At 32.7% G+C, this 69,067-nt stretch overlaps 10 protein-coding genes and 1 non-coding gene across 14 annotated transcripts; 7 read left to right on the top strand and 4 right to left on the bottom strand.

The window, feature by feature from the left end:
* Positions 1-8,463: 8,463 nt before the first annotated feature.
* On the top strand, positions 8,464-17,257 carry LOC126660416 (delta-1-pyrroline-5-carboxylate synthase-like). Its single transcript, XM_050353909.2, has 20 exons — positions 8,464-8,754; positions 9,033-9,104; positions 9,207-9,310; positions 9,438-9,540; positions 9,660-9,821; positions 10,394-10,671; positions 11,178-11,328; positions 11,494-11,658; positions 11,814-11,891; positions 12,100-12,189; positions 12,980-13,066; positions 13,159-13,245; positions 13,351-13,447; positions 13,546-13,649; positions 13,782-13,857; positions 14,240-14,390; positions 14,503-14,571; positions 14,963-15,029; positions 15,114-15,184; positions 16,836-17,257. The coding sequence occupies exons 1-20, from the start codon at positions 8,692-8,694 to the stop codon at positions 16,954-16,956; spliced, it is 2,196 nt and encodes a 731-aa protein (XP_050209866.1). The 5' UTR covers positions 8,464-8,691; the 3' UTR covers positions 16,957-17,257.
* Positions 17,258-18,355: 1,098 nt separating this feature from the next.
* LOC126659485 (uncharacterized protein At2g39795, mitochondrial-like) lies at positions 18,356-21,372 on the bottom strand. Its single transcript, XM_050352772.2, has 3 exons — positions 21,008-21,372; positions 18,752-19,095; positions 18,356-18,668 (listed from the first exon to the last, which is right to left on the bottom strand). Exons 1-3 carry the CDS (start codon positions 21,272-21,274, stop codon positions 18,509-18,511), a joined length of 771 nt encoding a protein of 256 aa, XP_050208729.1. The 5' UTR covers positions 21,275-21,372; the 3' UTR covers positions 18,356-18,508.
* A 1,103-nt stretch (positions 21,373-22,475) lies between these two features.
* On the top strand, positions 22,476-24,341 carry LOC126659518 (uncharacterized). Of its 2 annotated transcripts, none has more exons than XM_050352809.2 (6): positions 22,476-22,600; positions 23,181-23,223; positions 23,389-23,407; positions 23,517-23,600; positions 23,735-23,839; positions 23,925-24,341. In XM_050352809.2, the coding sequence occupies exons 2-6, from the start codon at positions 23,219-23,221 to the stop codon at positions 24,039-24,041; spliced, it is 330 nt and encodes a 109-aa protein (XP_050208766.1). In that variant the 5' UTR covers positions 22,476-22,600; positions 23,181-23,218; the 3' UTR covers positions 24,042-24,341. The 2 variants fall into 2 exon arrangements, with proteins under 2 accessions (XP_050208766.1, XP_050208767.1); XM_050352810.2 differs by having other exon boundaries at positions 22,478-22,600; positions 23,520-23,600.
* On the top strand, positions 22,743-22,820 carry LOC126662377 (small nucleolar RNA Z159/U59). Its single transcript, XR_007635754.1, has one exon. It is a non-coding gene; the product is annotated as a small nucleolar RNA Z159/U59 (small nucleolar RNA).
* Positions 24,342-25,166: 825 nt separating the features above from the next.
* LOC126659660 (CASP-like protein 5B2) lies at positions 25,167-29,000 on the top strand. Its single transcript, XM_050352974.2, has 3 exons — positions 25,167-25,648; positions 27,149-27,281; positions 28,682-29,000. Exons 1-3 carry the CDS (start codon positions 25,518-25,520, stop codon positions 28,880-28,882), a joined length of 465 nt encoding a protein of 154 aa, XP_050208931.1. The 5' UTR covers positions 25,167-25,517; the 3' UTR covers positions 28,883-29,000.
* Positions 29,001-34,112: 5,112 nt separating this feature from the next.
* On the bottom strand, positions 34,113-37,010 carry LOC126660768 (mannose-1-phosphate guanylyltransferase 1). Its single transcript, XM_050354433.2, has 5 exons — positions 36,747-37,010; positions 35,792-35,930; positions 35,524-35,586; positions 35,163-35,402; positions 34,113-35,059 (listed from the first exon to the last, which is right to left on the bottom strand). The coding sequence occupies exons 2-5, from the start codon at positions 35,900-35,902 to the stop codon at positions 34,388-34,390; spliced, it is 1,086 nt and encodes a 361-aa protein (XP_050210390.1). The 5' UTR covers positions 35,903-35,930; positions 36,747-37,010; the 3' UTR covers positions 34,113-34,387.
* Positions 37,011-43,452: 6,442 nt separating this feature from the next.
* Positions 43,453-46,589, top strand: LOC126661160 (uncharacterized). Its single transcript, XM_050354964.2, has 2 exons — positions 43,453-43,868; positions 45,869-46,589. The coding sequence occupies exons 1-2, from the start codon at positions 43,535-43,537 to the stop codon at positions 46,405-46,407; spliced, it is 873 nt and encodes a 290-aa protein (XP_050210921.1). The 5' UTR covers positions 43,453-43,534; the 3' UTR covers positions 46,408-46,589.
* Positions 46,590-48,984: 2,395 nt separating this feature from the next.
* Positions 48,985-51,939, bottom strand: LOC126662286 (wall-associated receptor kinase-like 20). The gene is made up of 3 exons (XM_050356211.2): positions 51,119-51,939; positions 50,421-50,480; positions 48,985-50,169 (listed from the first exon to the last, which is right to left on the bottom strand). Exons 1-3 carry the CDS (start codon positions 51,909-51,911, stop codon positions 49,106-49,108), a joined length of 1,917 nt encoding a protein of 638 aa, XP_050212168.1. The 5' UTR covers positions 51,912-51,939; the 3' UTR covers positions 48,985-49,105.
* A 4,957-nt stretch (positions 51,940-56,896) lies between these two features.
* On the top strand, positions 56,897-59,772 carry LOC126659994 (putative disease resistance protein At1g50180). Its single transcript, XM_050353326.1, has one exon. The coding sequence runs from the start codon at positions 56,897-56,899 to the stop codon at positions 57,713-57,715; it is 819 nt and encodes a 272-aa protein (XP_050209283.1). The 3' UTR covers positions 57,716-59,772.
* On the top strand, positions 57,754-59,950 carry LOC126662081 (probable disease resistance protein At1g58602). The gene is made up of 2 exons (XM_050355969.1): positions 57,754-57,772; positions 57,867-59,950. Exons 1-2 carry the CDS (start codon positions 57,754-57,756, stop codon positions 59,663-59,665), a joined length of 1,818 nt encoding a protein of 605 aa, XP_050211926.1. The 3' UTR covers positions 59,666-59,950.
* A 299-nt stretch (positions 59,951-60,249) lies between these two features.
* On the bottom strand, positions 60,250-65,980 carry LOC126662184 (ultraviolet-B receptor UVR8). Of its 3 annotated transcripts, none has more exons than XM_050356080.2 (11): positions 65,611-65,980; positions 64,955-65,028; positions 64,772-64,856; positions 64,318-64,449; positions 64,016-64,240; positions 63,669-63,911; positions 63,316-63,359; positions 62,007-62,189; positions 61,384-61,474; positions 60,766-60,809; positions 60,250-60,663 (listed from the first exon to the last, which is right to left on the bottom strand). In XM_050356080.2, the coding sequence occupies exons 1-11, from the start codon at positions 65,792-65,794 to the stop codon at positions 60,541-60,543; spliced, it is 1,428 nt and encodes a 475-aa protein (XP_050212037.1). In that variant the 5' UTR covers positions 65,795-65,980; the 3' UTR covers positions 60,250-60,540. The 3 variants fall into 3 exon arrangements, with proteins under 3 accessions (XP_050212037.1, XP_050212038.1, XP_050212039.1); XM_050356081.2 differs by having other exon boundaries at positions 63,669-63,905; positions 65,611-65,977; XM_050356082.2 differs by lacking the exon at positions 64,955-65,028 and having other exon boundaries at positions 65,611-65,798.
* Positions 65,981-69,067: the final 3,087 nt, after the last annotated feature.

Raw genomic sequence — 69,067 nt, 5'->3', positions numbered from 1 at the left:
TTTGTGATTTAAATCTAATATTTAAAACTTTACGAAATAAATTCTAATCTTTTCAATTTTCTCAAATTGCAGCCCAAGCCGTTTTTAGTCATTATTTGCTTATGTGGCAGTCATATTATTGGTATATTAAACCCCAATGTTTTAAAATTTTGCAAATAAAATCCCAACGTTTCGCATTTTTGTAACTTGTAGCCTAAAAAAGATGACAAAATGGCTGGAATTAGAATTTGGGCTACAATTTATACAAATTGGAAAGATTAAGATTTGTTTCGTAAAGTTTTAAACGTTAGACTTAAATCGTAAAAAAAGTAAAACGTTGGGATTTAATATTCCTATAATAAATAGTAATTGTTCATATAAATAAAATCTAAATAATGTGATTTTATTTATTTTAATTTTGTATTTTGTTTGTCTTTCTATAACAATAAACTATATAAATATTATTCTTAAAATCGAAACCGTCTAGCACTGGACCTATCTTCAATTACAAATATCAATAGTTGTCATAAAATTATCTAATCAGAAGTCACTATAATTATGATGGGGAATTGAAAACAAAACACATAATCCATTTGACAAATATCAATAATCTAAAATATTCATTGAACTTTCATGTGCTTCTTTCCAAATGGACACATAATCTTTTTATTTTGAATTTGAACCTCAATCATACAATTATACTGTACCATATATTTTTTTTTTTTTAAAGAAATTGTACCATATTGCCATGTATGAATAAAAACAAATCTACAATGTCTTTTTTTTTCTCTCAATCAATAAGAGCATCTCCAATAAACTCTTTAAAATTGACAAATTCTTTAATTTAAAGAATTTATCAATAAATTAGAAGTCCAATGGACTCTCTAAAATTTAAATTTAGAGTAGAGAGTGAAAATGACTCTCTACATGTGGAGAGCCATTTTCACTCTCTACTTCATTTTCAAAAAGATAAAAATTCAAATTTTAAAATAAGTTAGTTATTTTTCATTTCAAATGTACTATTTCATATTTTTAAATTTAAAAACTGAATTAATATATTAATATTATTAATATTTTTTATTTTTTTAATTATAAAAATAAAATAAAGAGTCGGTATTAGAGAGTCTGTTGGAGTAAATTTAAAAATATTACTCTTTATACTTAAGATGCTCTTTATTTTAATAAATATGCTCTTTATTTTAAAGAGCACCATTGGAGATGCTCTAATAATTGAGGGACATGATGGACGATTTTATGGTTAATAATAATTTTCAATTAATTTATATTCTCTTCCATTAAATTTCTCTTTAAATGTATTAATAAGCGCTCTTCTCGGCTTTATTAGTTTCATCTTTTGATTCTTTATAATGACTAGTTTCGCATTACGTGCTATGCACGTGGCTCGTAACGTAACTCGTCAATGTACATATTAGTAAATTTATTATAACTATATCAATTTTTTATTTATAATTAATATTTTAATTTTGTAGTTAAATCAAACTAAAAGATAGGTATTCCTACTAATTTGGAGACAATTTAGCTACCTATTCTAATTAGGACTTTTATTACAATAGTGATTAATTAAATAACTAATTAGTTAATGACTATAAAACCTTTATTTAGTAATAAACTGAAAAGGATTATTCAGTAAATTTGCCTGCCCCCCATCCGTACTTTTATATATAGTATAGATATGAATTAATTTCCATGCAAAACATATTTATTTCCAATAGTTGTAGATCTAAACAAAAAGTTATCATAAATAAAATCAATAAGGTATTAAAAGTAATGATGAGTCATGCATTGCATTATAAAGTTAAAAGATAAATTTAATACTTAACTACTTCATGAGATATTCATGCTAGAGTAATAATGTATAGGAATATCTTCTCAAAATTTTATGTTAAAAGATATTTTATTTTCGAAGATTCATCTTCAAAACTATTAACCAAGATATAGCAAATCATCTTGAGTCAACTAAATGGAGTAATAAGGATGATAATTGGAGTAATAAGGAAGTTGACCAAGATTTGATTTGCTTTCCAGAACAAGAAAAGTCTGGACACCAAGATTTAATTATTCTTCCAAAAAGATGAAGAATATCTACTTACCAAAAGAAGAGGAATTGTGTAGAGTAAGGTAAGAAGTTCTATAAAGATCCAATCACTACATTATAGGAAACCAATTGAATGACTCTCTGCTGTAAATTAGCTGTGTAATTAGTACAGTATAGTTGACTACCTTATTTATAACAGTCTATATAATTCTGTAATTGTGCAAACAAAAGTATTATAAAAAGAATTCTCCTTTTCACGTTTCATACTCTCTTCTATTTTTCTTTATGGTATCAAAGCCATTGTGAGACAAGAGAATTCTTTTTTTCCATGGCTTCCACAATATCACTCAATGTTGCCAATTTCGTCACTCTCAAACTCACACCAGAAAATTACCCCCTATGGCGAGAACAAATGCTTGCTCTAGCCGAAAGTCAAGATATGGTCGGGCTTCTCACAGGAGAGAAAACAAAACCCATCATGTACACCAACACCACAACAGAAAAGTCACCTTCAAATGAAGATACTGATATACAGTTTTCAGAAGAATTTCTCAGTTGGAGAAAAAACGATCGCCTCCTACGTGGATGGATCATTGGAACACTCACCGAAGAAACTTTAGGTCTGGTCATCGGTCTAGACTCATCACAATCAGTTTGGAACGCTTTAAAAGAAGCGTATGCCCAAGACTCACAAGAACGTGAGTTTACTCTTCGACAACAACTTACATATCTCAAGAAGGAACCAAACCACTCCTTAGCTGAACATTTGAGAAAGTTTAAAAGCATATGTGATAGCCTAGCAGCCATAGGTAATCCTATACCTGACAAAACAAAGGTCTATTCCTTACTTGCAAACCTCGGCCCCAAATATGAAGCTTTCACAACAACAATGCTCAAACCTCCAATGCCGTCCTACACCGAAGTTATTTCGCTGTTACAAGGCTTTGAACAACGAAACTCTTGGATTGAAGAATCACACTTGCCAGCATATGCATTTTATGGACAACGTAACCCAAGTCGACAACAACAACAAAATCGCAGCAACCAATTTACATCAAAAGGCAGAGGCTTTCATGCTACAAATAACAATTTTCAATATTCTAATTTTGCAGGAAATAATGCTCACACTCCGAGATCGCTGCAAAGAAGTACCCCTAGACCACCACCACCTGGAAAACGAAGGATGACTGCCACTGAAAGAGAAATGTACAAAGATGAATGCTGCCAGTTTTGCGGCAGGCAAGGTCACATCGCAAAAATCTGTTGGAGCCTCCCCGATCAAACGAACAATGACGAACTTCCTCAAGCCCTTGCAGCACTCACTATGGACACCTCAATTCCTGACACTGAATGGACCACCGACACCGGAGCCTCGCATCATATGACTGCACAATCTGGTATGCTTACTAATCTTAAAAAATATGTTGGCAGTGATTTTGTGTTTATTGGCGATGGGTCTTCTTTAAAGATCGATGCTATTGGTGATACATTAATTTCTGACGGTAAGAACAAATTAATGCTACGTGATGTACTACTGGTTCCACAATTAACTCGGAATCTACTTTCAATTAGTCAATTAACAACACAATATCCTGTGAACTGTGAATTTACTGATGAACTATTTTGTGTTAAGGAACGAACAACAGGCCGAATCCTACTAGTGGGTCAGCGTAAAGGAGATCTTTATGTTTTATCCAGGATGAAAGAGGCAAATTTTTCTACAAGACAAAATACAGGAACTGAAGAGCTATGGCATCAGCGACTTGGACATCCGCAAACCTCTACTGTTAAACTTTTGGAAACTAAGAAGTTAATTAGTGTTAATTCAAATAAGTCAGTTGACACTCTTTGTGAAAGTTGTCAATTGGGCAAACTTAGCAAGTTACCTTTCAATTTATCTAGTTCTGCAAGTACGAATGTTTTTGATAAAGTTCATTGTGACATTTGGGGACCAGCTCCTGTTTTATCTCTTGGAAGATTTCGATTTTACGCATGTTTTGTTGATGATCATTCTCATTATATGTGGCTAATTCCTCTTCGTGCTAAATCTGAATTTGTTGATGTTTATTTTTCATTTGAAAAGTATGTGCAGCGCCAATTCAACAAGAAAATAAAAATCTTTCACTCCGATGGAGGGGGAGAGTTTGTCAATAACCGTCTTCGCTCTCATTTTCAGCAACAAGGAATTGTGCACCATCTTTCATGTCCTTATACTCCTGAACAAACGGGAATTGTTGAACGACGACACCGTATCATTAGAGAACTTGGGATGACTATGATCTTTCATAGTGGTGTACCAAATTCTTTATGGGTTGATGCTTTTTCCACAGCAGTATTTTTAATTAATCGTTTGCCGTCCTCCTCGTTAGCTTTTGATACTCCTTATTTTCGATTATATGGCTCTAACCCACAATATTCCATGTTACGTGTATTTGGTTCTAGATGCTATCCATACACATGGAACACCAAGAAAAATAAATTTGATGCAAAAACTGTTCCTTGTGTTTTTGTAGGATACAGCAATCAACATAAAGGATATCGATGTCTTGATCCATTAACACATCGATTATTTGTCTCACGACATGTGCTGTTTGATGAAAACAACTTTCCCTATAAAAAATCAACTAAATCGCCAGCCTCACTTCCATGTTTCACTGATTTTTTGGATATTTCTCCCTCACTACCTGCAAATCCACCCCTCACAGTAGATACACCTCTACCAAATCCATTATCAAATAGCACAATCCCTGAATTACCCACTCCGCATATTTCAGTAGTCGAAGATGATATGTCTGATCTTGCACATCCAAGTGATACCACCTCATTGGACTCGGTTGACACAGACGATACTCCCGCCATAGGTAATTCATCTCCAACATCTGTTTCCTTAAACTCTAATTCTTCTTTGCATGTTGAACAGGTCCAACCAACTTCTATAGTCACTCGTTCTCAGCATGGCATCCACAAACCTAACCCACGCTATGCTTTAACTCTTGAACGTGGCGGTATTCCTCATGAACCACGCAGTGTCAAATCCGCCTTGCAACATGATGGTTGGAAACATGCTATGCTTGAAGAACTCGATGCTTTACATAATAATAAAACTTGGGTCTTGGTACCCCGAGAACCCCACATGAATGTCGTTGGCTCAAAATGGGTTTTCAAAGTAAAATTGAATGCAAATGGTACTCTTGATCGGTTAAAAGCCAGGTTAGTAGCGAAAGGATATCATCAAGTTGATGGCATAGACTATACGGAAACATTTTCACCAGTTATCAAACCAGGTACGATACGTTTGGTTCTTAGTATTGCTTTGTGCAAAAAATGGGACATCCGCCAACTTGATGTCAAAAACGCTTTCCTCCATGGTTTCATAAGTGAAGATATTTTTATGGAACAACCACCTGGCATGCATGATTCCAATTTTCCCTCTCATATTTGCAAACTTCAAAGAGCTCTTTACGGTCTTAAACAAGCTCCTCGAGCTTGGTTTGATCGGTTTAGTTCCTTTTTAATTAAACATGGCTTCTTTTGTAGTTTGGCAGACCCATCATTATTTATTTTACACTCATCACTTGGCACATTAGTTTTATTGCTCTATGTTGATGACATGCTTTTGACAGGATCCAGTTCGCATCTTCTTAATAGTTTTGTTCAACTATTACATTCTGAGTTTGCAATGAAAGATCTTGGCCCTATACATCATTTTCTTGGAATTGAGATTCAACGGGGTCATAATTCCCTTCATCTATCTCAGGCTCAATATGCCTACTCTATTCTTGACAAAGCACAAATGATTGACTGCAAACCAATGAACACGCCCATGGAGTCTAAAACTAGAGGATTTCAAAATAGCAAGGCATCTCCTGATCCTTCACTTTATCGTAGCATCGTCGGTGCCCTCCAATATTTGACACTCACTCGTCCTGATATTTCTTTTTCTGTCAATTATGTTTCTCAATTCATGCACTCTCCATCTTTTGCTAGCATGAAAATGGTTCGCCGCATTTTACGTTATGTTAAGGGCTCAATTAATCTTGGTTTATATTTAACTGGTGATACTACACTTGATCTTTGTGGTTTTTCTGATGCAGATTGGGCAGGCTGTCCAACTACACGAAGATCTACCACTGGCTTCTGTACATTTTTAGGGCGGAATATTATTTCGTGGTGTGCTAAGAAGCAACCCACTATTTCTCGTTCAAGCACTGAGGCCGAATACCGTGCTATGGCTAACACTGCTGCAGAATTGACTTGGCTCACATTTCTTTTGCGTGATCTCCGTATTTCTCAATCACAACCGCCAACCTTATTGTGTGACAATCTAAGTGCGTTACATATGACTATCAATCCTATCTTTCATGCTCGAAGTAAGCACATTGAATTGGACTACCATTTTGTACGTGAGCGGGTCTCTATGGGACTGCTTGTCACTCGACATATTTCCTCTAATTTACAACTTGCAGATATCTTCACAAAGCCCCTTTCTAAAACTGTCTTAAATCAGTTTCGACACAAACTTTGCCTTCAATCTCGGCTCAGTTTGACAGAGGGTATTAACCAAGATATAGCAAATCATCTTGAGTCAACTAAATGGAGTAATAAGGATGATAATTGGAGTAATAAGGAAGTTGACCAAGATTTGATTTGCTTTCCAGAACAAGAAAAGTCTGGACACCAAGATTTAATTATTCTTCCAAAAAGATGAAGAATATCTACTTACCAAAAGAAGAGGAATTGTGTAGAGTAAGGTAAGAAGTTCTATAAAGATCCAATCACTACATTATAGGAAACCAATTGAATGACTCTCTGCTGTAAATTAGCTGTGTAATTAGTACAGTATAGTTGACTACCTTATTTATAACAGTCTATATAATTCTGTAATTGTGCAAACAAAAGTATTATAAAAAGAATTCTCCTTTTCACGTTTCATACTCTCTTCTATTTTTCTTTAAAAACTACTTCAATTATACATCTACATGATTAAAACAAGGAAATTAAACAACACATTCAAATCAATAGATGTAGAAATTACATCTATTAACCATAGATCAAATTTATCTCAAAATATACAAATTAAACAAATCTTTGGTTAAATTTAAGGTTTAATCGTCTAAAAGTACCTTAATTTCTCGAATTTTTCAATTTACGTCTCAAACTTCCAAAATCGTCAATTTTAGTCTATTTTTTAATAATCCATTTCAATCGCACCCTCTATTTAAATTAGAGTGCACATATTTTGCTTCATAATGTTATAACTTGCATTACGAATCATAAACACGAACGATATATTTCAATATTCTCCATACAAATTCAAAATTGAAATTAAAAAATCGGCTAAAAATGACGATTTTAAAAGTTCGGATCAAAACGAAAATAAAAAAGATGGAATCTTTTTCAACAATTAAGCCTAAAAACATTCACTAGAAAATAAACCTGAAAATCTTGCATGTGTTAATGTTCAGTAAAAAGCACTACCATAATATTTAAGATTTTGAAAAGAATATTTTATTTATTTAGTTGGCAAGATCTATGGGGAGACTCGGAAAAGATAAAAGACCGAGTTGGACTGTAACCAACGAGTCCACAGCAACAGAGACAGGTGTAGGTTCGTTGAAGCGGCTGCGGCGGCCGGGCCTATTATATCTCCTCCACCCACATGCACTTTCTCTCTCTAACCAACCACCTTTTTCTCTCTCTAAAAACTAACTTTATTCAACTAAAAAGATCCAATCTTTATTGTATCAAACTCAGTTGCTGACACCATCTTCACCATTACCAACTTCTCAAAAACAAAACCCTTAGGTTAACGTGTCATCCATGAAGAGCTCATCTTATATTCCCGTCGCACCATGTCATTTTTATAACGAGCCGATGAACATTTATCGTAATTTTTTAATTGTTATTTAATTTTTTATTATTAAATATTCTACAAAATTAACGTATTATTAATTTATTACATAAATAAAATTTCACCATTGATGATTTTTAACCATTACCAACTTCAAAAAACAAAAGCTAGGCTAATGTGTTAACCATAGAGTTTATCTTACATCCCGTTACACCGGAAAATATACAATACAATCGCAACGTTATATCATTCGTACAATATACTAATTGTAAGTTAATTATGTAGAAAATTACATGATAAAAAAAATATTATATAGTAAATACTCATTGATTGATATAAAAATAACGCCGCGCAACAGTTTTATGTGATAAATAATCTGTTAGACCATATCATTTGTAGACGGACCGATGAGTATTTATGATAAAAAAAGTTAATTACTATTTTTTTTATTAAATACTACTTATTTTATAAAATTAACATATAAAAAACCGAGAGCAATGGTTGTGTTGTATAATTATCCATGCACCATTACATTGGACTCTTATAAATAGCTCACGTCTCTTTACTAAATTTTGAACCATTGTCGTGTCCCAATCCATTTGTTTATTTTTAAGCTTTCTCTCTCTAGAATTCCTATTTATTACCCTTCATTTAACTAACAAACCCTTTTCAATTCTATCACAAATTTGCCTCTCTCTCTAGCTGTCTTCTTCTCTCTTCCATTTTGTTGCCGAGTCGCCTCGTATTTCTCTCGAGTTGACTCGGTTTTTTGTTCTTCTTCTGTCTACAAACTCAGTCTTCAACCATGAATGGTGGGGTGGATAGGTCTCGGGCCTTTGTTAAAGATGTTAAGCGTATTGTCATCAAGGTTGGTTTTGTTTTTTTTGATTACCCAGTTCTTTTTTTGTGAAAAAGATTCGAGCTTTTTGGTTTATAGATTCGGATTTTGTTCTGATTATGACCTTTTTTTAGCTTTATAAATGTCTTTTTTGTTGTTTAATTGAATTGGGTATTGGAGATTTGTTTGATTCTAGTTAAATTTTGAACCTTTTTGATGATTTGATGGTGTTTTGATTTGGAAATGGAAATGAAATTTGGGACTAATTTGTACAATTTTAATGATTTTTGTGGTTTTTGTAATTGAAGGTTGGGACTGCTGTTGTGACTAGAGGTGATGGGAGATTGGCACTAGGGAGATTGGGAGCTTTTTGTGAGCAGGTAATGTAATTCTGTTGAGTTTTTAGCTTTAATGGTTGGTTTGGTTTGTTTGTTTTGATTCATTTTTGGTTAACGTTGTAATCTTTTTTGATTAATTTACAGGTTAAAGAGTTGAATTCTCAAGGGTATGAAGTTATTGTGGTTTCATCAGGAGCTGTTGGCCTCGGTCGTCAACGGCTTAGATACCGCAAATTGGTTAATAGCAGGTTCTTTCATTTGCCTCGGTTTTCCGTTTTGTTGAACTTGAGAAATGTTTGGATTTGTTGAAAAGTTGCATGATTTTGTATTTATGTGGATTTTATACTTAAAAATGAAATTTGGTGTTGAATGCAGCTTTGCTGATCTCCAGAAGCCACAGGTTGAAATTGATGGAAAGGCTTGTGCAGCTGTTGGACAGAACAGCATCATGGCTCTTTATGATACAATGTTTAGTCAGGTGGATTTCAATTTTTGTTTTATGTGAACTAAAATTTGAGATCTGTTTTTGAAATTGAAAATTTAGATTCATGTATTTGTTTCAATTTTAAACTTTTTCTATATGGTATGTTGGTGCAGCTGGATGTGACGTCGGCTCAGCTTCTTGTGACGGATAATGATTTTAGGGATAAAGGTTTCAGGAAGCAACTTAACGAGACTGTCCAGTCACTGTTATCTATGAGGGTTGTTCCCATATTTAATGAAAATGATGCGATCAGTACCAGGAAAGCTCCATATGAGGTAGATCGCTGACCTTTTTTGGCTCCATTTGCTAGTCTTGAGTGTCGCTTATATATCCTTTTTTGGATTTATCTTTTCCAGGGGTTCATATATGTGCGTATGTGGAAATTATAAATCTTTTTTCTTTTTAAAATCAAATGCACTGTTCATGGTCATTTTTATTTTTATTTTCAGAAAAAAGGAATTTTAAATGGGCCAAAATTGACAATATATGTTTAAAGCATAAACATAATTTTTCAAGTTTTGAAATTTCTAAGAGTTTTGATCTTGAAGATGTCGATGATCTCGTTTTGTTTTCCATTTTTTATCCTTTAAAATATTTTTTCTGTATGTTTCTTTTATGTAATAATGCATTCCTTGGTACTTACTGAACAATCAGTTTGTAAAATTGTCTTATTGGACTTTTTTTGCCTTGAATTTGATGAAATTTCATATTTTTCTTTTAAGAACACTTAAGCTGCTAATTTGTGTCATTTTGATTCTGAATCTTGCTATCATTTCCAATTGAAACTATTTCATTGTCTAATGCTGTAGCCATTCATCTGTTGTTCTGATTGAGAAATTTCATGCAGGATGCTTTTGGTATTTTTTGGGATAATGACAGCTTATCAGCTTTGCTGGCTTTGGAGCTACAAGCCGATCTTCTCATTTTGTTGAGCGACGTGGACGGTCTTTATAGCGGCCCTCCAAGCGACCCACGCTCAAAGCTGATTCATACATACATTAAAGAAATACATCAAAGTGAAATCACTTTCGGCGACAAGTCTAGAGTGGGAAGAGGAGGCATGACAGCCAAAGTAAAAGCTGCTGTAAATGCAGCTTATGCTGGTATCCCTGTTATTATAACAAGGTACACCTGCCCTCTATGCTAGTTTGTTCTGCATGGTTCAGTGAAAAAGTGAACAACCGAAAATTGTTCACTTGAAAATGTTAACTTCATTTTAAGCAAGGATTTCTCATTCTGTGATGGACCTGATGGTCGTATGTCTTTCTTGAAAATAGTTCAAATTTTTCCTCTTCTTTTGTTGCTAGTTGTATGTGCTCCTTAGTCTTGCTGGTCCCATGGGAGAACTTGAATCAGGAAATAGATATTTGTCCCATTCTTTTTCTCCATTGTAATAAGTAATGAATACTCAAACCTTACTCGTATAGTGTATGAGCATTAAGAGTCTTAAGTTAAAAGATTTTAAATGAATGAATTTTTTATAGGGATAATTTTGTGAATGTTTATTTGGGAAGTTTGTCGCAATTTTTATTCTATTCAAATTAAATGAGCTGCACATACATATTTTCTACTTGCTTGAACTATCTCTTTTCTTTGGGCATGCAATGATTCCATAGTTGTCTTTTTTGAAGTGGGTTTGCTCCAGAGAACATACTTAGAGTCCTTGAAGGAGAGCGTGATGGCACCCTCTTTCATCAAGATGCACATTTATGGATACCAACTAAAGAAGTTGGTGGGCGTGAAATGGCAGTTGCAGCAAGAGAGAGTTCCAGAAGGCTTCAGGTAATACCACCGATGTATTAGGTGATGTAGAGAGTTACTAATTTATGCTTTTAGAATCCTTTAGTTTCCGACGGAAGTTGAGGAGCTATTTTGCTCCATAACGTATTGCGTACAAATATTTGTTTTATTTCAGCAGCATGATGACAGTAGTATCTTTTCTTTTAGGCATTGTCTTCAGAGGAGAGGAAAAATATTCTGCTGGACATAGCTAACGCCTTGGAAGCTAATGAAAAGAAAATCCTATTGGAAAATGACGCTGATGTTGCTGCTGCAGAATTAGCTGGACTGGAGAAGTCCTTGATATCCCGGCTGGCTCTAAAATCTGGAAAGGTAAGACAGCACTGAATTGAGTCAGCTGATTTAATTATTTATTTTTCTTATTTGTACTTCTGCAAATTTCTCAATGGCTGTAGCTGTTTACAGTGTTCCATAAAATCTTTGCTCTATCTTTTGCATTGAGGAGTAACTTTTATTAACTATGGCAGATCAAAAGTCTCGCAAACTCAATTCGTGTGCTTGCAAACATGGAGGATCCAATTGGTCATGTTTTGAAAAGAACTGAGGTACTCTTCTATATCTTTTTGGCATTGTACAATCTACACGTCGTAATGAAGAATATACAAATACAATATCTAATGAATGAATTGGAAAATAAACTATTGATAGGAAAAAAAATGCACCTCACTTCCAGCTGTTTTGTAACACTACAAGTTAGATGCTTTCTGTCGTGTTGCAGTTTCATATAATTATTGATAATTTTCATGAATTCAGCTTGCTGATGGACTCCTGCTAGAGAAGACATCATCTCCTTTAGGTGTTCTTCTGATTATTTTTGAGTCTCGACCAGATGCTCTAGTGCAGGTAAATAAGCTTACGTCTCTTATATCATATACACGGTTGTCAAAACCAGCCCAGCTGGTTCAGTCCAAAAAAAACAGGGAGTTGGGCACTTGAATGGGTCGAAATTCGAATGATCCTTCCAACATTTTTACAATCAATATGTTGAAAATTCGTTGACCAGTTTGATTACTCGTCAATACAGTTGACCCCAGTCCAGGTCAATGATTTTTGCAATTTTTTAAAATTTGAAAGTAATTTATAACTTTATATTATGTTTTACTTTAATTTTAATGTTTTAAAATCTAAAATTGCCTTGCATTCAACTTACTTTCTACGTTGAAGTTTGAAACTGTAGTTTTAAAAAGATTTTAAAGTTTTTACTCTAAATCATTTTGCCTTAATAACTCAAATTTCACATGAGTTTTTTCTCTATTTACACTATTAGAAATAATTTTTATTTTTCTATTCTATTCTATTCAAATGCAAGTTTGATACTTGATGATAATAAAATACAACTGTGTAGAACATAATTAAATTGAATCGGCAATTTTTTTTTTTTATAAGATCATTGTAATTGCTGAACTTCGTATGATAAATACAATCTTACATGTGAGTTTTTGTTGCTATCAAACATGAAAATTTAGTGTCGGATTTTTCTAAATTTTTTAAAGCATGTTACGATATTTACATTCTTCACAGGGACAATTAAAGAATAACTTCTCTTCCTGATTTCTTGGAAGTCTCTTCTGCTTATTTTGCCACCACGTTTTTATGCTTGTCATAAACATTTTCTTTTATTCTATTGAAACAGATCGCTTCATTGGCAATTCGAAGTGGGAATGGGCTCCTCTTAAAAGGAGGGAAGGAAGCCAAGCGTTCAAATGAAATTTTGCACAAGGTTTGATTCTTTAGCTATTTTTTAACATTTTATACGCATTTTAAAAATATCAAATGGTGCCTAAATTCTTCTCTCTTTCATTATATTTACAGGTTATAACCGGAGCCATTCCAGAAAAAATTGGTGGGAGACTTATTGGACTGGTTACGTCAAGGGACGAAATTCCTGATCTTCTCAAGGTGGGGAATCTTCTAAACTAAAAAATAAATGGCTTTAACTCTGAAAAATCGTACTGGATGTTAAGAAACTGAACATGCAAGCCTTTTTTTTTCTCAACTTGCTAGCTTGATGATGTGATTGACCTTGTGATCCCAAGAGGCAGCAATAAGCTTGTTTCTCAGATAAAGGCATCAACTAAGATTCCTGTTCTGGGTCATTCTGGTATGATGGTCGTTTTTGGGATTCTTAATTCTGTAATGATGGCTCTATGCATGTAATATTCTGGATTTCGTAGTAAACCTGATTTTGTTTCTATGCAGATGGAATTTGTCACGTATATGTTGATAAATCTGCTAAGATGGAAATGGCGAAACGCATTGTTTTGGATGCGAAAACAGATTATCCAGCAGCATGCAATGCTATGGTAAATCTTTTATCCTTTTTTTTTTCATGGGTGTGATTATGGATTCACATATGTCCATTTTCTTTTGTCCATTTTCTTTGATTGTTCTTGTCCTGGAGAATTTCCTTAGTGGTTTTCTTTTGTTCTGCACAGGAAACACTCCTTGTCCACAAGGATTTGGTGCAGACTGGTGGGCTTAATGACCTGGCTGTTGATCTTCGCACTGAAGGTAGGGATCATTGCCTTAAGAGTAATGCAACAGCATGATTGTTATTTTCATGTATCAAATTATTGTTTCTCTTCTGGTGGCCTGTATTTGTAGAGAATACCTGGGATGGCAGCAGATAGTACCAGCAAAAATGGACTACTCTCGTTCCCAAACTCGTTAATATTTTAATTACACATATCCGTCCTAATTACATGTTCCATCCCAACCCTTCAAAAAATACCCATAATGGACCCGTTTAATGGGAAAAATATTGAAAATATATGGTTAAATTTGTTCTCTTTCCTTAGCTTCTGTTATGATTTACTTGGGACAACCTTCAAGCATGAATGATTTGCATTTACCGATCAAAAGATGAGGCTGCTAACACTTGCTTCTTTCTCAGGTGTTAATTTATATGGTGGACCAAGGGCTAGCAAAGAGCTAAAGCTTCCAAACGTACATTCATTTCACCATGAGTACAATTCTATGGATTGCACTATTGAAATTGTCGATGACGTGTATGCTGCCATTGACCATATACACGAACATGGAAGGTACTTTCTGCCTTTTCCCCAAAACAATTATGTAGTTACTCCTTATTCTTTTGGCGTGTGTACACGAAGACATCTATCGGTATAGTTGATATATCCTTACTCTTATTGGCAGTGCACATACTGATTGTATCGTAACGGAAGATCATGAAGTTGCAGAAGTTTTTTTACATCAAGTGGACAGGTAAGATAGTTTCATCAGTTGTTCTCCTTCAGTTTCTTTACACTTGACGTTTTTCCAGTTGTCCGGACTAGGGATGTGCATTCAGTTCCAAGTGAACCAAAATTTTGTGCTTTTCAAACCGAACCATTTTGAATATACAGAATCATCTGATTTGGTTTGGTTTACATTGAAATTGAACTGAAATTTTTTTAAGTTCGAAACGAACCAAACCAAGAAACTGAAACTTTTTGTAGTTTCAAACTGAACCAAACCGAATACTTGAGTCATTTAGGTTATTTTGTTCAGTTATTGCACACCCCTAGTCTCAAATGTGTAATCTAATTGGAGATCCATATTGTGTAATCATTAATGGGACAAATATCTCATGCTACTTGAAACTTGACTTTTGCAGTGCTGCAGTTTTTCATAATGCAAGCACGAGATTTTCCGATGGAGCTCGGTTTGGCTTAGGTGCAGAGGTAAAATTCTGTTCCATAACTATTTTTAGCAGAAGCTGAAAGGCTCACGGATCTCATAGATGATGTGCATTGGTCTCTGAATAGGTCGGAATAAGTACAAGTAGGATTCATGCTCGTGGTCCTGTTGGAGTTGAAGGATTGCTAACAACAAGATGGTATGAATACACCTATGACCTTTACTTGTGTAATCTATTACCATTGGCCACCTTTATAATAACTCATCCATATATTTATTTCATAATGGCATTAGTTTGAGAAAAGTGTTTTTCCAAAGAAAAGAAAAACCTTAATTCGTTTTTAAGTTTTCGGAACTGTTGTTCGAAAAAAGTAGGTAAGAATTTTTTTTACAAATTGCAGGTTTGAAAAATGTAAAAAGTCAAACAAATAATTCCAAAAAAAAATCTAAAATCACTTTTCTGGTTTCAACATCAATCCCAAACAAGCCCTAAAGTAACCCCTATGAGGCGTGTGCTAAAATCGAGCCCAACTGAATAAACGAACTGAACACACAAATTTGGTTCGGTTCGGTTTGACTATATAAAAATTCAGTTTTTGTTTTGGTTTTTTAGTTAAATTTTAGTATAAATGCAAGGCTTAATTACTTAAAAACACCCCACCTTGTAATTTTTTTTCGTTTATACCCTGACCTAGGAAAATTTTCAATTGTACCCTATTTTGGATTTTTCGTTTTCATCTCTACCCTGAAGCACTAAGTTGATATTTTTTCAACTAAAAAAAAGTTAAAATAGTCCTTCATCTTTAACCTATATTCTAATTAAACATAAATGTTATTAAATTTACAAAAACACTATCTCTTTAAAAAAAATCAACTAATTATAAAAAATTAAAAATCCCTAAAAAAACCGTCGTCCGCCACCGCCGCGTGTTCCTCCATGGAAGGAGGAACACTGTTCCTCCTTCCATGGAGGAACAGATCTGTTCCTCTATTTTGGAGGAACAGATCTGTTCCTCTATTTTGGAGGAACAGCGCTGTTCCTCCAAAATGGAGGAACAGCTATTTGTTCCTCCATTTTGGAGGAACAACGAACTGTTCCTCCAAAATGGAGGAACAGCAATCTGTTCCTCCATTTTGGAAGAACAGATCAGTTCCTCCATGGATGGAGGAATAGTGTTCCTCCTTCCGTGGAGGAGCTGCTGCTCCTCCTTTTCCGGATGGGGACGGCGGCTCCGGCGAAAGTGTACAAAAGTAAAAAAAAATTAATTTTTTTGTTTAAATTTAGAGACGGATCGGAGAAGTATGATGGTAGATCGAAAAGTTTTTTTAATAATTTAATTTTTTAATAAATTTTTAAAAACAATTAATTATGTGGACTTGTTTACACTTTTTGAAAGTTGAAGGATTTATTTGTATTTTTTCAAATAAGAAAAAATATGGTAAAATCCTTCTATTTAATTGTTATTAACGTTTTTATCCTTAAAATATTTAAATTATTAATTGTACCCTTAGTTGGGGTAGAGTTGAAAACGAAAAACCCAAAATAGGGTACAATTGAAAATTTTCCTAGGTCGGGGTATAAACGAAAAAAAATTACAACGTGGGGTGTTTTTAAATAATTAGGCCTAAATGCAATGGCAAAAACTTAACTGAACCAAAAACATCAACCAAACTGACTAGTTTCATTCACTTCATTTGAAAACATTATGTTCTTATTATTTTTGCTCATGTTGGTCTTGAAGAAATGCAAGAACTTCAGTTTGGTTTGTTTCAGTTCGATTTGAACTGGATGCATATCCCTAAAGATTATAACATGTTGGTACTGAGTGAATGTTTGTTTTCGTTTGCAGGATTTTAAGAGGTCATGGACAGGTAGTAGATGGTGATAAAGGGGTGGTTTACACCCACAAGGATGTTACTCACGGTCTATCGAACGGGTTCGCACCATCTTCCGTCAAAAGAAAAGATTAACAAGTGTAAGCTGTAGTAGTCATGTGAATGAGTTTGTTTGTACTTCCCTATCTCTGAACAGAAGAAAATGGTGGTGGTGGCATTGGCATTGGCACTCAGATGCAATGGTGACGGTGCCTTTTTATTGGCTGTTGCCTTTAGTTTTGAGAGTATGCATTTTTTTTTTCAGTCGATCTCCCACTATTGCTTCTTCATACCTTATGGTATTCTGTGTACTCCTTCGCTTTAGCTAGTTTATAATTCTGTCCCTTATTTCTTTCATGATGACCTGATTTTATAATAATGAGCAGTTTCCGTTTTATTTGTCGAGTTGACTTGAGCTTTTTTGCTCAGCATTCTATTCTATTTGCTTTTATGTTCTTTATAATACAGCTTTATACTTTGCAACTCGGTTACACACTAATCTGAAAAATTTCTGCCATGTCGATGATTCGTAGGGTTAAAATTTCTGTTTATAACTGTTGTTACTGCTTTATTTATTATATTTGGGTAGTTTAACTTCTATCTTATTGATTGTTTTATTTATCAAAATGTTACAACTTGTTGCCAGATAAATAATTATTGGCTGAATTTGTTATAATGTAATCTCTTGCTTTTGAGAGACGGAAAGTTCAGTTATCAGAAGCATCTTATAATGTTAGTTATAGCTGCAGGTGATACAATTTTCTCACTTGTGGATGGATTTGTTGATTTATACCGTATTCTATTCTCATACTGTAATTATTCTCATAAAATATGTCCGCTGCTGTTACATCATAAGCACATCGCAGTAGATGACCAAACCATAAATTTACGATTATTGAACTATATATTTTATACATTTCAGTTTTTTTGTTACAATTTGGTAACCAACCTTCATTTTTTAAGAACATGAGGCTACTATCGTCATTCCAAACTGAATCACCAAAATGTAAAATAAAACATTGGTAGCCGAGTGTAAAAGCCTATGATTCAATAACCGCAAATTATTTGAAATCTCATATGCTTCTATAGTTATTTCTCGAACAGATTATTTTAGAACCCCTTATATTTATCATAATTCGTAGACAAAAACAAAAGTCTGGTACCACATTGTTTTTTTAAAATTAATTATTTTAGTTTAGTTCTTTGGCTCGGTTAACTAACAGTAAAAATGGACATTGTTGATGGAAATAAAAGTAAGGAATCAAATAGTTTGATTTTTAAAACAGAGGGACCCAGAGAGTGAAGTGGGGGATTTCTGAGTAATTTGCTCTTATTTCTTCATGGTCATCACCAGATTCAAGTAGCAACTCTTCTCTAACATTTTACAGTATACAATTTATCAACAGATCAACACAATCTATACATATTTTCCTTACGAAACTGGAAAAGTTTTGGGACCAAAATTAAACGAAATAAAATAACCATGCAAAAGCAATGAATCGTAAACTTTCGAGCAGCGGCATGTCATTCAACATTAAACTAAGAAGTTGAATACATTTCCATGACACAGTTTTTGATTCAATAAGAAACTACTATCTGCCTTATATAAGCAAACAAGCTTGTGCTTAATTTTTCTTCAGCCATACGCTCATGCTTCCACGAACTGCTTCAGATCCTTCAACCAACCCAAGAACTCTCGACTATCTTTGTTAATCATGTACTCGTGCAGGAAATTGATAGTGCTAGGCTTTATCCCTCTATTCTCCAAATACTTATGAAACGCCTTCTTCAATTTCTCATCTAAATCACTGCAAAAACAAAACAGAACGAACAGTTATTATCCGTTCAACATCAACATTTATCGCCAATGCCTAAGCAATTGCATGCTTACTGAAAATTAGGTCCCTCGTAGGCAATTTTATCTTCTGAAAGTTCTGAATTTTTGACAGACAAGGTGTCAACTACAATCCCATCAGGATAAGCAATACAGTGGAACTCTAAAGAAGTTCCGCTCTTTTTCGAGACAGAAACAATCAACGGGATGCTAGATCGAGTTGGCTTTTCAGCATCGTCTATGTCATCATCACCGACTTGATTATCTTCCCCGGTTACCAGATCAGGCATGTGAACTTCTACTTTCACAAGTTCACCATCATACTCTCTTGTCAGTATAAGAGTTTGTTGCCCTGGATTATCGTCGATCTTGAAAGGAAATCCTTCTGGAATCGTCTCGACCTATTATATAAATACCCAAAATAAAAAAAACAACAAATGAATCAAAAAAGAAAAGAATAGACATAAGAATGCTCCTTTAAAGGTAATTTCAGAATTTCTTACCTAGAGACCAGGTTCTCTGCGAACCTCTCTCACAAAAACAACACTACCTTAATAAAGTGAGCCTCTCTCAAAAAAATTCCACTACCTTAAAATGGGTGGTTAGCTCCTGTAAGAGAGAACCACCGTGAACTCTCGAGGTGATAAAACGTAAGATACTAGTCGGTAGGGGTGTGCACCGAACCAAATCAACCAAAAATCTGATTCGAACCAAACTGAATCAACCAAAAAGCTGAACCGAACCAAAAATGGTCTGTTCTATTCAATGTTGTCAAAATCGCGTTTTAACTCGTACGATTTTACGATTTTACGAGGTAAAATCTTCTAAACGATTTAACAAGTTTAAAAAATTGTGTCTTGATAAAATCGTGTGAAATCGTGAGTCAAATCGTTAAAATCAGTAAAAAAGCAATTTTACTACCTTTATAACCGAGTCTAAGTTTCAGTGCAATTTTATGCAAAATAAAGCGTGGACTTGGTAATACTTAATTGGGCTTTTACATAAAAAGGGCTCTATCCCCACGTTCTTTAATTAAGCATAGCCATAAAAAAATGTAGCCATAAGCCATAGCATTAGAAAACGGCTCCATACTTTCAAAAAAAAAACGGCTCCACATTCTTTTATTTTTCTCGTAATTATTTTTCCTTTTTTTGAAATTTAATTTTCTACTCTAACTCTTTTAGCCATAAATAAATATATCCTTTATCTTTCCAATTTCTTTATATTTTTGTTTTAAAAGACAGGGATTTTTTAGATGGCAAACAGTATAAATATTTTATATTAGATTTTAATATTGATACTAATTAATTATTTTTGGTGCAATCTAATATTTAAATCTATTTTATTTATCTACACAAATATTTTTACTTTTTATGAAATGAATGTTTTACACATTTTTTATTTATTACGTAAAACACTTGATTTTTCAGTCATGTTGTCAGTAAATAAAGTGTCATGAATGATATATCATTTAATAAAACTAAAATTTATAATATTCATTCATATTTGTACCTTAATTCTCTTAAGATATATTTTATACAATCTGTAAAATTTACGATTCTACGATGCGATTTTAGGTTGCGAGTTTATAACTCCCGTCCCGATTCTACATTAGAAAAGCGAGTTTGACAACATTGGTTCTATTTATGAATTATAAATTAAAATAAAAAAGGACACTGTCCGATTTAAAATTTTGAAAAATCCAACTATGTAAATATATCATAAATTTTAAAAAATAATCCTATTTTTACGTGTATGCTAAAACGTAGTTAGTATAATACATTACAATTTTTTTGTATCTTTAAAATTTCAAAAAAGAACATTTAATTTTTAATTTTGATACAACTGAACCGAACCAAACCTTATCCCAAAACTCACTTTGGTTTTTATTTTCTTAAAAAACCTATCAGTTTTTAACATTTTCACTTCCAAACCGAACCAAATAACCATTTCCACACCCATACTAGTCAGTAGTTACATTTACAATAAAATTTCTAAAAAATATTACTCGTTCAAGTAAAGCAAAAACAGAACAATCAAAATCAATTTTTTTCAAGATCAGTAACTAGTAAATAATACCTTGCATTCATTAACTACCTTTGCATAACTAATAAAATAAGAACCCTAAATTCTCATTCAAATAAAACACAAACATAGCGAATCAAAATCGAACAATTTCAACTAGCAACAAATAAATTATGCACTAATATTTATTAATGTTATTCAAATCAAAATCCTAAACAAGAACATAATTAAATAATTAACAAAGGCATCATTATATCATAAATAAGCTAAAAAACAACATTTACTCACCCGCTCATGATCATCAGTTTCTTCAGCAAGCTTAATTTCCATATCAAGAACTCGGAGAAGTGACTCAGTAGAAGTTCCTTTGTTGGGTTCATCAGCGGCAGCAGTTGAAAAGTGGTGCCGGAAAATTGGAAAAACAACAGCAACTGACGGTTTACCGAGAGCAAAATTGGGATGATTAATGGCGGAAATGTAAGTTCTATGATTTCGTTGAATGATTCGATTAGTTAAATTTAAAGTGGATTTGCGGATTAATGAAGCCAACGCCATTTTCAGAGATTTCTAGGGTTTTAGACAAATTGGGGATTTTTAGAGGGTTTAAGGTTTTGTTTAAGAGGGGTTTTTTTGGGGAAAAGGTAGAATACACCCTGTAGTTTTTGCTGGGTATTATAGAAACACTAGCTTATCGAATTATTTCACCAGATATTATCCGAGACAAAATGCACTAAATGCTAGAATTACAAAAAAATATACAATTCAATATCTTTTTTCTAACAAAAGGTATAACTCAGTATCCGTTTTATAATTTTAATAAAATTAATTATTATTTTTAAACGGTAACCTCCCTATAAAATAATGAGATAAGTTAGTGACCGTTTTTTAAGGATTTAAATCTTATTACACTTTCTATAATTTTAAAATAACTCAGTGAAATTTAGAATTATCAAATTAAAAAATTAAATTCAATAACACTAATTAACAATGATAATATAAACAATATGACATAATGTAATAACCAAAATAAATATTTTTATTTCTACCACTGATGACCATCTCCATCTTCTTTTATGTTACTTTAACTTAAAAAATATCACAAATATTCAGAAAATATTTTTATTGGTTAAATTTATCGGTAAAAACATATATTAAATCTAATTTATTTCGAAGTAAGAATTGAATAATAAAAATCTTTTAACAATAAACGTACGTGTTAATATAAATATTTGATTTTAAAGTTAGGATCAGTTTAATTTTACATATTTTTAAAAATGATTAAAACTTGACAATGTCAGTAATTTAATTTGCAATTACAAGACGAACTTTGCCCTAATTTGCAATTACAAGACGGACTTTACCCTAATTTGCAATTACAAGATGAACTTTAAAACTTAACAATGTCAGTAACCAATTTTTATTTTTTGGTAAATTGACACACCAACCAATCATGCAACGACATGTAGCGGTACATTATAATGTCCACATTCGTATTTTTTTAAATTGGTGTACTAATTTGCTAAAAATAAAAGTTGGTTACTGATATTGTCAAGTTTTAAAGTTCATGTTATAATTGTAAATTAGTGTGAAGTTAGTAATTTAATTTACAAATAACCTTTTTTTTTATAAATGTACCGGTTTGGAATTTTCCTTTTTTTCTTTTGCCAATGTACCGGTTTAACTTCCTTAATAAATCTCATTTTTAAAGTCTTTTAAATTTAAGCTTTTTATCTATCTGACCCCGAACTTTCATATATTTGATAGTAATTTTTTTAAACATCTTCCAAAATTTTGGGGTTTTGGTAAAGAGCAAAAGACTATAAATCTCACTACTCATCGCTCAGTCGCCGCCGTTATCGCTCAGTCGCCGCCGTCACTCAGGTATGCTTCTCTGTTAATTGTTTACTTAGGTTTTATAGCTATTGATGTCTCTAATGATGTGTAATTTTTTAAAATTTCGTTCATCATTAATTTTTTCTTTGTTTTAAAATTTAATGTGATTATTGAAGAAATGTTAATGTTAGCCTCTGATGATGATGAAAAAGTTACTTTCGTTCTTCTGAGATTCTCTGTGCGGAAACCTAAACTGAACTGAAGAGGCTGTTGATTGTTTAATTTTTTGCTAAGGATTTTTAGATCTGTTTTGAAGTTTGTTTGTTGCTGTTAGTATAGATATTGAACTTCTTTACATTAATCATGTTTGTTTAAAACTGAGCTATATTATAATGCTGAAAAACTTCCATTCCGTAGCGGAGAAAAATCAATTGATCTTCAATGTCTCAGTTTTCTTGCTTAAATAGAGTTTGTTGAAGTGTAAAATGTATTATTCGTGTATTCATGCTGGTTTGTAAGCAGGAATAAGGCTAAATGCCACTTATTTCTGTTTGATGCTTATGTAGTTTTCAGTAGTTATATTGTTTGTTCAATGATTAATTATTGTATTCTATTGTTTTTGTGCTAGGATTTTTGTCGAAGACAATCTGAAAGGTCCTTTTCAATATGAGGTACGGGTTATTCTTTTGATTTTTTTTTTGTTCATCCACTTTCCGGTGTTTTTCCATGTCTGTATTATATGATTTACCTAGTTGAAGTATATCTTTACTTAATCATTGACTTTAAACTGATTCATTTTCTTTTTGTTACCATGTATTTTGTTATTCCTCTTCCAGCCGGCCGATGGATGAAGATGTAAGTTATTTTTCCACCCTGCTTCTTTTTTTTTGTCCGTAATATAGTCTGTTGATCACTAAGGTGCTGATTGTATTAATTTGTTTATCTTTGTGTGTGCCGACGGTAGCAGGTTCCTACTAAGAACGAGGAGGAAGAGTTCAACACAGGACCTCTCTCGGTACTCATGATGAGTGTAAAAAATAACACACAGGTCTCTTAATTTCATTCTCCAAAGATGCTTGTGTAGTATAGTTATTAAAAAGTTCCTATTATACCCAGTTATCTGTTCATTTAATAATTATGAAGTCCCGTTAGAAGTTTGATCTCTCTTTTTATGCTGAACAGGTGCTGATTAATTGCCGCAACAACAAAAAACTTCTCGGGCGTGTTAGAGCCTTTGATAGACATTGCAATATGGTCCTTGAAAATGTGAGAGAAATGTGGACTGAGGTTAGTATTTTGATCATCTTTTTTCTTTGGTTGAGGTTAGTATATTGATCTCTATTATTTGGCATTGCAATTTGTTTTTGTTTAGGTACCAAAGACCGGAAAAGGCAAGAAAAAGGCGATGCCTGTTAACAAGGATAGATTCATTAGTAAGATGTTTCTTCGCGGAGACTCGGTAATAATTGTTTTGAGGAATCCTAAGTAAGCTGGAGCTGCTTTCGAAATTGACTTTAGAATGCTGAAAAACTTGGCCAGATTTCAATTTCTATATTTGCTGTAAAAGCCATTTGCATTAAAATGTATGTCTTGAGGCTCTAATCTCAGTTAGGCTTTGTCTTTTGTTACAATAGACAAAGTGCTTTAACCCTTGTGAAGATATTATAACATTGTTGAGGTTATTGTACATGTAAATGCACTTGCTTAGATTTCTTGTGTATTACTTTGGGTGAAAATTATTCATGAATTCTAAGGAAATGGGAGTGGTGAATTGCTGTTTTTAGTAATACCTTTATGTGTTTACCATGATGTGGTGATATATATATTTTTTTGATTCAATATGTTTACATTAAATTTTATTAATGATCAATAATTAAATATTGTTTGAAAATATATTTAAAATTAAAATATAAGTTTGAACTATTCAGAAAAATATAAAGTGGATTTCAGTTTAAATTAAAATTTAATACAAATGTATTTTTTTTGTTAATTGAAGAGGATATTATATTTGAGAATAAAGTATATAAAAAAAGTATTTTTATTCGGGGTTTATTCATCTGGTCATAAACTAGAGAGAGACATTTTTGATTATGCAATATTTTCTTCGTTAACTATTCCAAAAAAATTCAATTTCATATAAAAATTATTACCTTCATGAGTACGTTCGCTTATTCCGCTCGTTTATTTAATTATTGTGTACTTGTAATATTTTTTTGATTATCAAGTGTAATTTATATTTTAGTATCATTAAATAGTTATACTCGTTTTCTTTTATAAAAGATAAAAAAAAGTTGCATTTTTATAAAAATTGAAAAAATAACTATTTTATCAATGAATTATAGCTCAAATGGAATAAACATTAGGTTGCATTCTGTTAAGATTATTGGTTGAATTCTTCAAGTTCAAGCGATATATAAAGTCCAATGAAAATTCAGAGATCAGATAAATAAAAAACGTAAAGTTAAGTGACCTTAAAATGAGTGAATCTTTGAAAAAAAAAAGAGGCAATGCCGGAAAAGATATAAACAGAAACGGTGACGTATAACGCTAAAACGCAAACAAATAAACAAAGAAAAGAGACCAAAAGTGATGATAAAAAAGAAAATAAAAAGATGACAATAAATATAGAACTGTCTGTAAGGCATCATGTCTGAATATAATTATGTCTTCCTTCTTACCATTACCTGTAAGTTAATCAAATTTGAAAAACAAAGCAACCAAAAAGTGTCAGTTTTCAAAGAATATTAACAACATTCCACCAAATTTAATCATAGCCCTAATCCAAATTTAAGCAAACCCCAGTTCTGTAGCTTCACAAGAAATTGTATAAAGTTCATGGGTATCTTAAAAAAGTGAAAAAGGTTTAATCTTTGAACCACCCAATACTGAAAAGATTCAGTCTTTTTTCTGGGTCTTTTGTAAAAGGTGGGTTAGAGAGAGAAAGAGGTTTTAGAGAGAGAAGGAGATGAAGGAGGTGTTTGGGAGTCCAGGGAGAGTGAGTGGATTAGGATTAAGAATAGGGCAGTTTGTGTTTGCTGCTGCTTCTATTGGTGTTATGGTTTCTGCTCGTGGCTTCTTTAATTCTACTGCTTTCTGGTAATTTTTTCATTTCATTTGCTTTTTTTAGATTTTTAATGTTCTTTTTGTGGTGTGTGCTGTTTTTTTTGTGAAATTTAAGTAGCTTTTGGTGTTTGTTTATGATATTGGTGTTTGTTCAACTTGTTTTAGTTGGCAATTGATGAGGGAGGTTGGTTTGTTTGTGATAGGTTTAGTTAGTTGATTAGCTAAATTCTGCTGTTGAAAATGAGTTTTCGTGCCCCAATGTCAAGTTTCCCACACGTTTTTGAGACGAGAAATGTTGATTGACTGAAGTTTGTGTTACTTAACACATTGCTTGATTTGAAATGAGCTGGATTTTAGTTTGAAAACTCGATTTCAAAAGAATGATATGCTAGGCTTGTGTTTTTGCATTGATTAATTGAGGAAATCAGCAAAATATAACTTTGGACAATGAAGGAAAATCAGGTTTGGAAGGATGATCTGTTTTTCTGGCAAAGTAAGACTCGAGCATAACCAAATTATTTTATTGACTGGAGATCTAAAAAAATCATGGCCATTATTAGAAATGTAGTCATTTCAGTGATCAAGTGACGGTGTACTGCATATTTTATTGATCTTGTTGATGCTAAGTTCTTTAATATCCCAGCATTGCCCAGTCAACATTCAGTATGTAGCTTAATTCAGTGAATCTGGTGGAAAATAACAAGCTTTTGATCTCAATTTTACCCGTAACATTCCCTCAATGGTATATGAGTATTCCAACTATAACAATTCCGATGAGAAGTCACTCGTTTTGGACAGGATTTAATCGAGATCCGACTGCATTGCTTCTCTTCCTGTGGCGTTTGTCATGTCTTTTTCCCCTTTTCGTGTATTAATCTTTCTCACGAGTTTGATACTCGGAATAGTCGATCTCCTGCTCTTCATACAAAAACAATTTCATTGTCTTTAATTGATATTTAGAGAGTAGAGTTGATCAGAGTTGCTGTCTGATTTCATTACCTTTAGGCATAACTAGAATACACAATTTGTATATAGTTTTTATTCTACCACTCTTTTCGCCAACCTGATAATCTTAGTCGTGCTAGACTTAGCTATGAAATGATACCGGCACAACATGCTAATCCTCATTTTCCTTAATTTTGTATCCCCGGCCATGCTTAAATCTTTTTATAATTGAGCATGAAGGATCATCCCTTGGATATGCGCTGTTTCCTGGTGTAGATCCTAAAACTTTGCATACCCATCAGGCTTATTCAGCGTTTAGCGTTGTTCATGTCCATGTTTTCATATGATAATTGATATTTTACATCCATAGGCATGGAGTTACTAGGTATCTGTATGTCACTAACAACACTCATATACACGACTTTCTAATACGTGCCTGTACTAGTCTACTTACATGGTGGTGCTCTCTACTTATGAATATTGATCTCTTTATTTTATGGTTTTGCTTTTGCGAGCACATCATTTTAACAATGCATTTTTTCTTATCTATAGTGGTACGGTAGTTTTGACATGTGTGTTTTGAATCAGCTATTTGATTGCGTCGATGGGGCTTCAAGTTCTTTGGAGTTTTGGACTTGCATGCCTTGATATGCATGCTTTAAGATCAAAGAGAAACCTACAAAATCCTGTCTTAGTGAGCTTATTTGTAGTTGGTGACTGGGTAAGTATATTTCATTTGCACTTACATTTAGTTAATTTGGTGAGTCCCTTGCTCATGATTCTATGCAATTAGGAATCCTTTATGTACTAATGATTGGAAGAAAAAAACGATTAAATAACTGATAGGATATAGAAGCTACTACTGGAAAAAGCAATTAAAGATAGGTTATCCTATTTGTTTTTATTTCACTTGGTCCTTAACAAATATTTTGGATTAACTAGTTCTTTAACTATTTATTTTGTACACCCGTGGTCCTTTTATGCATGAAATTTCGTCGTTTTATTGGCATAAAAGGACATCGTTTTTTATAATTCCGTCCACAAAAGGACCATTGGTGTACAAATAAATTGTTAAAGGACTACTTAAATGCCAAATAGTTGTTAAGGACTAGGTGAAACAAAAGCTAATAGTATAGGGACTTTATGATGAGTTTAGCCTTTAAAATATAGCCTTTACATTATGTGGGTCATTTGATAATAAATGAACTTGAACAAGACGATGACTGTCCTGCATTTTTCTTTCAAATTCTATGCTTTAGGATGGTGTATTATCTTTTATTGTCTGTGCGATAGATTTGTCATCTCCTTGTAGGAGTGCCAAATTTGTTACATTTGACAGACCATGGCCAAATGTCGATACGATTAGTTGGTTCTTAGTTCCTCTTCCCTGTCTAGTGTCTCCCCTCCGTCCCTGCTTGTCCCTCAAATCAAATTCTGTGTGAAATCTGATAAACCACCATTCAGATATTTGTCATCTTATTTGTGTCCATTATAGCCACCTCTAGTGTTGGCCTTAAAGATAGATAAACTCAACTCAATGAAGCCTTAATGCCTTGATGATGTATATGAATGATAACAAAATCCCAAAGTTTATTAGCCAATTTTATTTTTTTCATTATTCCTCGTGTCCCTTTTTCTTCTACTGTTAGTTGCTCTGTCATGTCTATCATTTGTTGGAAACACGGAAGTTATGATTTTCGACCTTGTTATGAATCTTTATGATATTTCCTATTCTAATTCAAGTTTCATGTGATAATTTGTGCTCTACTTCATCCGGAGATATTGCAAATTCTATGTCGCAGTCGCAGTAGATTGTCATATCGTTGCATGACTTTGCTGCTTTTCAGCAAAATTTTATTAAAGAAATACGCTTCTATAGAAAATGTTATCCTGTATATCTTTTGGTTTTGGTATTCGAAATCTATATGTTGCACTAGATTGTCATCTAGTTGCATGACTTTTCCGTTTTAGAGCTAAATTTTTATTCAAGAAATTATGCTTCTATAGAAAATGTTATCCCTCAATTTTTTTGCTTCTCGTATATGAAATATTTTCATGCATTCATATTTGTATTTTTACTTGATCATCTAAACATTGTTTTAATGATCGCTTAAATTGCAGGTGACATCGATCCTATCACTTGCAGCTGCAAGTGCATCTGCTGGAGTCACGGTTTTGTATGCAAGAGACTTACATTATTGCAAAGCGCCGCCTTATTTCCCATGTAGCCGGTTCCAAATCTCCATTGCTTTTGCATTTATCTCATGGTTTCTCCTTGCCATATCTTCCCATGTTATGTTTTGGCTTTTGGCTAATGTATGATTATGACTTAATGAGAATCAACCACACGGACCGATATTCTTCATTACATTGTAAATATTTGCATTTCTGGAACGTTTCCGTTTTTTCTTGGAAATATCAGAATTGTCCCTTCTCGATAGCAAGTTTGTTTACCTAATTACCTGTAATATACAGTTTTGAAGAAAATGTTAACTTGCACCTTTCACTAGTTTTTCCTTGCATGATTGAAAGCAAAATATTTGTCTATTATGGTTTGTTAGGAAACATTCATACTCGTCCTTCCGAGTTCCATATTCATGTCTCTACTGTGTGAGATATACGCTTTTTATTTAAGCATGTAATATGCCAAATTGAATCGAACGATACAATGATTGTTGGCTAGTTATGTTAATGGATGACTGTTGAGCTATTTTATGTTGCACGAAAGCAGAAAGCGGAAATGCTGAACGAAAGTGTTGAAGTGAAAAATGGCGTGAAAGGACATTTGTAACATGAATACGGTACAAAATATAAATTTTTGGAGTTTCGGAAGTGATTTCGGAAATGAAAACAAAACACTAGCGCTCGACAAGTTCTCGTGCAACATAACTTCCTATGAGCAGATTAATTTCTATACGTCATACTCTAAGTAGTATGCTATGCAAGTTGCCACAAAACTAGATTATTATTGTATGACATTTCTGAGCATTAATGAAGAATAGCATTAATATGCTATTTAAGCTCTTGAAAGAAACAATTAGACTAATTTTAACACTCAAAACTCTCTATATACTTGTAGCCATAATTACCATGTGATGTTGTATGGCTTGTATTAGCCTCAGCACAGCAAGTAGAATAAACCATTAAATTTACATTCCATTCAAATTTCTGAAAGCACCATTTAACCTAATCTTTAATTAAATACATTAAAATCATGTATTTATAATTGAAATAGTTTGCAAGGATAATCCTTTAAAATTTATAATCATTTTTATACTAAGGTTTTAAAAGATCACCTTTCAGTTTCACACACATTACCTGCTACCTTGTACATATTAGAAATATATGATTTTATTTTTATTTATTATAAGATTAATTGCAAAAATATCATAAAATATAGCGTGTTCTGTTATTGGATTAATTGCAAAGTAAACTGTAAACTTGAGTGTGTTTTGTAATTTAACACAAATTTTTAAACTTTAACAATTTTAAACATGAATTATCAAATTTTTACAATTTAGAACACGGAGTAAATTTTATAAAAAAATATTGAAGTGGATGTTGGAACAATATATATATTTTTGTCCACGTTAATAAATTTTATCAGAAAACTAACCGGCATGTGAAAATTACTAAAAGTAATAGTTTAAATTGTCAAACTGAGAGTTTGTGTGAAATTGCAAATCACATTAAAATTTAGTATAATTTATTTTGCAATTTATAATTTGTTTTGATAAAAGAAAGAAGCTAACATGGACATCGAAATATATATTAAAAATCACGGTTTCACAGTTAAAATCATCATTTTTTTATTTAAAAAATTATTATGTATTTTTAGTAGTAAGAGATTGATGGTTTGAGTTTAAAATTTGCTAAAAAAATCGTGTTAAAATCATAAAATTCGTACAATTTTTTGCTTTTTTAAAATTATCCCTTTATTACAATATTCATAACATGAATCAAACATAGCTTACAAAGCATATGTCGATTTTGAAATTATGAGATTGTTATCAAATAATGTCAGGAATTTTGAGATTGCAATGCTTGACCTTCCAATTATATTAATTTTATAAATAATTATATTATGTTCGAATGCCTATATTAGGTGCATCACATGGTAGGCCATTGATGGATCATTTTCTGTTTCTGTCTACAATAAACTAAAGTTTCTATTTAAGTGCTTATTCCATGAAATAAATGTACCAAACGATGAAAAAGTTAGTAGTATTAATTATTTATAGATTGGATAATTGAAATAATGGGTCCTAGGTAAGAAAATCAACAAAAACTTCATTTTGCTCCGTTCACTTGGCACAAAAATTCAATCAAAACTAAATTTATGGCTTTTAAAAAGATAGCATAAATTTGAAATTTTAGTTCGTTTTATTCTTTTAGATGAGGTGACATAATCATTAGAAGTATTATATAGAAACTTAAGCTGATGTGGCAGAAAATTATTAGATAATTTGAAATCGAAGGGTAAAAAACGAGTCAAATATTAAGTTTATAGTGTTTTTTTCTAAAGTTATGAGATTAACTTTAATTGATATTTTGTACCAAGTTTAGAGGGAAAGTTGAAGTTTTTCCATTAAGAAAACTATAGTTTAATATTCTCCCCATATCAATAATCCAATATGCCTTCAGATTCTCCAAAACTATAATGAATTGGGACACGAAATAATAAAGAATCTTGCATGTTTTACCGCTAAAACGATAGCATATCAAAGGACTAAAATTAAGAAAATTGTTTTTAACAAAAAAAAAAATCAGTTCTCTATCACTCTTTAGAAACGGAATTCAATCACCTAATGCATAGTCATAGAGGTGGCCATGGGCCGGGTCAGTCCGTGAACCAGCCCGGTCAAACCCGGCCCGAAACCGGTCAAATCCAGAACCGGACTAAAATTGGCCCGGAACCGTATAAAGGGCGGTTCCGGGCCGGTTCCATATTTGTTGAACCGTGAACCGGCGGTTCCGGGTCGGAACCGGCGATTCAAGAGTCGAACACGTTGATAAAAAATATATATTGTATATTTTTAATATACTAGTTTCGCATTTCGTGCTATGCACGTGGCTCGTAACGTAACTCGTCAATGAATATATTAGTAAATTTATTATAATTATATCAATTTTGTATTTATAATTAATATTAAATTAGTTAAGAATTTTTGTAAAAGTAAATATAATATATTCAGTTATTAATTTTTTTTCATACTGAATTTATTCTTCTTTTGGTTTTATAATAACCATAATTAAATAATTAATTTAATTTTATTAATAATATTTTTAAAAATAATAAGATATAAATTTAAATAATGTTATATTGACCAAATACAGTATTTTAATTTTGTAGTTCAATCAAACTAAAAGATAGGTATTCCTACTAATTTGGAGACAATTTAGTTATTTTTTACATACTAAAAACTAAATTGGAGATAATTTAGTTACCTATTCTAATTAGGACTTTAATTACAATAGTGATTAATTAAATAACTAATTAGTTAATGACTATAAAACCTTTATTTGGTTGTAAACTGAAAATGATTATTCAGTAAATTTGTCTGTCTCCCCCCTATCCGTGCTTTTATATATAGTATAGATATATCATATTTTTATCATATAATATATTTACTTTTGCAATAAAATATATATTATATTTGTTTTAGTTAAATTTTGGATTGATATTTTAATTTAAAAGAAAAAAGAATTTATTTTCTTGTAATATTATCTCCGTGAGTTATTTTATTGTTAAATTACATTTTTTAGTAATTAAATTTTAATTTTATTTATAATTTTTTTTAAACCGTTCTAAACCGGAACCGGAATCGGAACTGTCCGGTTCCGAACCGTCATGGAACCGTCTCTTAGGCGGTTCCTGGCAGGTTCCACTTTTTTTTGAACCGTGACCCGGCGGGTTATGAACCGTGACCACCTCTACATAGTCATAAGATGGGTGATCAAATGGTGGATTAAATGGAATTAACCGATTTAACCGATTTATTTAGGCTAAATTTTATTTAAATTTTTAATGAATTTGATTAATTCACTAATTTGGGCCGACCAATAAGTTATTTTATTCGGTTTTAATTAAGAGTTTAATTTTTTTGGCTATCCGAACTAACATAATATCTGGTTTTTATTTTAATTATTAATTTTATGGGTGGAGTTAACATAATTAAATTTAAGCAAAGTAACAACTAACCCACATAAAATATACTTATGATCAAAGATCAGTTCGGTTTCCGAACTCGTGATACAAGATCAAATAACTCTCATAATTATTTTGATCAATTAAGCAGATCTTTTTTCCAGTTTTTGGATCAATTAAATATAATATTTTTTATTTTGAAGTCGCTTAAGAATAAAATTGTATCATTTTAAATATAATTTTTTTAATTTTTAATTGATAAAAAATAAAGATATTTATTTTAAATTGATCAAAATAACTGAAAGTGGAATCTTTAACATGAGCCGTAAATTTAATCGGAGTGATAATTTGCTCTAAAATAAATAGCCTGCGACCTGCGGGACCATTGAAATGAACTTGATAAACTGCAGTTTCTTTATCCAAATTTTGCACCACAAAAGGCCAACAATGCTTTATTTATCAATTTGGGACCATGTCTTCGTAAATCTCTGTTTCAATGGCCACGTCTAGGGGTATGAGAAAAACCGATCGAAACGAACCGAAAAATCAGTCAAACCAATTTGGTTTGAAAATTGTCACTTTCTTGTAATTTTGATTCGGCTAGATTTTAAAAAGAGATAAATTTTAGTTTGATTCGATTTAAATCGAACATACACCCCTAGCTGTGTCTCCAAATTTTTTTCTACGATAGTCAATATTTATCAATGTTTTAAGGACTAAACTAGCTAGTTCGATCATCTCGACCTCAAACCGAAGGTGAGTTTGGTTCGATTAATTTTTTAAAAAGTTTAAATCTTTGATTCAACATCTTTGAACCATACAATAATCAGAAATTATCGAACCGATTTTTAACTCTTTATTTACTAGTTAGGGTGTGGTTTATGACTTTTTTTAGATTTACTCTGTTTTCGACCTACTTTATTAATTTCATCATTATATGGAAGTGATAACTGATAATAACTCCTTCATTAATGAAAAATGAAAAAAGAAAGTTATAAACGATCCCATGATTTATTTTATTAGTTTTTCAATCATTTATCAGTTAAGATTTTATTTATGGGTTTTAATTTAAATATGTGGAAGTATATATTTATATTTAAATATATGTTGTATAAAAATATTTTTTATTTAACTGATTAAATCAGTCGCCGAACCATTGAATCGGTGATCACATCGGTTCGGTTTTAAAACACTGATATTTATGTGTAAGATACAACTTCACTTTTAGGTCCACCATGTGCCTTCTGTCTTTAAATACTTATTCACTTTAGCAGTGTCATACCCAGTCAGTGACTCAGTACATTGCTACACAAGTTAGAGATCACTGGATAACATAATTCATAATTTATGCCACCGACACTTTTCCACAAGAATAATTTTGCATAACTAAAAAATCCAAAGAAATGACACCAACAAAAAAAGAATTTTGACATTGATTGATAAATTACATAATATATAAGGGATTTAAATAGAACATTTATTTCTATTTACATAAAACTAACCACATAAAAAGATCACACTTTTTCCCTGCATTTCAGACAATGCTCACAACTCAACTCAAATCATGCAAACTTGTTGAAACTGAATTTTACACTTAAAGACAAGATGAAACATGAGCAAAAAAAACACATTTAAACTTACTTGTCGATCCATATTGTACAGACATCAGATGGATTCCGTCACATAACTATCTCCGGCTTCAAAATGCTCGATTTGATCTCTTTGTGGGGCAAAACCACACCGCCATTGCTGTATATTTCATCGCATACATGGACGTCTTCGCCGAGGATTGTCATGTTCTCGATACGAGCCCATTGGCCGACAGTAGAGTGCCACCCGACGATACTGCTGGATATGCAGGCGTGCTTCTTGATGCGAACTCCGCGCATTACAGTGCAGCGAGAGAGTCTCACGCCTGACTCGACAATGCAGCCTGGACCTATTGCAACATCTGGTCCAATCAAACATCCCTCTCCGATCTTGGCGGTTTCGTCTATCAGAACATTTCCGACAACATGGGCGCCGGAGGCCAATTTAGATGAAGATTTCTTTCGTAGAGAATCTAGATAGAGTCGCAGGCCGGTGATGTAGTCTCTTGGCTGTCCAATGTCCATCCAGAAACCAGGAAGTACCATAGCGAAAAGTTGTTTGTCTGCTGCAATTTTCGGGAAGACCTCTTTCTCAATTGAGGTGGGCTTCAATTCAATCCTTTCTAGAACCGACGGGTTCAACAGATAAATTCCAGCATTGATTTTGTTGCCAACAAAATTTTTTGGTTTTTCCACAAATCTTTCAACCGTCCCTGTTGATTCTTCCATAACCACAACACCATATTTTGATGGCTCATCCACCTACAAGTTGAAATAACGTCAATCAACCAACTTTAAGTCTTAAATTTTCTTTTAAAAAATAATAACCGAGTTATATTAGTAATTAAATAAGTTGAGTGATTACCTTGGTCACCATAATGGAAGCCTCTCCTCCATGGGCTTTGTGAAACTCTATCATTTCCTTGAGTGGGTACTCACTGATGACATCACTGTTGAGAACAAAAAATGGATCGCCAGATTCATCAACCAATTTATCCCTGGCCAGAGCCAGAGGACCAGCAGTGCCAAGCGGTTCAGTCTCTTGGGAGCATGTAATCTTAATACCTAGCTTTGCCTCAAAATCCTTCAAGAAGTTCAACATCACCTGCGACACGGGCAACACCATAAGTATACTTCATCCTTGGCAACCTCTTAATTATTGATTTAACTTGATAATGAAGCAACTGAAGGAGGGAACGGAAGGGAAGAGACGGATTCATCCTTACCTCAGGTTGGTAGTTAATAGCTAAAACCACTTCAGTTACTCCAATTGCCTCGAGAGCTTCAATCTGTAAACACAACTCAAAGTCAAGCCATAATTTAGGACGGGAGGAATAAGAGCGCATGATAACTATTAGATCAAATTTTTCAAGCATCCAAAAAAGATCAAATCTTTTACAAGCGCCAGGAAATTAAAAGAGTTAACAAATCCATGCTCGTTCTCAAATCAATCATGGATCTGAAAGACTCGGAAATAAATAGTATTAAGTATACCTGATGCAAGATCATAGGTTTGTTGGCGAAATCAACTAATGGTTTAGGTACACTAAGAGTCAATGGCCTCAACCGTGTCCCGAACCCTCCAACAAGAATAAGTGCCTTCATTGTGATTTTCCCCTTTGTTTTCTGCAAACTGCAAACGCAGCAATTAAACAGCAGTCCAACACACACCGTGAAAAAAAACAGAAACATCATCAAACAGTAGAACTTATCCCTCCTTTATCCATATCACATAAAAATTAAAATACTCTGCAGAAACATACAAAGAACTTAAGAATTTGTCAATTATAGCCAAAAATTCTTAATTACGCTACAAATTTGTCCAGATGAGTTAGCTGTCACCGAACAACTCCATCTGCACAAGTTGGGAATTTCAAAAAAGAAGAACAAAAATGAATTTATTCACTGTAATTTACTGCATAAAACATCCAAGAAATCCACCACAGTGACACATTGAATCTCATACATCTTAAGCAATATCAACCAGCCAAAATGCATGAGCAACACTTATTCCGTGATCAATGAAGCGTAAAACGCAAACATGACCGACTACTGTAAAACAACATAACTCGATCTAATCATAAAAGAGCAAATTTTAACATTCAAATAAACATTTAAGCAAACACCATCAAACAAGTTTGAAATCGAAACAATTTTGAAATCGAAACAATTTTCACCAAAACAATAATCATATAAAATGTGATGAAACAAATTAAACTAGTGCTATATCAGTAACCAGATCTAACAAATCACACACACAAAACTAATCAATTGCTTACAAAATTGATATGAATTATTCCCAATGCTAAATTCAGCTAAAGAACCAAAATTAAACTGACATTAAAACTTATAAACCAACAGATCCAACAATTCAAACTTTAAAAACCTAATCACATTCATAAATTATTGAATGTAATTAGAAAAAACTGATTAGCTTCAATTTTCTCACCTCAACTAAATTCAAAACCCTAAAAAAACTGGATCAAACCGAATCGAGATTAATCAAAAGCGCGGGAATTCTCTTAACATTTGGGTTAAGAGCGTGTTGAATTTGCGTTGGTCAAGTATAAGAGACGATGATAGAGCTGTTTATATACAACTCAAAAACGAGAGAGAGAGCAGTAATTTTGGCAGATTTGTAATGAAATATTAAATTGAGGGAACTTTCCGTTATTTTTAAGAAATTTCTGCTTGTATTTGGGTAAAGGTGTTAGTTTTATGGAAATTTCTGGGGCTGTTTCGTATTTTGGAAGATTTATAGGGTGTGGATAAATTTGTACTAGTTTGTTTGTAGGAGATTGTTTTAACTTCTACCCAAAACCGATTGGTTCTTTTCTAAACCGACAAGTGGACCGAACCAATTAGAAAATAAATAAAAGCAAACCTAAGCGAACCGTAATATTTGGATCCGGTTTGTAATAAAACCAAATGATGTTCAGAAGTAGGCTGTAGGAGTATGCAGGACTGAACCGATCGAACAAAAGCTAAACCGAACTAGAAAATAGTTGGGCTGGATTATTATTGTAATTTTTAAAAACTAAAAAACCGAACTGCATCTATATAATGATTTTTTTAAATAATGCCAGTTTATATATATATATATATATATATATATATATATATATATATATATATATATATATATATATATATATATATATATATATATATATATATATATATTAGATGATTAAAATATATGGGCTAATTCCATAAAAAAAACACGACATATACACGAAATTTTATTTTAATCACAACCTTTAAAAGTTGCCATTTAAAACCATGATCTTTCATTTTTTTTTCAAATCTATCATTTTAGTGTTTTTTTACTAAGCTCTTCATCAAACCATTAATTAAAAATCCAAATTATAAATCGACACCAAGTATTATTATCTTTCTGCTAAATTCTGTAGGATTAGTAATTTTTCATCAGAAAAAATACACCGAATTTTACTTTGATGATAGATTTGAAATAAAATGAAAGTTCGTGCATTTAAATGTTAACTTTTAAAGGTTGTAATTAAAATGAAATTTCATGTAAATGTCGTGATTTTTTTATGGAATTAACCCAAAATATATGGTATACTATAATTTAGCTTAGATTTAAATTTTTTAATTTAATATCTACTATTTTTTGTTTTGAAAGATTATTTTATATTTCGGTTAAATGAAAACCAAACAAGTCAAACTTTATTCTTTTTAGTTCAGTTTGATTTTTATTTTATTTTCAAAAACCGAACGATTTTAATATTTTTACTACCAAACCGGCCAATATACATCCGTACTCAGAAGAAGCCGGAATATCCACAAGAAATCTAAGTATCCAAAACTAAAATCTTTAAAAGACTTAAATAGAAATATATAAATTACTTTTTCTCCTAAAAAAAGATAAATTACCAAAAATAACATTTAAGTATCCTAATTATCCTAATTAAATAGATGCATTCAAAACAAATCTGCAAAAAGAGAATATGAAAACATTGAAACGGAAGAAGTTAACAAAGAAAGAAGAAAATCTCCCAAGCAAACTCAATTAGATTTTTTGATATTCTCTCTTTGCTATCAATTAGAAATTGAAATTCTCTCAAGTTTTTTAAGAGACAAGTTCACAATCTATACCATTTATTACCAAATGAATGTATAAATTAATTCAATTATTGTTAATATATTTGAGTGTATTTAAAAAAATTAACGTGTGTTTTGTGTGCGTTGTATAATCCGGTATTAGTTTAGGCATTTCAGAAAATTAATTTTCCACGTCGATATATTTATAATTTTTTTAAAAATTGGGTTTTTCCCTCAAGTTCATTTTGATCTACACCGTTCATTATAAAATGAACGGCGTAGATCAAAAAAGCACAATTTTAATCAAATTAATTTACACCGTTCATTTTACAATGAACGGTGTAGATCGTGAACATGATCATCTCAAGTTCATTTGAACTTGAGGGAATCCCAATCTTTTTTTTAATAGTCATGTAAAAATTCCTTTAATATATCTATATTTTAATATTAAATACTGCAGTTATTTTATTTAAAGTGTATTCTATTAAAAAAGAATTCAATTATTGTTACTGATATCTATTTTGTTTTATTTTCAGCCACTTACATTATCAATTAATATAAGCATGTGTTTCACAGGTCACTTGTTCATGCTTAAATCAAGAATAAAAAATTGCTAATTAAAATTGAAATAAAAAATAGGCACTGACTGACTGGTCTTCTATAAATTAATGAAATTAGGCCGAATTTTAAGTGGGGAAGGAATGGACCACTAATATTTAATCTTCCAACTTTTTTTATATATAATATAGATCCTAAATTTAATTTGTTGGTAATGAAATTATGTTGGATTTGATTGCACAGCCTATGAATGATTTTTATTATAGCCGACAAAACAGTGTATTATATTATGGATCGGTATTCTTTCAAATTCAAATAAATTTGAGGTTATATTTACAATTCATACCGTACGTTATAAAATAAATGATTTAAGGATGGTTATATTTACAATCCATACCGTACATTATAAAATGAACGATTCAATCCTTATACTATCTATATGAGGTATAGCGTTAGGATCCTCGAGCGCTTCCAATTTGTTACCCAGACTTATTTTAGAGCTAATGTCACTTTCACATATGATATGATTTTTATATTTTTTTTAATTTTTTTGAAATTTAAATAATGTAATTTCATTTTTATTCCATATACATTTCTATTTTCTATTTATTTTAGTATTAATCAATTAAATCAAATTATTTAGCTACATATAAATTTAATCTCACTTTAATCCTTAAAGTTATTTAAAATGTAAATACAATAAAAATTATATTTTTCATACAATTCAATGGATTTAATTTATAGTTTTCTTATATTTATTGTTTGTTTGTTTTAATTATTTTCTTACTTCTCTTACTTTTTAAAATTTAAATGCTAAAGAGTTATTTAAAAAAATTGAAAAATTAAAATATGAATAAATATATAAGAAATGCATTAAATTCATCAAGTCATTAAATTTTATAAAATGTAGCTTTCGTATGAACTTATATTAAAATAAATTTAAAAATTAAATTGAAATTTAGTTTTATGAATAAAGTCATTTGACTTAATTGACTACACAACATGAATGAGAAGATGAAAATGTTAACATAAATAAAAATGAAAGACTAAGTTATTTGATCGTAAATAATTACACAAATTTCAAAAGTATATTGATGAATTCTAAACAATCTATGGATTTAGAAAAAATTCACCGTTTGTCTAAAAAATTTTGATAGAATCCATAAATTTATAAATTTTCTCATTTTCTACAATTCATCATTTTCGAGGGTTTTGATTTCCCACCTACTAGGTGAGAAAGTTCAAATCCACCATTTTTTATGAATGATGGATGCTATACTATTTATTGTTTCCATAAATAATATTAAAAATCCATTGATTTTGTTTTCAATCCAAACGATGGAATATTAAAATCTATGTATTTAAATTACATTGATTCATAATACATCGATTTTGTTAAAATCCATAGATTTTAAAAACCCTCAATCTAAACAGTGTCTAAAGTAATTTGCTTTTATTTTTATCATGAATAAGATCAGCTATATTGTGGTAAACTTTAATCATAACTAGTTAGTTATATAATCAAAAATAACTAAAGAAGGAGCAAAAAAAAGAGAAAAATACTCGTAATTAAAGAAGAGTGAAGAGTAAGAATTTAAAATACTTTAAAATAAAATGAATTTATTAGTAACCGGCAGTTGAATTCTTCATCCTACCTCTTTAATATATTTCAACAATATCGATAATTTAAAAAGGACCCGAAAAACTTTTATAATGTACATATTTTTAAATATTGTATTCAATTAGAAAATCAAATTTACAAGATGAATAGTTATCTAATAAAAATTTGCATTTTATGCATGTTAATTTTTCCACATTTATTTATACTATTAAATAACATAAAATATTTTTATACTAATTTATTAGTTATTGTAATGATTTATTCAAATTGCTATGATAATAGTATACTTTTATATAAAAAATTTCAATTTAACCAATAAAGTAATTAAAAATCACTCTATAAAAAATAAAAAATAATATATAGTTTCCTAATAAAATCTGTTTCTTTTATGCACTGTAAATTCATGAAAAAGGTACAGCTAATCGAGCCTTAACGTGAGGTGTAATCCTACTGCATGTCACATGCAAAATCCCTAAAATACTGAAATTGCAATTAAACCCTTTTTTTTTCAATTATTTCCTTGAAAATAAATCAATCTCTAGACCACGCAATTAAAATTAGTGGACATGAACCAAAAAAGGAAAATTATAAGTTTGAAAAGGACCAAAATACTACAAATTTAAATTGCGATTATCAAAAGTGAAACTTTACTTGCAATGTGCAAATAACCTAACAATTTGAGCGTTGACTATTTATAAGAGTTTTGCATTTGATTTTGACCATGCTTATAAAGTCAGAGATTGATTTCAGATTTGAGTGGCTTAATTGGATTTGTTTTTCTTTTGTGCTATGATACTATTTTGAAATAGTAATGATATGTTGGCATGTAACCACTTATTGCAATGTGGCCAAAAATATGGAAAAAATCATCTTTTACCACCTCAAGTTTTCTAATAAACTGATACATCAAAAAAAAAAGATTCCAAATAGTTAAAATCTTCGGAAAAATTATCAAAAAAGGATAAACAACTTAATTTAGAGGATGAAGTTAAAAAAAGTAAGATCAACATATGTATGTTTGTTATTTAGGTTTTACAGTTTCTGTAATGTTTTAATTGTGGATTACTTTGATCCTTTTGTAGATGTATGAAGTGTTGTTTGATCCCATTGAAGAGTTTATTTGATCTCTTACTTTGAAGTATGAAACATCTATATTAGTATGTAAATATAAAACAAATAAGGCAAATGGGGGAACTAATTGACACATTATTTAAAGGGTTAATGTCAAAAAAAATCACGAACTTTACACATTTTCTCATTTTAATCACAAAGTTTAAATTTTTTCATTTTCATACACGAACTACCACTTTTTTCCAAATTCATACACGATGTTGAAGTGACACTCATTCATTATTGTAAAATGACATCCACCTCAGCGAATTACATTAATGGAGCCGTGACACTTCAGCACCGTGCATGAATTTGAGAAAAAGTGGTAGTTCGTGCATGAAAATGAGAAAATTTAAAGCCCATGAATAAAATGAGAAAAACGTGTAAAGTTCGTGAATTTTTATGACATTACCCCTTATTTAAATTCATTTAAATTATATCAATTTATTTTAATTATAACCGACATTAATTTAGTTATAATTTTTATTCAATTTTTATCAATATTAAAAAAAAAAACCTCATTTGAAAGTTGTAATTATAAGCCAGTTTAAGTTTATAAACTATCTATCAAATCCGAGAATATTATTAATTTATAGGCACGATCATATATTTATTTATTTTCATTGAACAAATAGTGTTATGAGGCATAATTACGCAGATCACAAACTATACAATTACTCGTAAAATAATGTGTAAAATAAACATTAGGTGTGATTGAAAAATAGGATAAAATCCAAACTACAAAATAAAATTATGCTATCAATTAAAATTATTTTTCCACTTTCTTATTTTTTTTCACATACCCAAATAAATAAAACCCTGATATTCCAATCTTAATTTGACTAGTTAATGTATATTTCAATTTTTTAAAAATTGATATATATGGATGGTATTTTTGTTTAATATGAATAAAAATTACTCTATTTGTATTTCCTTATATTGTATTTGCATTATATAATACATATTTTAACCCATCTTCTTTTGTTTTAACTTCATATTTTATTAATATTTTGAATTAGTTTGCTTGCTAGAAAAATAAATAAATAATGATAATAAAAACATCCTAATCAGCTTACAAATATTTCAAATTAAATAAAAATCCAAAAAATTTCCTTTCATGAAAAGATGGAAAATTAATAGATCAATTTTTCTAATAGTTAAAGTCCTAATTCAACTATATATCTATAACGACCACACACACAATATTCCAAAATCTTAACATAGTAAATTATAAATAGTTAGCTAAATATTGAAGAACTTGGTTAATTTTCATTTATTTTATTCAAGTCAGAATTCCAATCTCCTTTTGGAACAAAAATTCTTTAATTTTTCTATCCAAATCAAAATTTAATTCCAGTTATACTATCTTTAATAATGAAATAACTATTTTAATTTATAATTAATTAGATAATAATAACTATAATTATACAATAGTATATGTTGAAAAGAATTAGAATAATTATACAACGCAACGGTTGCGCCACGTCATTCGTATAACAAACCAATAAGGCGTTAGCCATGTGCAAATGTTTAATGATAAAAAAATAAGTAATAAATAAAAATTCCCTATCGTAAATGATTATTGGCTTGTTGTAAAAATGACGTGACACATCCGTTGTGTGGGATAAACACTCAAAGAATTACTATTTGATAGATTTTAATTTGGGATTTTCGTTACTTTTATACACAGTACCAACCCTTAAAGCCCATACAAGCCCAAATAAATAATATGTTTGATGAGAAAAAAAGCCCAAACCTTAAAGCCCATATATAAACCTGTTCCTATATTAGCCACCACCACCACCACAAACACAATCTCACTGTCCTGTCCGAAACTAAAAACCCTAACCTAACCCTAATTTTAGAAACACAGATCAATCACCATGCCGGAGGCAACCCAAAAGCCAATGCGATGGGGCGAGCTAGACGAGGACGAAGGGGAGGATCTTGACTTTCTATTGCCGCCGAAGCAAGTCATCGGACCCGACGAGCACGGCATCAAGAGAGTCATAGAGTACAAATTCAACGACGAAGGTAACAAAATTAAGATTACGACGACCACCAGAGTCCGAAAATTAGCTAAAGCTAGGCTAAGTAAAAGTGCTGTGGAGAGGAGAAATTGGGCAAAATTTGGTGATGCTGTTCATGAAGACGTTGGTGCGAGATTGACTATGGTGTCTACTGAGGAGATCTTGCTTGAACGACCTAGGGCCCATGGTAATTGTTTTTTGTTTTTTTGCCTTTGAAATTTGTTTTTTTTACTGTGGGTATGAATAGAGTTTGATTGAATTTAATCTTTTGCTTACTGTTACCGTTTAGTTTTTGGGATTAGAATTCTAATTTTATTTACTGAAAGTGTTTCTAAAATCTGAAATTGGAGATTTTGCTTGTTTCTTTTTTTTTGTTTTGGTAGGGTTAGTGTTATATAAGTGAAGATATGATCCTTTTGAAATATGAAATAATGAACAATTTCATTAGAGTTCAGTGTAGTTGAATTTTGCACAATGGTTTTATTATTGACATGGTTTTGTTGAATTCTTCACAATGCTGCCAGCTCTTCTGCTCTTCGTTTCTCTGATTACCCATTATTAGTCGCATGTCAGTAGCTTTCTTAATTTGTATTTTAAATTTGCCTCTTTTTCAGCTTAAAGTTCGGTTCTTCCTTCTTTAGCTGATCATTTCTGACTTTAGCCTGGCTTGAAGACTGTGTTTTGAATATTTAAATATGTATTTATGATTCATGTGATGTTTCATTTGTGGTTATGATTGGTACTTTTTGATTTGACTTTATTGGGGGTTCAGTATGGTTTACTTCTTTTGGTTGGTCTATTCTACTTGAATTTGTATTGATTTTGTGGAATTAGTGTTGTAAGCAAGTGCTTAACTTTGGAAAATCTTTGCCATGTTATTTAGCAGTTGATTTGACAATCTTTAGTAGTAAATAATCCCAAACATGAGCTAATTGTTTTGATAGAATTGAGATCTTGTATAATTTAGGCTTTCAAATTGAACTCAGAAGTTATACTTAAAGAAATAGAATAGATTAGCTCAATTATTACTTTTTTTAATAATTCAATCTAAAATTATGCAAACATGTGTTGGTAAGAGATTATAACTGAATCAAAGGGACAAATGTTTGAGTTTTTAAGATACTTATATTTGATTTGTTTTTGCTGGTATGATGTGAAATTGATTGAAAATTTAAACGATATTGTATAAATTTAGTGGGTTTTTAGATGTTTTTAGAATTGAAATTGGAAATTGATAAAGTTTTAGTCTTGTCTTTTTATTGAGAATTTTAAACGAAATAGTATTAATTTAATGGGTTATAGATGTTTTTATGAATGGAAATTGGAAAAAGGCTTAATCTTTATTGTGGTTGAAAAAGCAAAATTTATTTTGTTTATTCTATATATGGTGAAAGTAAGTGCTTTTTAACATGTTAATTCGTTAAGAGAGCTAGAATTTTCTTTTGTTAAAGAAATATGGAAAAAAGATCTATCATTTGGTGAACAATAGAATACAAACTAACTTGTGGTTTTCGGTTTCTTTTGTGCTGAAAGTTAGGTTATCTATTTATTTATTTTGGTGTTGAATTGTGTTTTGGAATTAGATTAAATTAAGACAACTACGAAGTTTGATTGTGTTTGGTTGTTTTATCTTCGAGTTTTAATTTATTTTAGTTGTGTCATTTGTGTTCTGACTTCAATATTCTATAGTATGGTAGCCAATTAGCCAGTCACATGTTAGCCTTATGGCTGTTTTTTTGGTGTGAATGGTCAGTAAGCTTACCTAAAATATCTGTTGATGAGATATAGTTGTGAAAAAGAACTATAGTTTCACTGTTATGTTATCAACTACATTAACTATGTAATAAGTCCTGCATTTTTGGGCTTTTAGTTTTAGTTTTAGTTTGTTGCTTTTTGTATTGAAATTTATGCGCCTGTTAAGTCATTATGGTGGCTAATTAGCCATTCATATCCAGCTGTATGGCTGCTATATTATGTGAATGGTCAGTGAGCCCACCAAAAGTAGCATTTTGTTGTTTGGCATTGGATGGTGGACAAGTTTTATTCTGTCACTTGCATGCTATCAACTACATTGTTTACTGTTATATTTTACAAACGAGAAGCGCAATTTCTGGCTGAAATTGTTGTTTATTATTTTGTATATTTTTAATTTTGCTTCTCATTTTTAAACCTTTGACATGTTAACAGGTGCCAAAATGGAAGAATCCAAATTACAAGGGGATAGCATGACTCAGTTAGGTAAAGCTGGGGCTGTTCTCATGGTGTGCAGAACTTGCGGTAAGAAAGGCGACCACTGGACATCCCGGTGCCCATACAAGGATCTCGCACAACCAGCTGAAACCTTCATTGACAAACCAGCTACATCAGAGACTGCAACTGCCGCTTCTGGGACCACCAAAGCTGCTTATGTGCCACCAAGCATGAGAGCAGGTGCTGAGCGAACCAGTGGATCAGATATGAGGCGTAGGAACGAAGAGAATTCTGTTCGTGTCACCAATTTATCGGAGGACACTAGAGAGCCCGACTTGCTCGAGTTGTTTCGTACATTTGGCGCCGTTAGTCGTGTTTATGTGGCTATTGATCAGAAGACTGGTGTCAGCAGGGGTTTTGGTTTTGTTAACTTTGTTAACAAAGAAGACGCTGAGCGGGCTATCAACAAGCTTAACGGATACGGTTATGACAATCTAATTCTTCGGGTGGAGTGGGCAACACCAAGAGCTAATTAGATTGTTAGAATTTCCATCCACAATTCGTCACAACTTTCAGCTATTTTGTTATATTCCTGAGGTCTCTTTATTCTCCTTTGAGGACTTTTTTGTTTATAATCTTTTATTTAAGATTTATTTAATAGGCTCTTTATTTGGATCAAAAAATGGATGATAATGTTATTTTTTGTTTTCTTTTGTTATTACTTCATAATTAAATAAGCAAATATATCATAAAGCTTATGTGAGTAACTACTGGGTGTTTTGTCATAATACAAATGTTCTTAAAAGCACAAATAGAGGTGACCATTAGGCCAAATACTTTATGACATTCTAGTTAATTTTGGTTTCTAATGAATATCTTGAACTTGAAGGAAGGAACTGATTAAGTTCATAAGGAAATTGCAGAATCTGAGTAAAAGAAAAGTGTCATTACTTTCAATTGATATAAGCAAGGAAGCTGGTTTTATACTTTACCATTCATGAGGAAAAGGAAAGTTTAATTAAGTTCACTTTAAAATATTTTAAATGCAATCAATTTTAAGTTCTACAAATCACAAATTCTCTTTTCTAACAATAACCACAAATGGCAGATGCCATTGTTTCTGTTGCTATAGAAAAATTATCCAACCTACTAATTAATGAGGCAAATTTTCTTTCTAGTGTAAGAGAAGAAACTGAGATTTTGAAAAATGAACTGAAGAGAATAAAATATTTTTTGAAAGATGTAGATTACATTAAGAATGATCAAAAGGAGGTAGTTCGCTATTGTATAGCGGAACTCACTGATGTTGCTTATGATGCAGAAGATGTCATTGATGAATTTATCGTCAAGATTCCGAAAAAAGAAGAAGGAAGCGTGAGATGGTGTTGGTGGTCTGTTACCATGGTTTTCAAGGCACCACAATTGCATGATATCGGGATCAAGATTTGATCAATTCATACTAGAATTGAACGCGTTCTTGCCAATATGCAGAGATTTTGCAGCATCCAATTAGTTGATGCAGCAGATGCGTCTGCCACTTCTGCGAGTGAGATGAGAAGACGACTAAGGAGAACTGATCGAGATGGCGAAGAGAAAGATATCATCACTTTGGATGACACATTAAACGATTTAATATGGATCAATTGAAGTAACAAGAAGATCATCTCCGAGTTGTTTTGATAGTAGGCATGGGCGGACTTGGTAAAACAACACTTGCTAAGATAGTATATAATTTTACCAATGTCAAGAATCACTTCTATTGCTTTCTTGGGTTTCTCCGGAAGATGTTTTATGAGACGATGGAAGATGTTGGTGAGCTATACTTAGAAGAAGTAGCAAATAGATGCATGATTCAAGTAAGCGAAAGAGACCATACGACATTTGGCATCAAAACTTTCCGTATTCACGATCTTATGCTAGACAAGCGGTTATTGAAAGCAAAAGAAGAAAGTTTTCTTGCAGTCATTGAGCATCAAAAGAAAAAAGCAGCGGCAGGTACTATTAGTAGTACTCGAAATTTGACTACGGTCCGCAGGATTGCAGTTCACGATAGAGGGGAAGCTAAGGTGATTCTAAAATCTCCAATTTTTAGATCAGGCAATTATCTTGAGTCATTGAAGATAAATTCGGAAAATTCATTTCTGAATTTGGAAAAAATCTCAGACTCTCATCGCATGACGAAGCTAAAGTTAAACGGATGCATATCAGAAAATCAAAGCCTGCAATTCCTGCCAGAAACTCTTACAAAGTGAACATTGATGTATTCAGGATTACAAAATGATCCGATGAGTAGTCTAGAAAATCTGCCTAATCTGAGGGATTTATGTCTGTCTTATGGTGCGTACAAAGGATATGAAATGGTTTGCTCCGCCCATTGTTTTCGACAACTTTAAATTCTTTCGCTTGAAGGGTTACGGAATTTAAAAGAATGGAGGATACAAGAAGGTGTTACGCCATGTCTCAGGAGTTTAAAGATATACTTTCTAGAGGACCTGAGAATGATTCCGGAACGGAATTTTCATCAGCATATAGATTTTTAATTATTGTTTCCTTCTTTTACTCGTACATTGTAGCAGGTTATGCTTCACTTTCTAAACGAATGTTCTATGATTGCAGTTGGTTAGCAGCATACTTGCCTGTATCTCGACTTACTTCCACAAGAACTCTTATTTTTGGAATGCACAAGCAACTACAAGTTGCAACAAACAGTAACAACATCGTAGCTTTCTAATAGCTTAATTTTGTTAACTTATTGTTCTCAATTGTGTCCATTAGTAGTGTTTCTATATGGTTGTCTTGAATTGCTAATAGTTGCTTAACCGGATCAGACAGGCGTATGCATGAAGAGAATTCGGCCAGTCACCAATTTATCGAGGACACTAGAGAGCCCGACTTGCTCGAACTGTTTCGTACATTTGGCCCCGGTGTATATGTCGATATTGATCAGAAGACTGGTGTCAGTAGGGCAACACCTAGATCTAATTAGATTGTTAGATTTGGCTTTCTGTTCTATTCCTGAGATGTCTTAGTACAAATGTTTAGAGAAGCATTTGTTCGATTTGATTCGATAAAATTAAAAATCAAATCATTTTATTTAGTTTGAATCACACAGATTTTGATCAAAATTATATATGATAACTTAATTAATATACATTAAGAACTAAATTAACATATATATTAATTATCTATATGCATTAATTTATACATATATATATATAAATGGCACACATCAAGCTAGTTTTCTCCATTATTTGTTGCTACCATCTTCAAAATATATTCAATTTCATCAGCAACTTCTTTCATGGAAGGCCTATTTTCTCTCTTTTCATCCAAACAATCCAATGCCAAAAGCACCATTGCCTCAATACTCTCAATTTCCAAATTACTTGCTTTCTCCTTTAACTTAGGATCAATTATCTCCATTAACTTTTCTTCATCTACCATACTTTGTGCATAAATCACCAAATTCACATTATCATCTCCTCTACTAAAGTCGATCGCCTTCTTCGAAGTTAATAACTCCAACAACACAACTCCGAAGCTGTATACATCGCTCTTATCGGTCAGTTGAAACCGCCTGAAATACTCGGGGTCTAAATATCCAATAGTACCTTGAGCACATGTTGATATGTGGCTCAAGTCGCTACAAGCTAATCTCGATATCCCGAAATCTGAAACCCTAGCGTTCATTTTATCGTCTAGAAGGATGTTGCTCGACTTGATATCGCGGTGATATATAGGCGGAGTAGCTGAGATGTGGAGGTAATTCAGACACTCCGCTGTCTCGTATGCAATTCGGAGACGGTGTAGCCAAGATAGTTGACTTTTCGAGTATTGTTCGCGACATTGTAAGTGATCAAGAAGAGTTCCGTTTGGGATGTATTCGTAAACTAGAATAGGTTGCTGCTCAAGCTCAACGCAGCAACCAAGCAATCGTACAAGGCATCGATGATTTACGTGACATAGGATTCGAACCTCGTTGAGAAGCTGATCGGTGGCTTTGGCATTCCCTACCTTAGCGCATTTGACAGCAACAACATTGCCATCATCAAGAATGCCCTTGTAGACTACACCGTACCCTCCGGTACCTATAAGGCGGTCTTTCGAGAAGCTGTTTGTTGCTTTCTTTATCTCTTTGCCCGTAAATAGCTTCGCAGCTTTGCTTCCGTCCGCACTCAAGATTTCTTCGCAGTGTTTGACTTGCCGTTCTTGCGCTTCTTTCCGCCGTTTGTTGTGAATGTACAATGGAATGCCAATGGTGATAGCTAAGAGCAATACACTGAGGCTTGAACTTACACCTAAAACATAGATGTATGTAAATTTGTATTTGCACGAAATGTACAATTAACATCAACGCTACATTTTTTATCAATTAATTCCTTAAACTTATTTATTCAATTAGACTAAAAATCAAATTTGAATAAATAAAAGAGGCCAATTGAACAAAAAATTAAATTAAATGATCATAATTAGACTAATTGATAAAAATTAATTTGGTGTTAATTGCTCATTAATCAATATTTAAGGTATGGAGAATATGATCAAGTACCTGCTATAAGTGCCGTGTTCTTAGTTTCACTACAGTCTCCAAGACTTTCACAATCAGCAGCTGCACAAAATAATCTAAAATTACTAACTTCAAATATATTTGACTTCTCCATGACCATATGCAAATTATGACAGTATAATTCATTGCTTAAAAAATTGTTAAAATATAATACAATGACTGAATTAATTATATTACAAACTTCCAAATATATTTTACTTCTCCATGACCATATGCAAATTACATTCTGAGAGTATAATTCATTGCTTAAAAAATTATCTAAATATAATACCACAAAAACCTGTATCCTTTTTACATCTATGATATAAAATGTAAAAATAATTGCTTTAAAAATTGTATTTTGTAATTTTATTACGAATTTTTAATGTTGACAAAAAACCGTCATTTTTTTGCAATTTGAAACACCGAGTAATTTTCCGTAAAAAAATGATAATGTAGATACCGGAATAAACACTATTCCCAACATCTAGATTAACATTTTTTCTGACGGAAAATTACTCAAAAATTAAATTGCAAAAATTCAAAAGTTCGTAATTGCTAAAGCAATTAAGCCAATATTATATACAAATATTTGTCTAGATAAATGTAATTTTAATTTTTTGATCCATTTTAAACCATTTTTGTATTTGTCCCAATAATTTTCTGAAAATCTCAGTAGCTGAAATATAGCTTTAACTTACGTTGATCACATATCCCTCGGATCGGATCCCACAAAAGCCCGACCCTACAAAAGCATCTTCTAACCCCTAACGTATCCGGGTCAGGCTCACAAGTGGAGCTCTCATCACAGTCCACTTGAGACCCGCATACTGGTCTCTGAGGCTGCATCCACTGGATCTCCACACCCGGGGCAGGCCACATATCCACAGGCAAACCCGGATCCAAATTAACAAAACTCTTATACGCCCGACACCCACCCGCTTCTCGAACCCGTATCCTATAAGCCGAAGCCGACCCGCCCGCTTTAAAAGTACAACACAACGGAAAATCCCCACACGTTGATTCTTGTCTCCCTATTGTACTATTACCGTACGATCGGCATAAGCTTGTGTTGGAGCAATCCAACGGCTGATCGAGGATGGATTCAGAGCAATTCATGAGCATGACCGTATTGGAACTGGTGATATTAAAAGGAAGAGAATTATTTAACTGTATGCCTTGATGGATATAATCAGACGCTATGCATGTGTTCGGAACTATATCTGCTGGCTGTATTATCAGCCTTTGATTTGTTTGATCAATGGAAATGATCGGATAAGAATTGTTGACGGTGTTGAACGTGAGTTCACCGGCGTTGCAGCTGATTTTGTAGGACTGGTCGCCGCAGTTGGAAGCTGTGCTGAGAGGATATGGGACTGACGTGTTACCGCAGTTGGGGCAGAGGTTGACGGAAAATGCGGAGATGGCAAAGGATAGCAGCAGCGCCGCCGTGAGGAGGTGGTGATAAAACGGTGTCGGTTTTGTGATCAACATATCCAAAATTTGTATGGTGAAGCTGAGGTGAAATTTGTTTTAATAGTGCAAGTTTATTTATTTTTTAACTTTTTTATTAATAAATATTAAAGAATTGACCATTGAGCAACATAGTCAAAAGTGTTTCTTAAAATTAGTATTTCTTTTATAAAAGTATAACTATGTTTGGTACATCATCACCATATTATAATATCCACAACCATCCAACTTAAAACTTTATAATATAATAGATATTTCAAGTGATAATTTTCCAAAACACATATTTCAGCATTTTAATTATAATTTTACATTGTAAATTTTAATTTTTCTTTTCTGACTTTTTTTATTTACGAAAAATATTTTTTTTAATTTTATATATATTTTTTCGGTTTTTGGTTTTTTCGGTTCGGTCGACCGAACCGACCGATAGTTTTTTTATATAGTGTAACATTAGTGTATATATAGTGTATATATAGTATTAATTTTTATTTTTTACAGATTTTTTTTCTGGAATTTTTTTTATTTTTTATGGTGTTTATATAGTGTAAGATTAGTGTATATATAGTGTATAAGTAGTGTATATATAGTGTATTTTTAGTGTATTTATGGCATTTTATAGTGTTTTTGTGGTTTACACCATGAAACACTGCAAATACACCATAAACACTGCAAATATACCATAAACACTGTAAATGCACCATAAATATACTAAAAAACGGCAGAAATACATTATAAATATACGAAAAATACACTAAAATGTAAATATATTATAAAATTACTACAAATGCACCATAAATCAATTTGTTCTTTACAAAATCAGTAACAATAAACAAATCTATGAATAGAAAAAGACAAAATAAATAATTATATGAATTTAGAACAATTTTATAAACAAAAGATTATAAATTTACAATAATTTATTTACAAAATATTTAAATCATTACAAAAAACCTAAAAAATTACACAAATTTAAAAACGAGTCGAGAAATCCATAGCGCGAATGGAAGAGACGAACAGACTAGCGCGAACGAAAAAACGACCGGAAACGACGAGAAATCCATCGAAAGTAGACGAACTGAAGCGCGACCGGAAAGACGAACGGAAAAGACGAACGAAAAAGACGAACGGAAAAATAATCGAAGGAGATAAACTGAAAATTAAATGAAAAAGAAGAAAAAAAAAAGTGAACTTTGAGAGAGAAGAGAGAGAAAAAAAGGTGGCTATGTAAAAGTTTAACCTAAAATGAGATAAGACTTTTTTATATAGTAGGTATTTTTGGTAAATAAGTTAGCTTATTAGGTAACGTAAGATAAGAGGAAAAGATTGACCAAAATGCTGTAAATACTTTACCAAAAACAGATATTTGGAAAATAATCTCATATTTAAATGAATGGCTTGTAAATGTTAATCAACTATATTTGTCGGGTTATTGTCAAATATATTCACGAACTATATGCATTTTATAATTTAATTCGACATCCACTATCATTTACCGTTAAAAATTCTGTAAAAATTAATAACGAGACTAAATTTTAAAAAAGTCTATTTTGATGTGTGAATGAAGTGACCTATTTCAACTTTTATATTACTAAATTTTATCTTGTATCGGTTTGTCAAATAAAAAATAGCTAATGTAAATGTTTACTATTTTTTTATAAAATGAGATTAGATTATAAGAATTTATTTTACAATAACCCTATATTTTAGCATTTATAACTTTATACCATCTCTTGTGTGTATCAAATTAGACGTTAGATAAATATTTTACATGAGTGAATACTTAAACAATACTCCCTCTATCCCATTTTAATTGAGAAAATTCTCATTGTATATTGTTTAAGAAATTTTAGTAATTTTACTTTTATATCCTCATATCACATTAAATGCTTCACCACTTTTTTTTAAAAATGGCTTTAAAATGCATTAATTGATTAGGGTAAAAAAAAAAGTAGTGTGAAAACTATTCTATAAATAGAAATTTTCAAATAAAATGGGACACTCAGAATAGTAAATTTGATCAATTAGAATGGAACGGAGGGAGTATATAAAATTGAAATAACAATTAAAGGGATACAATTTGTATGGATTTATAGAAATATCAAAGTCACTTTTCTAGATAAACAAATAACTAAAGTTAAAAAATATTTAAATAAAAATCAAATATAAATTGAACAATACGATTGTACATTTTAACCACATGCATATCATAAATTTTAATAGTATTTAAATTAATTAATTAAATATAGGTAGTTTGATTTTTTTATTTTTCAAAATAAAATGAATTGATCATTAATTTAAAAACTTATGATTTATAAATCAATTTGATATTCTTATTTTGTTCAATTTCTTTTATTAGTAATTTGGTTGAATGCACATCACAGTCTATACTAGTACCCACCAAGAATAGTTGCTTGGGAAGCAAGTCTTCTGGACAATAATAGAGACCTAATGTTTAACGACAAAACCTGATTAGTTTCATAACATTTTCTGCGAACGTGAGAACAGCATAATTGTCAAAAGTAGATTTTTTTGTGGAAAATTATGCATTTTATTTAACTATTCATATGATAAGATTTCCCATTTTTCCTGGAAATAAAATATGTTTTTGGCGTTATGCATGCCATTCAATATAATAAATTGTAAGTCCACATCAAAGAAAATTTATGTGCAATGGATTTATATATCGTTAGTAGTTGAAAACGTTGTAATCATATAAGAAAATATACATAAAGTCGATCGGGTGGGTAAAATACTTTAACTTATTTAAAAAAGATAATAAAATTAAATCTTGTTTAAACGGGAGGTATTTCCGATGATTTCGTGTGGTCTGAAGCACAATGTTTTTCCGATGTTGTTCTGCATTGACGGTTGCCATTTTTTTCTTAACTTTCCTTTTATTATCCATTGATGGTTGCACATCATTTTCATTCTTCTCGCTCAATTATATATATACTATCACTTTGCCTTTGTTCGTCGTTGTTGATTGAGAATGGAATCTCGCTTATATATGCTTGTTTTGTTCCACTGGCGAAGGACAATCAAATGAAAAACCATAAATGTTGTAATTCCAATTGCTGTGATGGTCACGATTGGTACAGAATATTATTAAGATTTTAATCTTTATACTATTGGAAACCAAATTAGTCGATAAATAAATAAAAATCAAAATTTTAGCTATTGACTTGATTGATGGTCAGAATTGCATCTCGGTTTAATTTTTGAATCCATTGGAAATTATAGATTTGAAGGTCAATCATTTTTCTGTGTGATTTGAACTTAACAATTAGATGTTGCTATACTCTTGTAATTGCATTATTTATTTTTATTTTGTATTTGCAGTTCCAAATTCTAATTATCTTTTCAATTAGAGTTGATAAAGTGCATACCGGTATAACTGTTGTTGGTTACAATCATGGGATAAAATTTTCAGATTTTTTTTTTGTTTTTGTAAGAAAATTTTCAGAATTGAAATGATGCATATGGATAAAGATCTGGATTGTTGTGAAATAGTTGCATATAGAATTGTCTGGATGCTAAAGTATGAGAAAAATAATTTATTTTTTATAATGAAAAACTTCCATCTGCAAACTTTAGCTTATTCTTTGAAATTAAGACTTTATAATTACTCTAATCTAAAACATAAATGATATCTTTCACCTATATTTGAGAATTTTCAAAATACTCTCTATTATAGAGAATATCTTTAAAAGATAAAAAGCATCTAATATATAAAGAATATAATTTGTAATTTTAGTCCAATAAACTTTCTAAATTACGATTTTTTTACTAAAAAATTATATTATAAAAGTTATGATACTCTTTTATTTAACTATGAAAAGTTTTAAATTAAAAGAGTTTGACTCTGTTAAGAGCCTATTTAAGATGCTTAAAGTATGTTGGTCACTAAGAGAAGAAAAATATTTTCACTAGAATGAACATAATAAGGATAGGATAGTAGATCATTTTTCGGACGAAATTTTCTTCCGTTATCGAAACTTAGTAGAACAAAGAAAAACAAACTAAAATATAGATAAATCAAACAAAGAAAGGAAAAATGTTTAATTTCTAAGCAATAAAAAGAAATATTTAAAAGCTTGTTGCTCTGATATCATAACGGAATTGTAATATCTTCTTTCGAAAGAGTTTAGAAACCGTTACGATCCAGTATACATACTAGCCATTAGCCAAGTAATCTTAACAACTCTTAACAAACTAATGCTGAAAATGGCAAGGAAATGAGGCTGAAAAATAATGTTCTGCTCATGCATCTTTAACAGTTCTTCGATCCATGTTACACTTTAAGCTATATTTGGTGTTGAAATATGTTCCGAATAGAGTAGTTATTCCGCACAAAGTAAGACTCGCAAAATAGTAACTCCATAGAATTACTGTTTCATAATTTTATAGTATTTTTCTCGATGAGTAGAAAAATAGTTGTTTCCTTTCCGGCTTGATTGAGATAAATAAAATAGCAATTCCATGGAGTTAAACTCCATACTAAATTATAACAATTCTATACAGAGTAACTATTCTATTGCAGCCTATTCCATTACTATTCTTTATTCTTTTGAGAGGAATATGTATCCCATAAAATCATGAAATAACAATTTCATAGAGCACTATTCATGAACCAAAGTAAGAAATAGTTATTCCATATGGAATAACTATTCTATCTAAATCTATTACGTGAACCAAATATAACCTTCATTCCGCGTCTATTCTATTCCACATCAAACATACTATCAATGTTACAACCATCAGTAGACAAAAACAAGCTTGTATGCAAATTTAAAAATGGTATAAACAAGTTCAGAAGAAAATTGCAGAATCAAACTAAAACAAAAGTGTAATTCCTTTAATTGATTTAAGCAAGGAAGCTGCTTTATTCCTTACCATTCTGCTTAGGAAAAGTATAGTTCACTTTAATACACTTTAAATACATCAATCAATTTGAAGTTCTACAAATCACAAATTCTTATCTTTTCTGTTTCTATCAAGTACCGAAAATGGCAGATGCTATTATCTCGGTAGCCTTAGAAAAAATATCTGATCTACTAATTAATGAAGCATCTTTTCTTTCTAGTGTAAGAGAAGAAGCTGAGATTTTGAAAAATGAACTCAAGAGAATCAAATGTTTCTTGAAAGATGTAGATTATATCAAGAACGATCAAAGAGAGGTCGTTCGTGATTGTATCGCTGAACTCTCAGATATTGCTTATGATGCAGAAGATATTATCGATGAATTTATCGTCAGGATTCCGATTAAAGAAGAAGGAACCAGCAGCTGTTGCTGGTCTGTTACTGTGGTTTCCAAGGCACCACAGTTGCATGATATTGGAATCAAGATTCGATCAATTCAAACTAGAATTGGACGCGTTCTTGCCAGATTGCAGAGTTATTGCAGTATCCAATTAGTCGAAGCAGCAGACGGGTCTGCATCCGCCACTTCTGCGAGTGAGATGAGAAGACGATTAAGGAGAACTAATCCAGATGACGAAGAAAAAGATATTATCACATTGGATAGCACGATAAACAATCTAATGAATCAATTGATGAATCCGGAAGATCAGCTCCGAATTGTTTCGATAGTAGGCATGGGCGGAATTGGCAAAACGACACTTGCCAAGATAGCTTATAATTTTAAGCATGTCAAGCAACACTTTGATTGCTGTTCTTGGAGTTTTATATCTCAACAATTTTCTCCAAGAGACATTTTATTAGAAATCTTGATGCAAGTTTCCCCTGAACAAGATCGACAACGTGTAAGTAGCATGAGCGAGGCTGAACGCGTTAAACAACTCAAAGATTTGTTGAAAGTAAAGTGATATTTGGTGGTTCTTGATGATATTTGGAATATAGAGGCATGGGATTCATTAAAACAGGCATTTCCGAAAGGGAATCCAGGAAGTAAAATATTATTCACCACCCGGATCAAAGAACTTGCTCAGTATGCTGATCTGAGAAGTTCTCCGATAGAACCGCCATTTTTGACAGACGAACAAGGCTGGGAGCTTCTCCGAAAGAAAGCATTTCTAGACGATTCAACAACCAACATGTCGGAATTTGAAGGATTAGGAAAACAGATGGTGAGAAAATGTGAAGGACTACCTCTAGCAATTACAACTCTCGGAGGTTTATTAGCTTATAAGTCGCTTAAAGAATGGAGGATTGTCGAAAAAGATGTCACTGCCCAATTCAACAAATTGCAGGAGCGTAGAGGCTACGCTGGAGTGCGATGGATATTAGCTTTGAGTTATCAGAATTTGCCTTTCAGGCTAAAACCATGTTTTCTCTATCTTTCCCAATTTCCAGAGGACTTCGAGATTCGCAAGAAAAGACTAATTCGAATGTGGATCGCCGAAGGGTTTATACCATCAAAAGGAGAAGGAGACGAGACGATGGAAGATGTCGGTGAGCTATACTTAGAAGAGCTTGCAAACAGATGCATGATTCAAGTGAGTAAAAGAAACCACACGACATTTGGAATCAAAACTTTCCGGATACATGATCTTATGCGGGACATGTGTTTGTTCAAAGCACAAGAAGAGAAGTTTCTTGCAGTCATTGAGCATCAAAAGAAAAAACCAGCAGCAGATACTATGAGTGCTCATTCAATTCTGAACACGACCCGCAGGATTGCATATCATGATGAGCAGTGTCAATCCCTCCATTACTGCGGTCCCTCTCTTCGTTCTCTTGTCTTTTTGAAGACATATTCTCGGTGTTCGCTAGGAGAGGAGGATATACTTTTCATCTTCCGGAGATTCAGATTGCTGCGAGTTTTAAATCTTGATGGTATAATACTACATTCGATCTTTTTGCCAGAACAAATTGGTAACTTAATTCACTTGAGATATCTCGGATTGGAGAATATCATCGGTTTAAAAAAGATAAGATTGTGCAAGTACATTGTTCCAACATTGCCAGAATCCATTGGCAATCTGAAAAGTTTGTACACACTTGATTTAAGAGGTATTACAGCAAAATTTCCAGATGTATTGTGGAGATTAGAAAATCTGAGACACTTGTTGCTGGAGGAAAATATAAGTTGGAAGTTTCGATTGGATACATTATTGAACTTGGAGACTCTGAAGTGGGTGAAATCAAAAAATCTTATCAGAAACGATGCCATGCTTAAATTGACAAATCTTAGACATCTGGCGATAGAATTTCAGGATGTGGAATCTGAGGTGATTCTAAAATCTCCAATTTTTGGATCAGGCCGTCTTGAATCGTTAAAGATGAAGTCGGAAAATTCTTTTCCGAACCTGGAAAGGATCTCAGATTCTCATCGCCTGACGAAGCTATTGTTAAACGGATACATATCAGAAAATCAAAGCCTGAAATTCCTACCAGAAAGTCTTACCAAGTTAATATTGTTGAATTCGCGATTGCAACAAGATCCTATGAGTACTCTAGAGAAGCTGCCTAATCTGAGGGATTTACAGCTGTCTGATGACTCGTACAGAGGGCGTGCAATGGTATGCTCCGCCCATTGTTTCCGAAAACTTGAAAATCTTTCGCTTGAAAGGTTATGGAATGTAGAAGAATGGAAGATACAAGAAAGTGCAATGCCATGTGTCAAGAGTCTAAAGATATTCCATCTAGAGAGTATGAGAATGATTCCTGATGGGCTGAGATTTGTCAGTAGCCTCCAGGAATTGCAAGTCATAGATGACAGAGAAGAATTTCTAAGAAGGGTTCGAGTCGGAGGACAGGACTCCTACAAGACCAGCCACATACCAAATGTCTCAATAAAAGCTCCATTTAGATGAAAATTCATTGGAAGCAATTTTCACCATTTGTTTTCATCCAATTTCCAAGGTTTCATGTTCGTACAACAATTTTTATAATATTAGATTTCTTTTGTTTCTTTTGTTGATGACTTTCTCCAATAACAGAAATTATGATACTTAGAATCTCTAAGAACAGATGTTTCTTATATGTAAGAGTGTAATCAAGTCAACTCGCGAGCTATTCTGAATTGACTCAAAAAATATTTGAATTGATTCGATGTTTATCAAACCGAACTCCAATTATTCTACCGAGTTTAAGTTAAACTCCTACATACAAATCAATTGAATTCAGGTTGAATTTCGAATTTTACAGTTTAATCTAGCCTATTTCTCAATTATTCTACCAAACTCGATCTCCTAAAATAAAACTTGATCGGGCTTGAATCATCTCGAGTTTGACTGTGTTTATTCAACCCGACTCGATCACACACCTAAACACATGCTTCATTTGGGTACATTAAGAAACATGGGGGACTTTGAAGCAGGTAGAAGCTAGCGGTGTGATTAGAAATGATACAATGCTGACAAATCTTAATAATTTAGAGATAAGATTGGGAACAACATAAGCAAGAATAACTTAAATTAGTTTATCATAACATCTGACTACATTAATATTCAAATTCTGTTAGAATAATAATATACACAATGAACCTACATTATGTTCTAACACTCGAAAGTAATGGCTTTCGGAATACCACTAAAGATGAAATAACCTAAACCATAGAAGAATGGAAACAAGCACATGTATATGAATTCAAGCTACTATTGTATTTACATATGCATATAATGATATAGCATTTGAAAAGAGCTTCTAACCTAACAAAACTGCACAAGAGCTTGTACGAATCGGCTGCTCATGGAGGTGATTCAGCCAAAAGTAGGGTATGCCACCACCCACATGCTACATTTTTCGGGATGCAACCCTCTGTAGTAACCGGAGAAGGAATGTTGCGGTCAATTACGTCCCCGAGTCCAAGCTGTCATAGAATAATCAGATGTTAAAAAGTATTATGAATATCCGAGTTCTACTGAAATATAGAATTGAGGTTATGCAAGCAGGAACATGATTTCTATGCTACCTGGCCATACTTGTTCCAACCCCAGCAATACACGTTTCCTTCGTCTTCAAGAAACAAAAAGCAGAGTTTTAGGCGTCAGATTTATATGGATGGCAAAATTGAAGAAAGTCAAAACATAACTCTAAAATCATTTTCAAACGGAAAGAAAAAGTTTGATACATTTCCGGAGCAAGAAAAAACAGGCTTCTTTTAAATGTAACTACTGAAAATCTAAGAGAACAAATATGGCCACTCATGGTGTCAGTTTGTAATGCCTGATTTAAATGCATTAACCTATATTGCATAGAAATGGAAATGCTGAATAGAAAATATGTAAACAAATACATTGAAATATATATATATTAATTAATAGAAATAAAATAAGTTATAAAAGGTGATGTTTCGAAGTTTCAGAAGCATTTTCAGAAATGAAAATGAAATTTTGAAACATAGAATTCTATAAGTTTCCATGCAATAACGGCATTGACTATAATGACTATATGATTAATCCTTACACGTGCTCATAAAATTAAAACAACATAAAACTTGCTCAAAACAAAAAAAAATGATGTGCTTCTTGTCATATTGTATTTGCAAAAGATAAAAGAGCAGGTATCATCTTGGCTGTGGTCTGTATACCTGTGACTATAGCACTGTGGCGAGCTCCACATGAGATGACTTTTGCGTGTTTATCCTCCAAGATTGGAGCATCCAAGAGTCTGGGGGTAGTCTGGTTTGTAAATCAAAGCAGCGTATAAGTCAATTACACGAATTTCAGGATGATCAAAAGCATTTATCCTAAAGAAACGAGAAGAGGGACTCAATCATAGCGTTAAAGCAATAACATTAAAATGTACAAATTTCCCAGTCTCCTGATTAAAAATTGAACTTGGCCAGTTATTCCGGACAGTTATAGAAATCATTCTATAATGGCACTAGCATGTCACCCTAGACTAGTTATTCCAAATTTTCTTCTCTTCAAAATCTTACTATAGTGGCACTAGTATCTCATCCTAGACTAGTTACAGCCATGAAGCAACAAGTTGACACCTATGTTCCACAAAAACTTCTCGAGTCTCATATTTTAGAATTTCATTCTACTTTCAGACACGTTTTTGAAAGTCAAAAACTCCATATTTTGTAACAAATTCTTGGAAAAATTATGGTTTCACTGTTTTCCGTTTAGGCATTTTTCATTCTGGAGTTTCCGCGCTATATAGGTTGATTATCCTGACTAAAGAAAATGCAAGTTCATTAATTACCTCTGCTTGATCACCACCAGTTCCCAATTGTCCAAACTGATTCCCTCCAAATGCATATACATCACCATCGGCAGAAATGCAAATTGTGTGCCACAATCCTGCAGCAACACCTGTTATCCTTATGCCCAGCAGTGACGATACACAAATCGGCCGCAGCTCATCATCTGTGCTCCCTTGTCCACACTGACATAACAATGAAGAACAAAAATTAGCTTACAGTTTTCGCTTAATCCGAACTTTAACAAGTAACAATGGAATTGATACCAACAAAATAAAACAGTATAAGCATCTTAAAAGAAACAGTGTACACAGATTATCCCTTGTTAGATGAACCTCATCTTCGACATCTACAGTGCTTTATTCTTCCCCATTATCTACTTACCTACATATTGATCCTGAACAATGGTTAATACCAGACTCTCCAACCAAATGATTATGGATAAATAATTTGATAATGATGCGCAGAAGAATCAAAATGGTTTCCGACTCCAAGAACAGGTAAAAGAATGAATGCCTTAATGGATTAACCCAACTGCATATTCAGATAATATTGCTGGCTTTCCACTGTTAAGTTGTTAACAAGCAAGTATTGGTCAATAAAAAAGGCAAATTAATTTATTCATTGTGTTCAAGAAATTTTCCGAGTGATGTTCTTTTGCATTTCAAGGAAAATCCAAAATTGGTGTTAAAAATTATAAAACTTCTAATCATATTGACTAATTTAAGATCTAGGTTTAGTCTTTATTTATTCTTATTACAATCTTTTGAATGCAACCGCATATCTGAACTTTGCATATAATTGCAGGCTTCCGCTAATAAAAGTCGGACTCTAATGTCTACTTAAGTTTGTACTTTATTCTGACCTTCACAACCAGTCCTAGACAACTAGACCTGCAATTTCTCCTGCATGTTACTAACCCAAAGCCAGGAGAACTGACTGATGGAATTCTAGTACATTAAGTAGAAATGAATAAGTAATAATATTTAACTAGCCTCTTCATAAAAAAATTGAAGAAAAATCCATCAAATAGTGATATAGCAATTGAAAAAGAAATAACCTTAAGAACTTTCTCTAAAGAACTAATACTTATGCCGAACCATGTACCGGTTACTAATGTTACAGAAGCATATGGTCAACATAAACCCCTAGCCAAGTGATACCTTGATAGCTACAGCAACAAGAAGCATTTTAACAAAAGAAACGAGAACAAGAACTTATGAAACAAATGAATGCACATAGTGCTGAATGTGCATAAAATTGAGTTGGGAGAGAATATAAACTGCTACAAGTAGTTTAATAGTCCAGTACCTGTCCGTAGAGTCCCCACCCAAAAGTGAGGAGTGCTCCAGCATCTGTTAGTGCAAGACACTTATGAGAAAACAATGTATTGAGGTAAAAACAGGTAAGAAATTAATCGAGCATTCCCGTCTCGAAGCACGTTATATCTGATCTCCAAATTTAAGTCATAGGCTCTGAGACACTCAATCATAACCATGTTATCATACTTGTTAACAAAATGCTGGATCCAGTCTTCTAATTAAGTGAGAAACTCTCAAATTCTCAATGCTATGCCATGTTGTCATACTCATAAAGAAAATAACTGAGTTAAGTAAATTACTTTGTTTCTATCTATTGAAATAGATTAGTACTCAGATGCATACCTGTGATAACAGCACTGTGTCTCCCTCCACAGGCGATCGCCTTCACATAACTTCCAGGAACTCTAAAACCATGTCCTTCTGAAGCCATGCCTCCTTGAGAAAACACTCCAGGTCTATCTTTCCCATAAGAAGAGTCGATGCAAGGTACAGGATGAGGAGAGGATACCATGCGTACACGGGAGCCCAAACCAAGTTGCCCTTCACCTCCATAGCCCCAACCCCAAACCTGTCCGATATCTGAAACTTTGGTAAAATTAGAACACAGCTTCAAACTTTATACACTATATAAAGAAAGAACTACGCAAAAAATAATGGATTTACAAAAGCTCTTCTTGTATAAATCTTACCTGATAATGCTAATGTATGGCGACCACCAGCAGCAACATTAGCAATCCTCACTCCGGGATTCAGCATTACTAGACACGGGAATGCTGAAAGCGTCTCATCACCAGAAGATGAGCTTTCAGCTATTTGTTTTGCCGACGATACTCTCCTGCGTTTTGTACCTTCATCTCCACTTCCTCTTGCATCACTTCCACCGCTCGATCTTGAACCCTGCAAGCGAGGGCTCACTGCAAGAAGTCATCAAATGCATTAGCCAATTGATTAATAACTTCACTACGTTTACAAAGTAACCAAACCGTGTTACCTTGCTCTGATAAAATTGGACTCTGTTTGTCGCTTACATCCTTTTCCATGCCCCCTCCTACCGATGGATCTCCAAAGACCTTCCCAGAGGGGACACACTCTTTCCAACCCCAAGTATAAACTTCTCCAGTAACTGCAATTAGAATCCAAAATAAGCTCAGTTTCCATAGAATGAAGCCTAAGAAAGCATTGGACATAGATAAAGTAGAAAATTTAAAACCTATGTAGCACGGACACAAATACGGAGAAACCGGACACTTGGACATGGACACAATGAAACAGTGATATTTTAAAGTTTTTGATGTTAAAAATGAAGTTCGTGACCGAAACAACAAATTTTCCACACATCTCCGAAACATGAAACACTGAATGAAGTGTTCGTGCTACTTAGTTCAAAACAAGCTTCTCAACTACCGATTTCACATGCGCCGTTATAAATACAATGATCATCTTACCTGTAGCTGCTACACAATGAGCCCAACCAGCTGCAGCTTTAATGATGGAAGCTTCATTTGGAAGAGGGAAAGCCTCGGGAATTTCCTTAAACGTAAAAAAAAAAGGAAAATGCAGGTTAGTTCTGCAGTATAAAAAAATAAAGAGATGCAAACAAATTAATGTTCATTAGTGAGCTACACTACCCCATGTTTCCCGGAGGTGACATAGCTTTGACCTAGATCGTCTGTTGAACCCCAAGTAATAAGCTTTCCAGACTCTGATTGAAAAAGAAGTATGAGTTCAAAGTAAAAACACACTCAACCAAAACCAAAAAAAAAAAACAATTTGACATGGTTTAATATCAAATGACTAAATCATAAGGGAAAAGAAACTCAACAAAGCTAAAAATAAAATCTCATCTTTTTTAATTCCTTTCCTACATTTTCTCAGCAACCAAATTAATCACAACTTCCCCATATTTTCTCAGCAACCAAACACAATAAAAAAACAAAAAAACATCATGAAAACTCAAAACTTTCACTATATCCTAAAAGTCTCATTTTGTTTAATTCCTTTCCCACATTTTCTCAGCAACCAAACACAATAAAAAGTCAAAAAAAACACCATGAAACTTAAAAACTTATTCACAATATCCTAAAAATCTCATATTTTTTAATTCCTTCCTTCCCCACATTTTCTCAGCAACCAAACTAATAACCACTTCCCCACATTTTCTCAGCAACCAAACACAGTCAAAACAAAAAAAGCACCATTTTCAGTCAAACAAAGCATCACATTTCCAAATCCAAGAACTCAAAATCAAGAACCAAACTTTAAAAAGAAATTGCCAAGAAAATACCAGAGATAGCCATAGCAAATCCACACCCTCCACCACAAACATCTTCCCAAGAATACCCTTCATTAGCCGTCACATTTACCGGCGACAAAATCGGCGACCTTTGAGGCAAAGCTCCGGGCAAATACCCCCACATATATACCAACTTTTCCTCCATTTTACTCATTTCTTTTCCCTCTCCATTCATTTTCTTTCGATCCAAACACGCCCCAAGAAAGTCAGAAGACTGTAACTTTTATTTTTCTTTGCAGAATTTCGTACCGTATCATTTTCTAGAGAATAGGGAGGGCCACGTAGGATGCTGACGTGGGAGTGATTGTACACGTGGATGAGTATAAGCCGTGGATGAGGGGATTAATTTTAGCCAAGAGTTTTAAGGAAGTTTCTGGAAGTTTTTTGCTTTTGAAAGAAAGCTAGAGTATTGGCGTGGAGGGTTGTCTGAACTGCCACGTGCTTGACTTTGCTATGCGACTCTAATCATTGTGTTTTGCCACGTGGTGGTTGTTAGAGGGTTTCGATGTGTGAATTGAAAGTGTGCTTTGTGGGGCCTGTCTTTTTTGTTTACATGAAGTCGGTAGCTCTAACCAGATCAATTAGGTCGGTGTGGTTTGATTTTATTTAGGTTTTATTATATAGGAATAACTCATTTTCATGTTTCTAAACCATACATGTTTTGTTCATCCGGTTCTTAAACTATTTTCGTCCTTATCTGATCCTTCAATTTAGCGAAAAATTATTTTTAAGTTCTTGAACGATAAAATCGTTATTGTTTTGTTATTTTTGTAAATACAATTTGTTATCTAAATGGCATCGTTTTTATCAATTAAGGACTCGAAAATGATTTTTCGCTAAATTGAAGGATAAATAGAGATAAAAATTGTTTAAGGACCGAAGGAACAAAACATGTATAATTTAAGGACTTAGAAATGAGTTATTCCTATTATATACCGCTCCTATTTACTAGCACTCTAAATTACCTTATTGCTCTTTTAACTAAAATATATTTTTTCCTCTCAATTTCATTCGAATACCAAAACTATAATGTCTGATTACGATTTCATTTTACCTTTTCAAATGAGTTGTTATAAAATAATTAGAATTTTATATAAATTAGTTGAGGTGATGAAAAATTATTATACAATTTAAAATTAAAAGAGTAAAATAAATTATATTATCAAATTTAGAGTATTTGTTTCTTTTAAATCCATAAAATTGGCCTTAATTGATTTTTTTAATAACTTTTGCGATAAAATTAATTTTTGTTGCAAATAAATTAAACTCTCTTTTGTATAATTTCAAAGTGCATGTGAGTTGTTAAGGCGTTTTTCTGACTTAAGTGAGATTGTGTATACGAACAGTACTCATGTATGCAACCGTTTTAAACGTGGATTAGAGTTTTTCCTCTCGTAAGAGACCTGATGAATCACCAAAATAGATCCGAGCTGTAGTGACCTGCACACCACAAGCAAACAGAGGTCAGAAGGAACTCCGGTGGGGGTCACCGGACGTTCGCTCCGACGCTCAAGTAAGGTATAGCGGTAGAGGAAGAAGAAGAAGAGAAAAGAGTGAGTTTTCAGTTGAGAAAAAGAGAAATTACCTAGGGTTTGTCCTTAAACCCTCTATTTATAGTTAGGGTTTAAGGACAAACCTGCCTTGCTGGCAGGCTGTGAGCCCAGTGGTCCCAGAAATCAGTTATGCTGACGTGGTAGAATATCCCTGCGGGAGGCACGGGTTGTTAGGTGTGTCAGAGGGAACATTCCTCACGTACCTGTCAGAAGATCTTCTGTGGTCCCAGGATCTGGTACACGAGTGAGCGCTCTTTGGACGGAACCTCGGAGCCCGGATAACTTGGGAGTCAAGTTATCATAATTCCCGTATCTGGAGCAGCCCAGAGCTCGAACCAGATGGTCCAATCTTTCGGGCTTAGGAGCTCGGAGCTCGGCTCAGATCTGAGTTGAACATACGTCAGAGCTCGGGTAAGATTCTTGGTCCGACCTTATCAGGCATGATTGTCTCGGATGATGTTTGAATTCCCATCGATCCGGTGACCCCCCAAGTCATGCGTTCTGTGGTTTCAAGAAGGTCGGACATTGTTACCAGGTCGGTGAAATGCTTGACTTAGTGATATTCGTTCCTGGCGAGGTTGCTTCGCCCCTACTAGATGTGCTACGTTATCACTAGTCCCCCCTCAGTGTGTCGGATATTTATGTCCGAGATGGTAGTGTTATCCGAGTTATTAGGTCACGTGAGTCTGGGCATGCTTGCTTTGTTTTTTGGGTGATCTCTGACACCGAGCCTCTTGTCAGAAAGATGGGTGAGCTGATGTGGTTATGTGAAAGGACGTGACTGTCGAGTTGTCTCTTCTGACAGCTGGTGGGATGGATTTCCTTGATGGCGGTTGTATTTCTTCTTACATTTGAGCCACGTGTCTAGCAGTTATTGCTGGTGCTGGTTTCTAGGAGTCACGCTTAATGGGAAGAGAGAGAAAATTTAAGAGGTGCCTTTTGGTTTTCCCTCTCTTTTCTTCCGTTATAAATTTGGTTTTTCAAACTGAGAGACTTTTCGCTTCCTTTCTCCATTTCTGTTCTCTCTCTGCCTTTGAAGAAAAAGAAAACTGTTCTTGCGAATCACCAGATTTCTGTTCTTTGTCTTCTCCAAGTCTTCGTTTCCTGGTTGCTGAAGCTTCATCTGCTGTGTTTGCCTCTGTTTTCCAGATACTCTCTGTATTCACGATCGTCTTCTCCAGAATTCCTCGTTCCTTTGCACAAGTGAGTGTTTCTGATTTGCTGTTTGTTTCTTGTTTTTCTGGTTTAGATGCATGTTCTTATATTTTGACTGAGTTCTTCCTTGCGTTAGTGTATCTGTTTAGGATTTTCATGTTTCATGCCTTTGTTTCTCTGTGATTTTGTTGTGAGACATGGATTTCCAGAAATCTGGAGGTTCATGCGTGTTTTTCATGTTCTTGTTTGGGGTGTGGATTTCCAAAAATCTGGAAATTCAAGTTCGTTGTCTTCGTGTTTCTGATGGTGTCACCCTCTAAAATTGTCTTTTGATTCGTACCTTTGAGTCGTAGCTAGTTTATTTTTGTTAGTGAAGCTTGTCTCATCCGAGCTGGTTTCTGTGTCTTTAGGTATGTCGGGTGACCCATCAGATCGCGAGGAAGGGGTGGGATATGATGATAATGATCAAGGGACAGCTGAGGCGTCTGTTGAATTTCACGTTGTTCGCTCTAGTCGAGCTAACTTCTCGGAGCCAGAGGAGGTAGGGACCTCCCAACCTCAAGTCCCGAAGAAAGTAAAGGGGAAAAGCACAACCGTGGATGCTAGTGGCCGACCTGATGATCGTGATATTAAAGCGTCTCGGTGCACGACTGGGTTTTTGGAGGCCGTGAGGGCCACTTTTGGTATCCCGGTAGAGTACCAACTGTCCGTGATCCCGGAGGGGAAAAAGCTGAACGACG

Source organism: Mercurialis annua, linkage group LG8 (genome assembly GCF_937616625.2).
Source record: "Mercurialis annua linkage group LG8, ddMerAnnu1.2, whole genome shotgun sequence".
In the NCBI taxonomy this organism is placed as follows: Eukaryota; Viridiplantae; Streptophyta; class Magnoliopsida; order Malpighiales; family Euphorbiaceae; genus Mercurialis; species Mercurialis annua.
This window is presented reverse-complemented; position numbering and strand designations above follow the sequence as displayed.

Excerpts from the sequence above, each read along its gene's own strand:
- LOC126659994 (XM_050353326.1), top strand. The coding sequence starts at position 56,897 with ATGGCAGATGCTATTATCTCGGTAGCCTTAGAAAAAATATCTGATCTA.
- LOC126662184 (XM_050356080.2), bottom strand. The coding sequence starts at position 65,794 with ATGAATGGAGAGGGAAAAGAAATGAGTAAAATGGAGGAAAAGTTGGTA. Across the intron at positions 65,029-65,610 it reads ATTTGCTATGGCTATCTCTG|AGTCTGGAAAGCTTATTACT; the intron begins GTATTTTCTTGG and ends TTTTTCAATCAG. Across the intron at positions 61,475-62,006 it reads CTGGTGGTGATCAAGCAGAG|ACTACCCCCAGACTCTTGGA; the intron begins GTAATTAATGAA and ends TTTACAAACCAG.
- LOC126659660 (XM_050352974.2), top strand. The coding sequence starts at position 25,518 with ATGAAGGAGGTGTTTGGGAGTCCAGGGAGAGTGAGTGGATTAGGATTA. Across the intron at positions 25,649-27,148 it reads TTTAATTCTACTGCTTTCTG|CTATTTGATTGCGTCGATGG; the intron begins GTAATTTTTTCA and ends GTTTTGAATCAG. Across the intron at positions 27,282-28,681 it reads TATTTGTAGTTGGTGACTGG|GTGACATCGATCCTATCACT; the intron begins GTAAGTATATTT and ends CTTAAATTGCAG.
- LOC126659485 (XM_050352772.2), bottom strand. The coding sequence starts at position 21,274 with ATGGCGTTGGCTTCATTAATCCGCAAATCCACTTTAAATTTAACTAAT. Across the intron at positions 19,096-21,007 it reads AAACTGATGATCATGAGCGG|GTCGAGACGATTCCAGAAGG; the intron begins GTGAGTAAATGT and ends TTTATATAATAG. Across the intron at positions 18,669-18,751 it reads TACGAGGGACCTAATTTTCA|TGATTTAGATGAGAAATTGA; the intron begins GTAAGCATGCAA and ends TTGTTTTTGCAG.
- LOC126661160 (XM_050354964.2), top strand. The coding sequence starts at position 43,535 with ATGCCGGAGGCAACCCAAAAGCCAATGCGATGGGGCGAGCTAGACGAG. Across the intron at positions 43,869-45,868 it reads TGAACGACCTAGGGCCCATG|GTGCCAAAATGGAAGAATCC; the intron begins GTAATTGTTTTT and ends ACATGTTAACAG.
- LOC126662286 (XM_050356211.2), bottom strand. The coding sequence starts at position 51,911 with ATGTTGATCACAAAACCGACACCGTTTTATCACCACCTCCTCACGGCG. Across the intron at positions 50,481-51,118 it reads CCGAGGGATATGTGATCAAC|CTGCTGATTGTGAAAGTCTT; the intron begins GTAAGTTAAAGC and ends TATTTTGTGCAG. Across the intron at positions 50,170-50,420 it reads GAACACGGCACTTATAGCAG|GTGTAAGTTCAAGCCTCAGT; the intron begins GTACTTGATCAT and ends TCTATGTTTTAG.
- LOC126660768 (XM_050354433.2), bottom strand. The coding sequence starts at position 35,902 with ATGAAGGCACTTATTCTTGTTGGAGGGTTCGGGACACGGTTGAGGCCA. Across the intron at positions 35,587-35,791 it reads AACCTATGATCTTGCATCAG|ATTGAAGCTCTCGAGGCAAT; the intron begins GTATACTTAATA and ends TTGTGTTTACAG. Across the intron at positions 35,403-35,523 it reads CTATTAACTACCAACCTGAG|GTGATGTTGAACTTCTTGAA; the intron begins GTAAGGATGAAT and ends CCCGTGTCGCAG.
- LOC126660416 (XM_050353909.2), top strand. The coding sequence starts at position 8,692 with ATGAATGGTGGGGTGGATAGGTCTCGGGCCTTTGTTAAAGATGTTAAG. Across the intron at positions 13,067-13,158 it reads CAAATGAAATTTTGCACAAG|GTTATAACCGGAGCCATTCC; the intron begins GTTTGATTCTTT and ends TTATATTTACAG. Across the intron at positions 13,448-13,545 it reads TCCTGTTCTGGGTCATTCTG|ATGGAATTTGTCACGTATAT; the intron begins GTATGATGGTCG and ends GTTTCTATGCAG.
- LOC126659518 (XM_050352809.2), top strand. Across the intron at positions 23,601-23,734 it reads GTGTAAAAAATAACACACAG|GTGCTGATTAATTGCCGCAA; the intron begins GTCTCTTAATTT and ends TATGCTGAACAG. Across the intron at positions 23,840-23,924 it reads TGAGAGAAATGTGGACTGAG|GTACCAAAGACCGGAAAAGG; the intron begins GTTAGTATTTTG and ends GTTTTTGTTTAG.